We start from the raw sequence: 72,089 nt of genomic DNA, 5'->3' as shown, positions 1-72,089 counted from the left end.
ATTAACTCCTAATTGCAGGACACCCGTATAAAATAAGTATTTCCATCAGTCAGGGCCATTTGTAACGGTGGAATTTGTCACAGCCATTACCCTTAGTCAGTCACCTGACAGTACAAGTTAGAAGTGATTCAGCAAATGCTTTCATTATATCTACACGCAATTTCAACTCTCCTTAAAGCTGGGCAATAAGGGAAGGTTTCCAATATTCCCAGTTGGGACTCTGCAACCCCTTGCTTTTCACCTTAAATGGTCTTCCCTATGGAAATCCAGTTGTAAATGTACTGCTTCGGATGATGCTGAGCGAGATTAAATTGTCAGTCTGTGCTGAGTTAGCGGATCTCAGCCAGGACAGCAGTAAGGTATTACAAAAGCAAAATACTGTGGATGTTGGAATCTGAAATAAAAACAGAAAATGCTGGAAATCTGAGGCAGCATCTATGGCGAGAAACAGAGTTAATGTTTCAGGTCTGTGACCCGAAAGGAGCCCACAATGTGAGTTGGCTATAAGGTCACGATTACTCCAAAAGTGTGCTACTGGGTCGTTTCAGACTGCAGATGACATGGTGCACATCGGCCAGTCAGCCGTGCACATCTGCATCAAGCAGGTTATGGATGCCATCTTCAGAATGGCTGGCCATTTCATCAACTTTGCCATGGACAACAGGAGCCATATGAGCAGGCTGTTGGCTTCGCAACCATTGAAGCCTTCACCCCTAAATGAAGGGAGTCATCAACTGCACACATGTAGCCATCAGGACACCTTTCCTGAACAGGAAGGGTTGCCATTCAATAAATGTGCAGGTAGTCGCAGACCATACCATCAACATTATGTATGTGTGCGCGCATTTTCTAGGGAGATGCCATGATGCTGCCATACTGCAACAGTTCATAGTACCTGCATTTTTACAGCAAGAGTGTGGATAGCTCACACTTTGATAAAGACTCTTGCATTGCAGGCCTCTCTGCAGCTTCCATAGAGGAAATCACACACATTACATGGTAGACTATAGATAACTCATTCCTTACAGTAGAACACTTCACATGCTGGTTTCCAAACTCTCAGCCATGATGTGGCACCTTGGCAGGTTGTAAATGCATGCACTATATACTGGTGCAATTCCAATATCCTTCTCTTAAAGGCTGGGGCATTAAGGTCTCTATCAACACCCTCTTCAGCAATGCTTGGACCCAAGCTTGCCCTCCATCCACCTCTGTCCTTTCCATCTCTGCCAACTTCTGCTCACTTGTGATGTGAACTGCACCCTGTGCAGACCCCTCGAACTCACTATCATTCTCACACGGGGGAGCTAATCTCTAGGCTGGTGCATGCTGATGTCTGAGGGGGTGATGGTGCAGGCTGCTGATGCTGGCTCAGCTTGCCTTCTAAAGGCTCAATTCTGCAGAGGGACCTAAAAGGGATGAAACAATTGCAAGTATTGTCAGTTTGTAGAGTCTCAAACGAGTGGTGAGGCATCCATAATTTGGGCAGCTCCCTGAAAGAGAGGTACATCAAGGACGAAGTGAAGAGAAAAGAATCAATCACATACCCTACTGACCTGGTACACCCACCTCTCCATCTCATGCTGAGGGAGATTTGTCCCCTGCCTGTCTGGGGCTTCCTGCTACATTGAAAACAGGACTTGGATGTGAGCAGGCCATACACCCATTCCTGCCCACTCTCTGGCATTGTGAGCTAACTTGTCCAACAACAACAACAACTTGTTTTTATATAACGCCTTTAATGTAGTGAAACGTCCCAGGGTGCTTCACAGGAGTGTTAAGAGATTAAAAATAATTTGACATCGAGCCGCATAAGTAGAAATTAGCGCAGGTGACCAAAAGCTCGGTCAAATAGGTATGTTTTAAGGAGCGTCTTGAAGGAGGAGAGGTTTAGGCAGGGAGTTCCAGAGCTTTAGGCCTAGGCAACAGAAGGCATAGCCACCAATGGTTAATCGATTATAATCAGGAATGCAGAAAGAAGGGAAGTTTTCGGGAGTAGCTCCATTGAAGGCTTGAGATTTGTTGTGACGCATGCCAATGTGTGACACTGAAAAAACATTGAGCAGAATAGTGAGGTGTTAGAGCGGAAAATAACTGGAGGCCGCGATGTAGAACAACAAGAGTGCATAGCTTTCAGTGCACCCATGTGACAGCAATGTGCCATATGCTTGCCGGGAGGGAAAATGCAGGTGGTGTTAGTTCAACTACCAGTAAGAGGAGAGAAGACACTGGACTGGATTTTCGGGTCGTTTGCGACCCGTATTTTGGCACTCCGCGGCGAAAAATGGGACGGTCAGCTGTTTTTCGCCGGGTCGCGATACTCCGGTCAGGTTTTGTGGCAGCGCTTAAAAGCACCGCCAGGGAGAACTGCACTGGGTGTGCAGTGGCCCTCCTTGCAACAACACTGTGAGTTTCGACTCGCACCCAACCCATACGCCGCAAAACACGCCCCGCAATGACCGCCTGGGAAAACGCAGCGGTCCAGCCGGCGGCGGTGAGTTAGATGAACTTTTTAAAAAAAAGTAAGTTCCAGTTTATATTTTATTTTTTTGCAGCAATTTGTATTGTAAGGTTGTTACCAATGTTTTTTGATTTTTTTTTGAATTGTTTGGGGGGGGGTTTCCCTTTCCAAGGCATCTCTCGAAGCACTCCTGGCCCCGCACTAAAGTTGGCGAGGTTCCCGTTTTTGCGTCGTGAAAGTAGTACAACGCCTCCCTTTGCGTTGCAGAGCCCAAATGACGAAAATTAATCGCTAATGTTAATTGGGTGGTAAATTTCCCACCCCTCCTCCGTCTTCGCCCCAAAAACGGCAAAGTAGAAAATCCAGCCCGAAGTTCCCATTGCTCATTAGAGTACAAGCAGGTGCAGAAGGGGGTGGGAGTGCTTGGCGTGGTGTGGCATACAAGTGATGCGGCAAGATGTGATCCAGAAAATGAGTCATGACATGAAATAATTACTACCTTACCAAACATGCAAAGTCATTATATTTCTGGCGGGGGGTGGATCAGGCGGACACCATTGACCTGCTCCGCAATGTCCTTCCATGCGTGCAGCAGGATTGGCCTGTGAATTGCGAGCCTTTGTACAGGGGAACAGAATGCCCTCGTAGTAAAATGGCCAGGACTGTATCAGAGAATCGTGGAGCCCTTTCTTCCGGCAGTTCCGCCGGTCACCATGCCCTTACCGTGCTCTAGTACGAACTTGCTGTCCTGGCTTTCAGAGATGCTGCCTCTCTTTTTATGACGACGACCCGACCGTAAAGCCCACCCCACTTATTGACGAGCTGCTCATTAATACCGGAAAACTCGAGGCCAGTTCTCCCGTGATACGATCATCAAGATAATGCGAGTCTCATCCAATTTCTCGTGGGCAAACGATACAGCCAATCCGATGCCAATTCACCGCTCAGACTCAAAAGTTGGAGATGTTTTCCATCATGTTTTTACTTGATATGCTACAAAAACAAAGTACAATCTGATCATTTCCACCAGCATTGATGGTCCTTTACTCCATAGGCTACAGCAAAATCACTTCAATTGTCAGTGCTGAACCCAGTTCCACAGATATGTACTAATAGGGTCGTAAAGAAGTTATTAAAAATCAATTACAAGTTCCTCACAACCATTCCAAATCAGTGTAGTAAACTTACATTAATGCTGCTCAGCGTTGATTCAATTCAAAATGAACACTGGAGATAACCTTCAGCCTTCTAACATTTCCATAAATATCCCTGTCTCTGCTGGCCTACCACTCATCCCACCAGATGCTTCTGTCTGTCTGTCTGCTGCACAGCTCCTTGATTCAGTGAGGGCCCCAATGGCCTAGTGAGCAAAGACACTGCCCAGCGGAGCACTGGGTCATATAGTCAGTATGGCCAATTTAAACTCAGCACACTTGGCAGAAACAGGACAATAGCAGAGGTAGCCCTAAAATAGCCGGGCTGCTTGCCCATTCCCACTTGGATAATTGCATACTCTGCCCAGTTATGCCAGGCAGTGAAGCAGAAAAGACCCCAAAAGGTAAGTACAGAATTCTTCTGAGGCCGAGAAATTGGAGTGCTCCTCCAGACTTACATAAGAATAACAGGCCTCTGCATATTCTCACCCTCCTCACAAGATCGGCCCCCACCCTCCCAGACCTGCCTGCCTGCCTGCCAGCCAGCTCGACCTCCAAACCACTCGGTATTGCACCGGAAAGCTGCAGGGGACACACGTTTGGGGCTCACAGCTTGCGAGCAGCATGGCAAAGAGGACTGACTCTGAAAATGGACTGGCACAAACGTTTTGCCCGTTGCCCGCCCATTCCAAACGAGTTAAAATTTACCCCAGTCAGTAAATATTTTCTTAACAGCGAGTGACTCAGAGTTGTGGAGGAGCAAGAGATGTAGGTGTCCATGTACACAAATCACTAAAAGCTAGTGCACAGGTAAAAAAGTAATCAAAAAGGCTAATGGAATGTGGGCCTTTATCTCAAGGGGATTGGAATACAAAAGTGAGGAATTAATGCTTCAGCTTAACAGAGCCTTGGTCAGATCCCTTCTGGAGTTCTGTTCTGTTTTAGGCACTGAACATCAGGAAAGATATATTGGTCTTGGAGAGGGTAAAGTACAAATTTACCTTCCTCTGATGGGGGAATTCAGAACAAAGAGGCATAATCTTAAAGTTATGTAAAATTATGTGCAAGTCCAGCACTTTTTCAAACAAAGGATAGTGAAAATCTGGAACTCGCTCTCCCAAAACGCTGTGGATGCTGTGTCAATTGAAATTTCAAGACAGAAATCGCTAGATTTTTATTAATTAAACGTAAATAGTTAAGGTCCCGGCAGATTGGAAAACTGCAAATGTAATACCCCTGTTAAAAAAAGGCAGACAAAAAGCAGGAAACCATAGACCAGTTAGCCTAACATCTGTGGTTGGGAAAATGTTGGAGTCCATTATTAAAGAAGTAGAAGCAGGACATTTGGAAAAGCATAATTCAGTCAGGCAGAGTCAGCATGGATTTATGAAGGGGAAGTCATGTTTGACAAATTTGCTGGAATTCTTGGAGGATGTAACGAACAGGGTGGAGAAAGGGGAGCCAGTGGATGTGGTGTATTTGGACTTCCAGAAGGCATTTGACAAAGTGCCACATAAAAGGTTACTGCACAATGTGGTGTATGGAGAAAGAGTCAAACTGAACACTGAGCTCCAAGTAAAGTGTGACCATAGTCTTTTATTGCAGGTCTCCAGAGTACCTCTCCAACCTGTGAAGCCTCCTTAAATACCTGTGCTCCCAAGGGATTATGGGATCCCTTGGGACTCCAGGGGATGAGCCCTCTGGTGGCTGTACAGAGTAAATACAAGTCCACATATATAACAATACTCCCACCCGCCCCCAAAGTCAATAGTATAACTATTTACAATGTGAGTTGATCTGGTGTCCTTCTTGCCCTGATTGATTGTCTCGGTGTGAAAGCTGGTGTTGTTGAATCATTTGTTGGGCCCTCGCTGGGCTGCCTGGTGTGGTGAGTCCTGCTGGGCTGCTGTGGATGATGGGTTATGATTCGTGGTCAACCGTGGTGTCGATTGCCACTGGTGTGTATGTTGGGGGATCAAAAAAGGTAGGGTCCAAGGTGGGTTGCTCAGGATAGTCCGTGAATCTGAGTTTGATTTGGTCCAAGTGTTTCCGGTGAATGAGTCCATTTGACCCGAAACACCCTGCTCCCCTCTTTGGCCACGACAGTGCCGGGAAGCCACTTGGGACCTTGTCCATAATTTAATACAAATACAGGATCATTGATTTCAATCTCGTGTGACACATTTGCGCTATCATGGTACGCACTTTGTTGAAGCCGCCTGCTCTCTACCTGTTCATGTAGATCACAGTGAACTAATGAGTGCCTTGTCTTAAGTGCTCTTTTCACGAGCAGTTCAGCAGGTGGGATCCCAGTGAGTGAGTGGGGTCTCGTGCGGTAGATAAGCAGGACTCAGGATAGGCGAGTCTGCAGTGAGCCTTCACTTACCCCCTGCAAGCCTTGCTTGATGGTTTGCACTTCTCTTTCTGCCTGACCATTGGACGCTGGTTTAAACGGGGCAGATGTGACATGTTTGATCCCATTACGGTTCATGAATTCTTTGAACTCAGCACTGGTAAAACATGGCCGTTGTTGCTCACCAGGACATCAGGTAAGCCGTGAGTGGCGAACATGGCCCGCAGGCTTTCAGTAGTGGCAGCGGACGTGCTGGCCGACATTATCTCACATTCAATCCACTTGGAGTACGTGTCTACAACCACAAGGAACATTTTACCCAAGAACGGGCCTGCATAGTCGACGTGTACCCTAGACCACGATTTGGAGGGCCAAGACCATAAACTTAGCGGCGCCTCCCTGGGTACATTGTTTAACTGCGAGCATGTATTACATCTGTGAACGCAGGACTCTTAAGTCCGCATCGATACCAGGCCACCACACGTGGGATCTGGCTATTGCTTTCATCATTAGGATGCCTGGGTGGGTACTGTGGAGGTCACTGATGAAGGTGTCTCTGTCCTTCTTGGGGACCGCTACTCGATTGCCCCACAGAAGACAGTCTGCCTGGATAGACATTTCACCTTTGCGCCGCTGGAACGGCTTTATCTCTTCCTGCATTTCCACTGGGACACTGGACCAGCTTCCGTGAAGCACACAGCTTTTGACTAGAGAGAATAAGGGGTCCTGGCTTGTCCAGGTTTTGATCTGCCGGGCAGTGACGGGTGATTGCTCACTCTCAAATGCTTCCATAACCGTGGCTAGATCTGCGGGCTGTGCCATTTCTACCCCCGTGGTGGGCAATGGCAGCCGACTAAGAGCATCAGCGCAGTTTTCTGTGCCTGGCCTGTGGTGGATGGCGTTGTTGTATGCGGACAACGTGACCGCCTATCTCTGGATGCGGGTCAATGCGATGGTATTTATCCCTTTACTCTCGGAAAACAGGGATATAAGTGGCTTATGGTCAGTTTCCAATTTGAATTTTAGCCCAAACAGGTATTGATGCATTTTCTTTGCACCATAGACGCACCTAACGCTTCTTTTTCAATCATGCTGTAGGCTCTCTCAGCCTTAGACAGACTCCTGGATGCATAAGGAACTGGTTGCAGTTTCCCAAAATCATTAGCTTGTTGCAATACACAATCGACGCCATATGGCTACGCATCATATGCTAGTACCAACCGCTTTCATGGATCATACAACACAAGCAATTTGTTTGAGCATAACAATTTTCTCGCTTTTACAAAGGCATTTTCTTGGCTTTTGTCCCAAACCCATTCGCCCCCTTTTTGTAGTGAGACATGTGTCTAGCAGTGTGCTGAGAAGTTACCAAAGTAGTTCAAGAGTTCCAGAAACGACCGCAGCTCCGTCATGTTCTGAGGCCTTGGTGCGTTCTCGATTGCCTCCGTCTTTGCGTTGGTGGGCCTGATGCCGTCCGCCGCAATCCTCCTTCCCAAGAACTCCACTTCAGGCACCAGGAAAACACACTTCGAGCATTTTAATCTGAGCCCCACACGGTTGAGTCTACTAAGAACCTCCTTCAGGTTCTGCAGGTGCCCAACTGTGTTCCGACCTGTGACCACGATGTCGTTCTGGAAGACCACGGTGTGCGGGACCAACTTCAGTAAACTTTCCATGTTTCTCTGGAATATCGCCGCCGCTGATCGGCTTCCAAATGGGCATCTGTTATAAACAAAAAGACCTTTGTGCGTGCTGATGCAGGTGAGGGCCTTCGACGATTCCTCCAGTTCCCGCGTCATGTAGGCTGAAGTCAGATCCAGCTTTGTGAACGTCTTTCCTCCCGCCAGCATTGCAAAGAGGTCGTCGGCCTTTGGTAGTGGGTATTGGTCCTGCAGGGAGAAACGATTGATAGTTACTTTGTAATCACCACAGATTCTGACGGTGCCGTCTTCCTTGAGGACTGGAACAATAGGACTGGCCCACTCACTGAACTCGATTGGTGAAATGATGCCCTTTCTTTGCAGCCGGTCTAGCTCGATCTCTACCCTTTCTCTCATCATGTACGGTACTGCTCTCGCCTTGTGATGGATGGGTCGCGCCCCCGGAATTAGGTGGATCTGCACTTTTGCTCCTTGGAATTTCCCGATGCCTGGTTCGAACAGCGAAGGAAATTTGTTTAAGACCTGGGCACACGAAGTGTCGTCAGCAGGCAATAGCACTCGGACGTCGTCCCAGTTCCAGCGTATCTTTCCCAACCAGCTCCTGCCAAGCAGCGTGGGACCATCGCCCGGTACCACCCAGAGTGGTAGCTTGTGCACCGCTCCATCGTAGGAGACCTTTACGGTAGCGCTGCCGATGACAGGAATCAGTTCTTTAGTGTAAGTTCTTAGTTTCGTGCAAACTGGAGTTAAGACTGACCTTGAGGCCTTGGTGCACCACAACCTGTCGAAAGTCTTTTTGCCCATGATGGACTGGCTCGCGCCCGTGTCCAGCTCCATTGACACCGGGAGTCCCTTTAGTTCAACATTCAGCATTATCAGGGGACAATTCGTGGTGAATGTGTGCACCACATGTACCTCTGCCTCCTCTACCTCAGGCTCTGGTTCATTGTGATCCTCCGTGGATCTGTCCTCCTCTGCAACATGGTGGTTTGCAGGTTTAACAGGCTTTGCAGCTCGCCTGCACACTCATTGGAGGAGTCCCATTGTTCCACAGCCCTTGCAAACGTACTCTTTGAATCGCCATGAATGTAAGCGATGATCATCCCCCGCAGTGCAAACAAGGTGTTAATGGCCTTGCATTCATCACCCTTGATGGTGGACTCTGAGTCATCTTCGGACATGCAGCTGCAGGTATGTGTGACTTGCCCTGTACGTTACGATTCAAAACCAACATCACTTTGTTCACATTACTTGTAGCAGCACTTTTGTGCTGAGAGATTTGCTTCGTATTGTCACTGGTGGCAATGAACGCCTGGGCTATGGCTGTGGCCTTACTCAAGGTTGGGGTCTCTACAGTCAAAAGTTTGCGAAGTATGGGTTTGTGGCCAATGCCAAGTACGAAAAAGCCTCTGAGCATGTGCTTCAAATGTCCTTCAAATTCGCAATGTCCTGTAAGGCGTCTTAGCTCGGCGACATAACTCGCCACTTCCTGGCCTTCAGACCTTTTGTAGGTGTAGAACCGGTACCTCGCCATCAGAGCGCTTTCCTTCGGGTTCAAATGTGCACAAAACGTTGTACGATTTCTGCGTGGGTTTCGCTGGAGTGAGCAGATTCTTCATGAGGCCATACGTTGGTGCCCCACAGACGGTGAGGAGGATCGCCCTTCGTTTGGCAGCGCTCTCTTCCCTATCTAGCTCGTTGACCACGAAGTATTGGTGGAGTCGTTCCACAAAAGTTTCCCAATCATCTCCCTCCGAAATTTCTCCAGGATGCCCACTGTTCTCTGCATCTTTGGGTTCGTCATTTATATCTCGTTGCCAGTTGTGGTGTATGGAGAAAGAGTCAGATTGAACACTGTGAGCTCAAAGTAAAGTGTGACAGTCTTTTATTGCAGGTCTCCAGAGTGTCTCTCCAACCTGTGAAGCCTCCTTAAATACTGGTGCTTCCAAGGGATTATGGGATTCCTTGGGACTCCAGGGGATGAGCCCTCTGGTGGCTGTACAGAGTAAATACAAGTCCACATGTATAACACACAAGATAAAAGTTCACAGGGTTGGGGGTAATATATTAGCATGGATAGAGGATGGCTAACAGAAAACAGAGTCGGGATAAATGGTTCATTCTCGGTTGGCAATCAGTAACCAGTGGGGTGCCACAGGGATCAGTGCTGGGACCCCAACTATTTACAATCTATATTAACAACTTGGATGAAGGGACCAAGTGTAACATAGCCAGGTTTGCTGACGATACAAAGATGGGAGGAAAAGCAATGTGTGAGGAGGACACACAAAACCTGCAAAAGGAAATAGACAGACTAAGTGAGAGGGCAAAAATTTGGCAGATGGAGTATAATGTTGGAAAGTGTGAGGTTATGCACTTTGGCAGAAAAAATCAAAGAGCAAGTTATTATTTAAATGGAGAAAAATTGCAAAGTGCTGCAGTACAGTAGGACCTGGGGGTACTTGTGCATGTAACACAAAAGGTTAGTATACAGGTACAGCAAGTGATCAGGAAAGCCAATGGAATCTTGGCCTTTATTGCAAAGAGGATGGAGTATAAAAGCAGGGAAGTCTTTCTACAGCTATATAGAATATTGGTGAGGCCACACCTGGAATACTGCATACAGTTTTGGTTTCCATATTTAAGAAAGGATATACTTGCTTTGGAGGCAGTTCAGAGAAGGTTCACTAGGTTGATTCCGGAGATGAGGGGGTTGACTTATGAGGAACGGTTGAGTAGGTTAGGCCTCTACTCATTTAAATTCAGAAGAATGAGAGGTGATCTTATCAAAGTGTATAAGATTATGAGGGGGCTTGACAAGGTGGATGCAGAGAGGATGTTTCCAATGATAGGGGAGACTAGAAGTAGGGGGCATAATCTTAGAATAAGGGGCCGCCTATTTAAAACTGAGATGAGGAGGAATTTCTTCTCTGAGGGTTATAAATCTGTGGAATTCGGTGCCTCAGAGAGCTGTGGAAGCTGGGTCATTGAATAAATTTAAGACAGAGATAGACAGTTTCTTAACCGATAAGGGAATAAGGGGTTATGGGGAGCGGGCAGGGAAGTGGACCTGAGTCCATGATCGGATCAGCCATGCTTGTATTAAATGACGGTGCAGACTCGAGGGGCCATATGGCCTACTCCTGCTCCTATTTCTTGTGTAGCAAGGGATATGGAAAATAGGCAAGTAAATGGGCTTGAGGTACAGATCACTCATGATCTAATTCCAAGGTGGTACAGCCTTGAGGGGCTGAATGGTCTACTCCTGTTCCTATGTACCTAGTCCTTATTTTGATGAGTTTCTGACCTGAATTGCACTGTTGTGGGAAATTTTGAGCATTAGCTAAGTATCTACTGACCGAGGAAAAGAAAATAAATAATGTGGGGAGTTTCGACTGGGCTGCCCTAACACATCTTTTGACAGCCAATGTACAATATTCTGGTGGTGTTTGTGGACATTGGATGAAGACATGATTAGACATGGAAAGACCCTGCAAATGCACCAACTTTGTAACAGCTTTTTTAGCTACAATTTTCCAACACTCCAAGTAATACATCTCTGACCACCTTCACAAGGGCAATTAGAGATGGGTAATAAATGCTGACCTTGCCACATCCCAGGAATGAATAAAAAAACAACAATTAAAGTAAACCAAACCCCTCCGATGACTTGGCGTGCTGAGACAATGAGTAGCTGAACCCTATGAACGAAGAAGATCCCAGATCTGTACGGAATTATCTGATCTCAGCCATGGCAGAAATATGGACTCAACACTAGTCACCGTGCCGCTGGGCTAGAGAGCAGAAACTGCACACAGTTTACTTCTTGATCACTAGTCTGTGATTCCCTGCTGGAAGTGGTTGCTTGTATAGACAACAGATGGAGGCAGGATCAGGCTTGGCTGTAGAACAGCCTACAAACGTTAACTTTCTAAGTCCATACATGAAGACAATTCACTTGTGTGATGTACTGGTGACTAGAGCCATGAGTCTGAACCCCAACAGGGAAGGGAAGGGAGCAACTTATCGGTAAAAGGAGGAAGTAGAACAAACCCAACTTCTAGTTTTAACTATTGATCTCCCAGCTTGTTATGCAATTAACAGAGAGTGAAATTCTGTCACATACAAATTAATAATTTATATGATACTGGAAAACATTGGCACACCTACCTGCCAGAGAGCAAGGACAACTGCTTCAGTTTGTTATCGGTTAGGAGAAGCCAATTGTAGTTTCACCATCTGCAGCCCCTTTAGCCAAGTTGCAATATAGGGCTGGCATTTCCAATGGTTGGCCAGGTTACCACTGTCCTCAGCTGCTTTGTCCAGTTAGTATGGAAATATCAGCTAATGTGCTGCTCACAGATATATCAAAATGATGACTGATACATCAGACAGAATGGCCAGCATTTTCATCTCCTTTCCCACTAAATAGCATGATACAATTGTCCAATGCCATGCCACTGCTACATTTTCCAAAGCACAAGGGTCACCAGTGACTGCCATGTGCCCAATCTGAATCCCATCCTGCATGTCAGTAAATAACCACAATGTGCCATTGCAGACAGTCACCAGACATCATCACTGAGCTTAAGGTATTAAAAAATAATTACTTTCCCTCTATAGGTCCCTTCTATCACATATTAAATCCTATGCAAGAAGGCAGACGGGCAGAATCCTTATCTATATCAATGTTGTTGTACAAGTGAACAGTAGAAGGTACAAAAGGACAGTTGATCTGCCCCCTTCCACACACCATCTGCTATTGGCCATCTGCTGTGGAAGTGCCTCATCTGGTGAGACTGGAAATTTGCTGTGTGCTGAATATCCATTCTACCACTGCAACAGGTTGTGCACACATAAAAAAATTAAGAATATTTCAAAGTTGCTGTCAGAACATGAATATAGAATAACTTATTAAGAAATGTATTGAAAATATAAGCCACAGTGAAATGATACTTGTGTGGTTTCCATTCCAATAGTTTTCTAACACAAAACTTATTGATAACTCAGTAGTGTAATAGAATTGATATTACACCAATTGTGCAGGATCTAGGGCCCAAATTTGGCCAGTAGAGATTCCTGGCATACTCACCAGAGGTGCACCGCTTTTGTACACCAATTAGGGGGCCAAAAAGCTTCAGACCGAGTTTGGCCGCTCCCTAGCCTCTCCTCGATGGTGGCACAGCGTGGCCACTGGATTCGGGGGCGGAGCCAGGTCCCAGCGCAGAAAACAGTGCCGGGACCTCTGCACATGTGCGCTAGAGTGTGCGCACATGCGCAGTAGCTCCTCGCCCCCATTTCTGCATGTGCTCTGCAGGCTGTGTGGGAGGGGCCCGAAGCACGGCGCCCCTATCCCTGGCCGAATGGGTTCCCTCATCGGCGGTCCGCTGAAGGTAAGACTTCTATTTTTTATTTGTTTTGTTTATTTATGGATTGATTATGTGATCCATTTTTCATTTTGCTTTCTGGGTTGCACGAGATCTCTTGAGACCCTAGTTTAAATTCACTAAAGAGATTCTGAGCTTTGAGTTTCAACTGCACATGTATGCAAGTTGAGTTGCAGGCAGTAGGAGGTTGAGGGTATATCACTGGGAGCAGAACTACACAGTGAGAAAGAACTGTTGACAGCTAAATCCACAAGGACTTCTCCAGGTGATCTCCTCATCAATAATGCTGGACTTGGAGTGTCGGCCAGCGGGGAGCGGAGCGGCACGGCATCCCCCGGGTTTGAGACAGTTCGGAGCCGGCAGAGCAGCGAGTGAAAGCTGCACACGTGTAGCTCACCGACCTCAGGGTCCCGACTCACCGACCGCAGAGCCTCGCCAACCTCGGGGGGGCCTTGCCGATTCGCCGACCTTTTTATTTGTTATTGATTGATTGCTTATTACTTTGGTCTTGGTGCTTTAGGTGCAGGGTTCCTTCAATTTTTTATTAATTAATTGCTTATTACTTTTTGTGCTTTGTTTAGTGCTTTGTAAGTCTTGGTGCTAGGTCCAGGTCCTCTCAGCTTCCTTGTATTTTTTATTATTGAATGTTTATTTTTGTGCTTTGTTTAATGCTTGGTGCTTTAAATGTACTTACCTGCGCTGATTTCTTAACTCTCCACAAGGTTTTTCTGTGCGGCCACAAGTGGCCACATACGCTGGCCTAAGTTAGTTTGGAGTAACTATTAGCTGTCCAAACTAGCTTAAATGGCCAAAACAGGCGTAGGTGGCTGGTAACGCCCCCTTTTGGGGAAAAAAACTAAACTAAAAAAAATCCTAACTCACTCACTTACACTGGTGCAAATTAAATGTGCTGAATTGCGATTTTTAAGATACTCCAAAAAAAATCAAATTGCTCAAAAAAAATGGAGCAACTCCTGGCCAAATTTGGACCCCTAGTGTGGAGTCTAATTAGTATACTCATGTAAATTTGGTGCAGTTTTCACACCAGCATCAATAAGGGGGGTAAAATCTGATTAACAGAAATAAAGTTAATTATAAACCATGATAGTGACAGTCAAAGGTAACTGTGATAGCACACCGATTGCAGGAATACAGTAATAGCAATGATGCAGGGTATGAGTTTCCTCCGAGCTTACATTCGTGATTCGTGGACTTTTCTTTTTCAGATGGTTGTCTCTTGCAGAATGTAGTGGTAGCAGCAATATTGTGATCAATTTTCTATACAATGACATTAGAACTGAGAGTCAGTTCTTTAATGAATGGAGGGGAGTCTAAAATGACAAGAAATAAAACAAGTGCTATGAAGAAGGTTTTGTGGTAAGTCTTCAATTTTGGCATTTCTTTTTCAGTTACATGATTGCTTTTGCTTTTTCATACATAGATATCCATTAGAAAGGTTACATTAACATATATATAAGGGTAATTCATCACATCTAGCAAGGAGCCCCGCTGGAGGGGAATGCAGGTCAGAGAATTGACACTTCAGCATTATAGCCCTGTTTCAGGTCCATGCTCCCTCGATGTACAGGGGAGCATGGGATTGGTGCATTTACAACAATATAATGGTGGATTATTCCAGTTCACACTTTCAGGCATGGAAATTTGCTTGCTGGAAGCACAGACTGGGAGTTTAGACACAGAGTTGGTGACACCGAAGATTTATCTTCCATTATTTTAATGGTTGGGAAAACCTGCTGACCTACATCTGTATTGCTGATATGTAGAAAAATTGTACGTTAGTATATACATTTTCGGCCATGAACAAGCCAGAATTAAAATTTGTGTGCTACAAAATTCGGGTGTTAATACTCTGGAGTAGATTTTATAAATTCACACTCATGGCTTGCATCACCGCACAAGGAGTATAAATTTGTAAAATCTACATAGTAGACCAAACGCTTGAGTTTTTCAGCACATGTTTTAATTTTGGATGACTTGTACCAAATATTTCTGCTAATATGCAGCTATTCTGCAGGAGCGATATGACTGGTGAGTAGCCTCGCCCCACTGATTATGTATATTAAATAATCATGGGCAATACTCCTGTGATTTCCTAATGTACGCAGCAGGCAGGGCTCCTTGCTAATTGCATGTATTGAAAAATTGAAGATGACAGCTCAAAGTGCATTAATCTGTGAACTTATTTGGTTACTTCAATTTTTACTCACCAAAAATCCACTTACATACAGTTCCTCTCACTTAAGAGATCAAATGCTTCATTTCTCTCTGATTATGTCGAGGCCTGACTAAACAGGTAAAACTTATTCTGTTGAGGATGTTGAGTTCAAATTAGAGCAAACCAAGATCTGAGAATCAACTGCTGAACTACTTGAGCTACCAGTTTGCCCTGCCTTTTTACCCTTTCACATATCAATAAAGATCTAAAGTACTACTTTTCCAATGTTCCAATGCACTGGTCCAAATATTCTCAAAAATACAATTTCTTATGATAAATTAAGGAACTCCATAATAGCCATTTAATTATGTTTGTCAGATGTGATAAACAGTTCACAAGGTTATGCTGTGTGGTGGTCTGGTACTCATACAATACACATATTGGATTTTTCTAAGAGTAATACTGATAAGGGACAGTTCCCTGTGGACTGAGGGTCTTTGATGCTTGAGTCATTTCCTTTAGCTGTTGTATTTCAATGCGATACGAGTCCTTTCCAAAATACTCACCATCCCTCTGAATCTTTAGCAGTGACTTCATTAGCTTAGCCCTCAGGTTAGTTAGCAGGCAGTATATTCAGTGAATTGCTCCGACAGCAGAAATAAAGAACAGGATATTAGCACCATGAGTAGATTCAGCAGATTTTGCCATTTACTGCAAATTAAGGAATATCTTCTTAACCAGTTGCCACCTTAAGCAAAATCTTGATTAACTAATATATTTTTAATTATTTTCTTGCTATTAGACACATTTTTGTTCGACTAGGAATTTTAATGGCAATGTCAGAGAGACTGCAGTGTAGGGACTAGTTAGGAACAAAAAGTAATGAGATCATAAGTCTTATAAATAGAGACATGGAGGTATATCTCCAGTAATGCTAAATCAATACAAATCATTGGCTAGGCTGCAGTAAGAATATTGTCTGCATTTTGGGTGGCTTACTTTAGGAAGGATGTCAAAGCCATGAAGAGAATACAGAAGAAATGCACTCAGATTATATCAGGGATGAGAGGCTTTAGTTATGAAGTGAGACTACAGAAACAGGAGTGCTTTTCACTGGAACAAAGAAGATTAACAGGAGGTCTGATAGATGTGTTCAAAATGTTAAGTAAGTAAAAGCTATTTCCACTGCTTAGTGAATTGATAATTAGAGGACATGAATTTAATATTATTACCAAAAGTACAAAGAGAATGGTTTGGAGCAAACTTTTATGCAGAAGTTTTTAAAGACATGGAATGCTCCACCAGAAATAGTAGTGAAATCAAATTTTAAACAGCTTTTAAAAGAGATATAGATAAATATATTTTTTTAAATTTTTTTAAGGATAGAGGAATGGAACTAAACAGATGGCACCTTCAGGGAGTGGCACATGCACAATAACTCACATGGCTTTGCTGTAAAATTCTACAATGTTTTTACAGAAGCCAGAGTGGAAGAGGTGGTGACACCACTTCTGGCAGCCTCCCTTATACAAAAGCAAAATACTGCAGATGCTGGGAATCTGAAATAAAAACAGAAAATGCTGGAAATACTCAGCAGGTCAGGCAGTATCTGTGGAGAGAGAAACTGAGTTAACATTTAAGGTTGATGACTCTTTGTCAGAATTGGAAAAAGTTTGAGAGGTAACAGGTTTTTAAGCAAGTCATCATCATCATCTGTGATAGGGTGGAAGGCAGAAGAGATTAAGAGACAAAATGGATAAAGATGCAAGACAAAAGGAGATGGTATTGGGACAAGTTAAGAAACAAAAGATGAGTCTAGATAGAGTGTAAATGGAAATGGCAGAATCATCAACAGCTGCCATGGGAAAGAGAGAAAAAATAGGGGCAGGGATTCTTTGTTCTGTTCTTTCCCCCCCTCCCCCTTTCCCTGCTCCTGCACTTGCTTATTTCAGACCATAACCCCTGCCCCAATTTTTTTCTGTTTTTTTTCTCTCTTTTTCTAGTTCTGATGAAGGGTCATCGACCTGAAATGTTAACTCATTAGAGTATTTCCAGCATTTTCTGTTTTTATCACAGCCTCTCTTACATTGTCATGTTGCTGTTGACTTCACAGTAGTAACAACCCATCAATGTTAATGCAATATTAAGCTGCATTTATATTGGTCTTGTATCACCAGCTTCCAATGCACAGGCTCATGCAGCCGGCAGTTGCAAAATGAACTCATTGACAGTTAAGACCAACGGCCAGGAAGACCCATTGTTCAGCATCTTTCCTGCTGCCACCAGTCTATCTAACCCCAGTAAAATGCTGTTCTGACAGCAGTGCAAGGAAAATGTATTTGAAAATATTGCAGAATATACAAAATAAAGTGTCAAAAATAAATTTGTCGGGGGTAGTACACCCCAGACCTCCTCTCCAAAAGATATTGTCATCCATGATGTGTACTATACACACTTCTAAAATTGTCACTACATCACTGGTTAGATGCCAATTCTGCAATTGCAGAAGACCAGGGGGCCAAAATTGGCCCTTTTGTTTAAGGGCCGTTACTACCGTAACGGAGCAGTAAAGCCTTTTGGCCCCAGGGCAGGCGGAGGGTGCAACACATCCGCAATTTCCCCTGGGTCGGGGGCGGCGGAAACGGGTTTCCGCCCCACCTGGCGCTCTGACCCCTCGTTAGCTGTGCGCCGACCCTTACCGCCCAGCGGTGACCCCTTTTTCTCCCTGTCCTGAAAGGAGAGGTCGCACCACCGCGGCCGCCTCTTTCTTTTAATTGTCGGCCAACTCTGCAATCAGTCAACAATGGCGACCATGGGTTCGGTGGTGCCCCCTCTTGGTGCCGGACCACTGGCCCGGCTGAACCCCTCCCTGGTGGCACAACGGAGGCGTCATCAGGCCTCGCAGGGTCCCTCCCCTTTAAGTGAAGGGGAGGGATGTTGCGATGTGTCACGCTGACGTGCTCAGCGCGGTGCTAAATGATTCCACCCCGCTCCTGACTCTCTTCCACCCCCAACACCCCCCGTTCAATTTTGTACACAAAAGGGCCGAAGTTCTCTCCAGTCTCCACCCCATCTGTCCTGGCGGTAATTCATCATTTAATTCAAATTATCCGCACCAAACAGGGCGGAGGGCAATTTCCAGCCTCCGGTCTCTGTTTTCCAAATTAGTCTCCTCCAGTGGCCCTGGAGAGCAAAGGCACAAGATTTTTTAGCTTATGTAATTCTATCTTCTTCCAATCAGATGTGGTGGACCCAATAGAACAAATTATTTTCAGGAGCCTTGGAAATTGGCGTTGAGCCATTCCCATACTTTTGTCATGATATCCATTAGGAGGAAAGAACAGTGACTTACTGAATTAGCTCAGCATGTTTACAAGGCCAACTGGGAAGGTCATGATATCAGCAGGAGACCCATGTAAAAGTGGGTCTTTGTTGCCTCCAGTCAATATGCTCAGGTGCAAGAATGGGAAATATAACCCAATGGAACATAATTCACCAGTTTTCAAGTCCAAAACCAGATAGGTGTCAGAGGATGAAATTTACCATATAGCTGCCATGTATGTGAAGTGCAGTGGATAGAGGAAAATTGGGTGGAAATATTGCAAGCCTGTAAGAGAGCCCACTCAAATTTCTGACCACGGATGAAAAATCTGCCGGGCTCCATTATAGACATTCAATCCTCCCTGTCCAAGAAGGTAAGGAAGACCTCAGGCAATGAATCAAAGCATTATAGAATGTCTACATATCATCAAAGATAGAATAATAAGACAAAAATCCAAAGATATTGCACCTCTTCTAACACACAACCTATACTCATGCACACGTGTGTATTGATTTTTCATACACCTTATTTACATATATGTACTGTATAAATGTATTTACATTAAAAAATTCTGTTCATCTAAAATGCCCTCTCGTTTATTTCGCATGTGGCTTTTAAAGATATCCTATGGACTTAAAAAAAACCATTGGTAACATTATGTAAGCTTGTCCCATCATTCAATGAGATCAATAGTCCACTAAATTAAATATTCGGAAGGTTTGTAAATATAGATATAGCCTTTTTATTTTATTCGTTCATGGGATGTGGGCATCGCTGGCAAGGCCAGCATTTATTGCCCTTGAGAAGATGGTGAGCCACCTTTGTTGTGTATCTGTAAAGCATGCACTCCCATGTTCCGCCACCAGGGAGCTCATCCCCTGAAGTCCCAAGGGATCCCTGCATCCCTTGGGAGCACTGTATATAAGCCGACCCCGAAGGCCTGTTCCTCACTCTGGAGTGTCTTATTAAAGACTGAGGTCACTGTTACTTTAACCTCCCTGTGTGCAGCCTCACCTGTGTTAGGAGCAAAAAAAACCTTCTTGAACCGCTGCTGTCTGTGTGGTGAAGGTATACCCGCAGTTAGGGAGGAAGTTCGAGGATTTTGACCCAGCAACGATGAATAACGGCGATATATTTCCAAGTCAAGATGGTGTGTGACTTGGAGGGGAACGTGGAGGTGGTGGTGTTCCCATGCGCCTGCTGCCCTTGCCCTTCTAGGTGGTAGAGGTCATGGGTTTGGTAGGTGCTGCTGAAGAAGCCTTGGCAAGTTGCTGCAGTGCATCTTTCAGATGGGTATATACTGCAGCCAAGGTACATTGGCGATGGAGGGAGTGAATGTTTACGGTGGTGGATGGGGTGCCAATCAAGCGGGCTGCTTTGTCCTGGATGGCGTCGAGCTTCTTGACAAGTGGAAAGTATTCCATCACACTCTTGACTTGTGCCTTCTGGTTGGTGGAAAGGCTTTGGGGAGTTAGGAGATGAGACACTCGCCACAGAATACCCAGCTTCTGACCTGCTCTTGTTGCCACAGTATTTATGTGGCTGGTCCAGTTAACTTTCTGGTCAATGGTGACCCCCAGGATGTTGATGGTGGGGAATTTGGCGATGGTAATGCCGCTGAACGTCGAGGGGCGATGGTTTGCCATCAGAAGTAACTGCAAGGCACTCTAGATAGATTTTCAGAAAATTGGAGCTCAGGTAGATTGGACCTCAACTCTTCAAGCAATGCACATCACTCTACACATAAGGCTTCTGCAGGCCTTGCCAGTGATACTGCTATGAGAGGATTTGAATGTAACTGATCTCAACTTCCAAGCAGTTTGAGGGGACAGAGAAACATTAGCCCAGTTTACATAGCATTCTGTAGTCCAGAGTATAAAACTTGAATACATCACACTTGAAGATGCCAAGTTCAAGTCTATCTTAGATTTGTTGGATGTCTTTAAGAAATGAAGGAACTTTCATTATCTAAATTATCATAGGCAGTCCCTCAAAATCGAGAAAAACTTGCTTCCACTCTAAAAGTGAATTCTCAGGTGACTGTACAGTCTAATACAGGAATTACAATCTCTATCACAGGTGGTACAGACAGTGGTTGAAGGAAGAGGTGGGTGGGGAGTCTGGTTGGCTGTATGCTCCTTCTGCTGTCTGCGCTTAATTTCTGCATATTCTCGGCGACGAGACTCTAGGTGCTCAGCGCCCTCCCGGATGCTCTTCCTCCACTTAGGGCGGTCTTGGGCCAGGGATTCCCAAGTGCCGGTAGGGTTGTTGCACTTTATCAAGGAGGCTTTGAGGGTGTCCTTGAAGTGTTTCCTCTGCCCACCTGGGGCTCGCTTGCCGTGTAGGAGTTCCGAGTAGAGCACTTGCTTTGGGAATCTCGTGACAGGCATGCGGACGATGTGGCCCATCCAATGGAGCTGGTCGAATGTGGTTAGTGCTTCAATGCTGGGGACGTTAGCCTGAGCAAGAACACTGACATTGGTTCGTCTATCCTCCCAGTGGATTTGCAGGATCTTGCAGAGGCAGCGTTGGTGGTACTTCTCCAGCACTTTGAGGTGTCTGCTGTATATGGTCCACAAATCTGAGCCTTATAGGAGGGCGTATATCACTACTGCCCTGTAGACCATAAGCTTGGTGCCAGATTTGAGGTCCTGGTCTTCAAACACTCTCTTCCTCAGGCGACCGAAGGCTGCCCTGGCACACTGGAGACGGTGTTTGACCTTGTCATCGATGTCTGCGCTTGCTGATAATAGGCTCCCGAGGTATGGAAAATGGTCCACGTTGTCATATAAGCTTCAAGTGACTCCAGATTCTGCCTTTGATCTGTACCTCGGCAGTGCTGGGTGATATCGTTGGCCTGTTTCCAGACTATACACTTGCACAGGCCAGTTTTTGTGCTTTATTATGGTGATATAAATGAAATCCAGAACCTAAACCTGCTATAAGATAATGCAGAGTGGATTACCTAATGCAGATGATCCGGTCAAACCTCCACTTGCTGCTGATAAAAGGTACATCTTGTGTATGAAGATTTAATTTCCCTGAACTTTGTACCAACAATTAAATTAATAACCTCGGGCTGCATGACCTTGGGAGGCATTGCAGTTGAGTCTGAACCTGCCACCACTTGATGTCAACGCCCAAATTCTTTCCAGCAGCAAATCACTGAAAAATGATGGGGAACAGCAAATCTGGCTGATTTCTCCTCCCCATCCAAGTTTACTGAGGCTAATTATATTGTCCTCGTTGCCGCCTGGCTGAGATCAGGTAACATAGGACAGAACAGGGATTGGAGCCAAAACTTTCCTGATCCATACAACTCAGTAGCACATCACATGATGCATTTATCCACTGAGCCATCGGGAATGAGAGAATGTGTTTGTTTCCCAGGATTTTTGATTGAAAGCACTGAAAGTTTTTTTTAAAAATCACACATTCATGTGTCCTCTAGTGAGTGCTTTGGGTCTTGGCAAATCCATAATGTTAAAAAAAAATCCCTATCTTCTGATGCTGCTGTTGGAAAACATTTCTTTTTTTGTCCAGAGCTTAAATTGTGCCCTGCTAAAAGCTTTCTGGATAGCAGTTCAGTAATTGCTTTTAGATTAGACAGGAAACTCTAACAGCACTATTGCTGTATCTCAGTCTGTGTTATCAAAAAACAACACATCAGACTCTGTCTTCACAGGAAGAAAATCCTGAGTAATCAAAAGCATATAAATCCAATTGGCTCGTATAAGCAGCACAGGACGTTGACTGTATAGTCAGGCTGATAAACATTTCAGAGCTTTGCAGCACATTAACAGTGGGGAATGGGGGGTCTTCTGCTTCTTCAGTGTATATTTTTAAACAAAATTAGTTCATATTTGTCTGTTCTTATGGTTACACATTAACAAGGAGTCTCAGGAGAAGGGATTATTCTCAGAAAGTCAACTGACATTAACATGTGCCTATATGTAAAAAATGTGAAGCTCTCCAGAAACAATCTGTGGTAGCAAGGAGCAGTGGTTATGCCAAGCATTTGCTCTCTTGCAATCTTAAACTGATTCAATTATTTGAATGTTTTATTCCTAAAAACACACTAGGAAGTTTGCTTATGATAAACCAATATCATGTGGTTTTTCTTTCGATGTTCATTTGAAGATACTAAAAATGAAAATTTAAGATGGGGCCTGGTTATTTGACTATGATGGTACGGTTTCTATTGCTGTAGGAATCAGTATCCCCACACGGCACCCTTTCAGTCTCAGCCAGCCCACAGTTGGGATGCGGTAAGTGGAAACACTGTGCTGTCTCGGATTAAGGAAATTTGGAAGGCCAAGGATGAGTTAAGTCATGCCGTACTCTCACACATTTTGTTGACCAGTTACACAGTAACTTTAGCAAATGCCTATGAACAGGATATGGAGATCTGTGTTCTTGATCTTGGAGTGATACAAAGGATGAGGCTACCATGGGAGATGAGAGAAATATAAAACTGGTTTTGAAAAGCAAAATTAATCTTAGATTAATGTATATCTGAATCTTTGAAATATTAGATGGTCATATAGATTTGACTTAAGCAAACATTTTGGGCAGGAACTGTTGATTCTTATTTTGATGGTATATGTTTACAACTAAAGCATTCAGTTATTATTTGGCAAATCTTTTGTCTGAACTTGGAGTTGAATATTAAAACATGATTTCATGGATTTCACCCAGTGCAATGTGCACCCAGTGTAATGTGCATTCTCCACATCTTTTGTTCTTGCACTCATAATCACAAGGAAACCAAAAATAGAAAAATAAAATTCTAAACTTACTGACTGAAGTTGAATCCTTTCCCTTTGTACAACTCTCCTGCTAGTCTAGGTGTGATGAATGTTTTCATCTTTTCCACTTTTTGGTGAATATTCACCCTGGGAGGAAAGAAAGACTTGCATTTATATAGCACCTTTCATGACCATCGGACGTCTTGAAGCGCTTTACAGCCAATGAAGTATTTTTGGAGTGTAGTCACTGTTGCAATGTGGGAAACACAGCAGCCAACTTGCGCACAGCAAACTACCACAAACAGCAATGTGATAATGAACAGATCATTTTTTTTGTTATGTTGATTGAAGGATAAATATTGGAGGGTATCTCCCCTGCTCTTCGAAATAGTGCCATGAGATCTTCTACATCCACCTGAGAGGACAGACAGGGCCTCAGTTTAACGTCTCATCCGAAAGACTGCACTAGAGTGTCAGTTTAGATTTTTTTTATATGTGCTCAAGTTACTCCAAAAACCCACAACCTTCTGACTCAGAGGTGAGTGTGCTGCCAACTGAGACACAAGGGAGCAAGATAGCAATTGTTGATTTCAAAGTCAATGTTGGGAAACATTTTGCAGACCAATAGGTAATGTAAGGTATTGGCGTTATTTATAGCATCAACTTTATGAAACATGTTCAGCTTTTAAAATTGAACACTCTGACTTCTCAGTGCAATCCAGATAAATAAATAACCAATTTCTCCAGAATACAAAGTAGTCCTTAGAATGTCTCCATGCTTATCTGGAAGCAAGTGGTATATATTTGTGAATGTTATATTAGGTTTACAAATTTAATGGCCATTTAAGATTGTTTAGAGTGCACAGTAAATTAATTATACCAACTGCAGAACCATAGAAGATTACAGCACAGAAGTAGACCATTCGGTCCATTGTGTTCGTGCTACCTCTTTGATCGAGCAATCCAAAACTAGTTCCACTAGCCTATTCTTTCACAACAGCACTGGATCTTCCTTTGTTGCAAATGTTTATCTGCTCTTCCTTTAAAAGATGCAGTGGTCTCTGTCAGAAGTATTCCCTGTGGCAAAGCATTCCAACCTCTCTCCTCACTCTCTTTGACAATTTTAAATTAATGATCCTTCACCACTGAATTCCCAGCCAGAGGAAATAATCTTTCCCGATTCACCCTATAATTTTTAAAACTTGCTATTAAAACTCCTCTGTTCCAGTGGAAACAGTTCTGGTATTTCAAGTGTCTCATGTCTGTAGTTTATTATCCCCAGTATCATCCTAGTGAATCTAGGCTACACGCTCTCTGTGGCTTTAATATCCTTTCATTAGATACTCAAAACTGTACAGTATTCTAACTGTTATGTAAGTATTTCCTAGTACAAATTTATCATTACCTTTCTGCTCTTACACTTTATCCCTATTTATAAAACTCGAAATGCTATCATCTTTTTTTGGTTTTATTTCACCAAAACTCACCATTCTCCACACTAAATTGCATCTGCCACCTGGCTGCCCATTCCAACAACCTACGTCCTCCTAAAGAATTTCACAGTTCTCCTATCTGTTTGCAAAACCCTATATTTTTGTACTGTCAGCAAATTCTGATATTATAGTCTGTATGCCCTAGTCCAATACATCTATAAATGTATTATCAAGAACAAAAGTGGGCCCAGCATTGACCACTTCCAACTTTTCTCCAGTCCAAGCAACACCCCTTAACCTCAATTCTTGTCTGTCAACCCAACTGTTTTTCCATGCTGCTGCCTTTTCCTCACCGATCATACACTTGAATTTGTGTAACAATCAAGATCACACAGCTTTATCAGCTGAGAAGTCAACTTAAAATAGGTGGACTCTGGGTAGTAGTCAAGTCACTTTACGATTACATGAAGCTTTTGGCTGGATGGTTCTTTTTCCACCAATTTTCTCTTGTAGTTGTTGACTCGTTGTTGGGCGTGTGATTGCATACTTCCCCCAAGTATTCTTATTGATATATGGGCCCAGACTGGTTAACACACTGCAGGAGGCATTACAATTGAGCCTGATTTTGTCCTCACTCAACATCAACACAGCCGCACCTCTGGCAAAAATTGTTGGATAGCAATCAACAGCATGAGCCTTGCTAAATTTTCCTCTCCCTAAGTGGAAACATTACAGCCAATTGCAATGCTAATTTAACACTCTCTCGCTGCAATCCTGGTCCAGGTTAATTAACTATGTGTAAACCAGAGATTGATACTGGAACTTCCTTGCTCTGCATTGCTCAACTATTCTGTCTGAACCAGCTGAGCTATTGGGGAACTGTATGATCCAAGGTGTTACTATTATTACTGACAGGCAAGGAGAGTTGGCAGGTTGCTGGACAGGCCATTTTACTTATCGATGCCGTGAAGTGATATAAGTATTGGGTTTGTTTTTGAGGAAGGGAAATAAAAACTTTTTAGAAATCCTTGAACAAAAACAAGTAAAATGAATAACTCCGAACTTACTGCTGATCTATCATATATGTTCCTCTTGTAATGCTCATAAAATGGCATCAGCTTAAATACTGTGCTGGACTGTTAATTCTCTTAATGCTGCACTTTTACTTTTAGCAGCTGATTTTGGCCCACAGGAAGAAACAAACCCAAATGCAAGACATTTATACTAATGTTATATACAATCACCATTTGTCAGTCCTTTTCACAGGTTCATGAAGTGTATGTGAACTTTCCATTAAATCTACTGAAGCTTAGATCAAAGGCAACTACCCAGGATATGCCCAGATAACAGAGGGAAAGGGAAAAGTCCACAAACTATTGTTTTACTTTCCAGTGCAAACCATCTTTAATACATATGTTAATTTTTTTAAGTTGCATTTAGTTACCGAACTAAAAATAAAACAAAAATTGAATAAGGAATACAAGAACCTGACATTTTAAATTGTCAATGTTACAGTACCCCTCCCGCCACCCCACTGCAACACAATCTGGCATGAATGGTAAGTAGTGAGACCTTGATCTCCTTCGGTGCTGGATTCAAAACTCAGTTTTGCTTCGATAAAAGGAGAGTGTTCCAGCACAACATGTCAGTCTCTAAAATATTTTGAGGATTTACTGTCCTTAATTTTTAATCCGTTCCATGTATTCATTAGTGTGCACCCAATGTAATACGTCTTTGGCAATATGGCCAATAATGATTCTGCTCCATGGCTCAATTGTCTCTTGCTTCATAGTAAATATGTCTGCCACGTCAATCCTGTGAGTTTTTAAAATTGTTTTCCAGAAGTCTTTTCACGTCCTGTATTTATGAGTTGGGTTTAATCACTATGGGCTAGAAATTAGCCAGCCTAACATATGCTTTAACGCGATTTTTTTCAAGTTAAAATTGCTTTTCTGTTCTTAAAATAAAGTGCACAAAATTCCCCAAAGTTTAAGAATGGCGTTTTCAAAATATCGTCATTTTCCAGATCATCGCATCGCCTAAATTTGGCAGTTTGGCGAACCCGTACTCGGAAAAAGCAAGCGTTGCAGCCTAAAAAAATGTCTGTAAGTAAGAAGACCTACAAAAAATGGAAGTTGAAGTTTCTTTAAACTTTTTTTTTCAGCGATTCATTTCTTAAGGCTTTTATGAATGTTTTCTCATTTTTTATTTTTGAAAAATTTTGGGGTGTTTTCTCCCCTGTATTTTTGGCGATATCGGCTTCGCTGTAAAGTTAGAGAGGACGGCGGTATTATATTCGATTCCTCCAACAACGCCATTTTTTTACGACAGCATTATTTTTGGGACAAACTTACCCCCTTAAAAAATGGCCACATTTTTCTTCTTTCTTCACAAAAATGCCATTATTTATCAAATAAACTAAGACAAGTCTCAAAATAAGGGGCCACCCATTTAAAACTGAGACGAGGAGAAATTTCTTCTCTGAATGTTGTAAATCTATGGAATTATCTGCCCCAGAGAGCTGTGGAGGCTGGGTCATTAAATATATTTAAGGCGGAGATAGATTTTTGAGCGATCAGGGAATAAAGGGATATGGGGAGCGGGCAGGGAAGTGGAGCTGAGTCCATGATCAGATCAGCCATGATCTTCTTGAATGGCGTAGCAGGCTTGAGGGGCCAAATGGCCTACTCCTGCTCCTATTTCTTATGTTCTTAACTGCACAGACCAAAGAAGAAGGGCATGTAAGCCACGAAATGAGTGTTGCTGGGCACAACCTACCAATGATCTTGAGCTAAATTGGCTGATCTCAGCCAGAGTAGTGATAAGGATGAAACAATATGGGGCCAAAATTCAGGGTCGTTATAAGGCCCGTTTTCGCCATTTTGCGGCAACCATGCGGCGGAATCGAGTGGCCGCCGCGTGGCAGTCCATTGGCTGCCCGACCCAAATTCAGCTCGGGGATTGTTCGGGCTGTCCACACTTCCGCCCCGCTGCTGCCAACCGCCGCAAACACGTCATCAAAACGCGCATCGTCACTCTTCCGCACCTACATTTTAATCCGCTCTAACTTGAGGTTAAAAAATCCATGAGCTGCTGGACAGTGCCCCCGACTGCTTTTTCTGTCGATGCACCTTCTCCTGCCTGTGTGCAGCCCGGTAGAGCAGCGGCCCTTCAAGGGGAGGGCGCACTGCCGCGGCTGCCATGTTATTTTTGCCTGCCAACTTCTCAATCGGCCAGCAAATTATTGCCACTGGGTCGGTAACCCGGCACCCCTCTTGGGTGCCAGACCACTGGCCCGGCCAAAACCATCCCTGGTGGCCCGGTGGCTGAAGTTAAAAAAAATCCTCGATTCTCTCCCCTTTAACGGAGGGGAGAGACATGGTGACACACGCACGCTGTGACATCACCACCGCTCCGCCGCTGAGTGACAGCGGTGGAGACTCGATCCCACCCCAACTTCCATCCCTCAGCATCAGTAACGCCGGACTTCCGCCCCCACTATGACCGACTTCCGGTCCGACATCCAAAAAATTTCAAACTGCCTAAAATCAATCCAAAGCCCACCTCATCGCTCCCGGCAGAAAAATCGCGTAAGAAATCGTTGGTGCGTCAGCTTTCTGGCATGCCTGAATTTCGGCCCCTATGTCTTTGGGTTAGGGCGTAGAAAAAAAAATTGACCGATCTTCACGCAGCTAATTGATAGCCAACAATATCTGCTGAAAGTGTGCATGCACGTATATTTGGATGTAAGGTGAGGACAGGATCAAGCTTTGCTGTGGTGCCCCTGTGATTGACCAGCCAGCCAATAATTACTGTTTATATTCATACATGAATACTGGCCACTGGATCAAGATACTGGAGGGTGCCTGGTATGCCTGCAAGGAATCATTGCTTTCAGGAGAAGTGGGAAAGGGAGAAAATTGGCAGGAAAAAAAGAAAAACATCAGTAAGCGTACTTTATCTCCACCCATTACTTAGTGAATTAATGGTTTTCCAGAAACAGTTGAATTAACTGATAAAGCTGTCTCACTCTAATACAGTCATGTACTCCAGAGTAGCTGAGAAAATATTTACCATTCCCGTTACAGATCTCTTAGGCATGACTGATCTCACATTGACCTTGTATAAATGCCCAGAAAAAGAATGGTCATCCTTTCCCCCAGGAGGAACAGCGTGCAAATTTACAGCACATTAAAATGTTCCTTCAAAACAGTCAAGCTAGAAATTAAATGTTTGAAATAATACATTGACACTCAGAATTAACAAAGCTTTCAGAGACCGAGGCCCAGCCATTCCACAGAGTCACTTGTTTTGTTGAATATTAAATGATTGCTTGGAGATGATTAACCTGATTGATAGTTGTTATATTCTGTCCCACTTTCAGGTCCCATATCAACGATCTCCTTAAAGCACTATTGTGTTGCTAGTTTGTTAGTTCTGTTTCTCAGCTTAAGCGTATCCGAAGGACAAAATTATGTAACAAAAGCTTATGTTATGTATATTTTCACAATAGGAACACTCTGGAACCAAAATAAACTGTTGACGTTGTGATTTTCGTGAGGGGTCTGGACAGAATGGATAGAAACATAGAAAATAGGTGCAGGAGTAGGCCATTCGGCCCTTCGAGCCTGCACTGCCATTCAATGAGTTCATGGCTGAACATGCAACTTCAGTACCCCATTCCTGCTTTCTCGCCATACCCCTTGATCCCCCTAGTAGTAAGGACTACATGTAACTCCTTTTTGAATATATTTAGTGAATTGGCCTCAACAACTTCCTGTTGTAGAGAATTCCACAGGTTCACCACTCTCTAGGTGAAGAGGTTTCTCCTCATCTCGGTCCTAAATGGCTTACCCCTTATCCTTAGACTGTGACCCCTGGTTCTGGACTTCCCCCACATCAATAAGAACATAATAATTAGGAACAGGAGTAGGCCATCTAGCCCCTCGAGTATGCTCCGCCATCCAACAAGATCACGGCTGATCTGGCCGTGGACTCAACTCCACTTACCCGTCCGCTCTCCATAACCCTTAATTCCCTTATTGGTTAAAAATCTATCTATCTGTGATTTGAATATATTCAAAGAGCTAGCTTCAACTGCTTCCTTGGGCAGAGAATTCCACAGATTCACAACCCTCTGGGAGAAGAAATTCCTTCTCAACTCGGTTTTAAATTGGCTCCCCCGTATTTTGAGGCTGTGCCCCCTAGTTCTAGTCTCCCCGACCAGTGGAAGCAACCTCTCTGCCTCTATCCTGTCTATCTCCTTCATTATTTTAAATGTTTCTATAAGATCACCCCTCATCCTTCTGAACTCCAACGAGTAAAGACCCAGTCTACTCAATCTATCATCATAAGGTAACCCCCTCATCTCCGGAATCAGCCTAGTGAATTGTCTCTGTACCCCCTCCAAACCTAGTATATCCTTCCTTAAGTAAGGTGACCAAAACTGCACGCAGTACTCCAGGTGCGGCCTCACCAATACCCTGTTCAGTTGCAGCAGGACCTCCCTGCTTTTGTACTCCATCCCTCTCGCAATGAAGGCCAACATTCCATTCGCCTTCCTGATTACCTGCTGCACCTGCAAACTAACTTTTTGGGATTCATGCACAAGGACCCCCAGGTCCCTCTGCACTGCAGCATGTTGTAATTTCTCCCCATTCAAATAATATTCCCTTTTCCTGTTTTTTTTTCTCCAAGGTGGATGACCTCATATTTTCCGACATTGTATTCCATCTGCCAAACCTTAGCCCATTCGCTTAACCTATCCAAATCTCTTTGCAGCCTCTCTGTGTCCTCTACACAACCCGCTTTCCCACTAATCTTTGTGTCATCTGCAAATTTTGTTACACTACACTCTGTCCCCTCTTCCAGGTATTAAAAGAGATGGCAGAAGTTATAGCAGATGCATTCGTTATAATATACCAAAATTCTCTGGACTCTGGGGAGGTACCAGCGGATTGGAAAGCAGCTAATGTAACGCCTCTGTTTAAAAAAGGGGGGCAAACAAAAGGCAGGTAACTATAGGCCGGTTAGTTTAACATCTGTAGTGGGGAAAATGCTTGAAACTATTATTAAGGAAGAAATAGCGGGACATCAAGATAGGAATAGTGCAATCAAGCAGACGCAGCATGGATTCATGAAGGGGAAATCATGTTTAACTAATTTACTGGAATTCTTTGAGGATATAACGAGTATGGTGGATAGAGCTGTACCGATGGATGTGGTGTATTTAGATTTCCAAAAGGCATTCGATAAGGTGCCACACAAAAGGTTACTGCAGAAGATAAAGGTACGCGGAGTCAGAGGAAATGTATTAGCATGGATAGAGAATTGGCTGGCGAACAGAAAGCAGAGAGTCGGGATAAATGGGTCCTTTTCGGGTTGGAAATCGGTAGTTAGTGGTGTGCCACAGGGATCTGTGCTGGGACCACAACTGTTTACAATATACATAGATGACCTGGAGGAGGGGACAGAGTGTAGTGTAACAAAATTTGCAGATGACACTAAGATTAGTGGGAAAGCGGGTTGTGTAGAGCACACAGAGAGGTTGCAAAGTGATTTGGATAGGTTAAGCGAATGGGCTAAGGTTTGGCAGATGGAGTACAATGTCGGAAAGTGTGAGGTCATCCACCTTGGGAAAAAAAAACAGTAAAAGGGAATATTATTTGAATGGGGAGAGATTGCAACATGCTGAGGTGCAGAGGAACCTGGAGGTCCTTGTGCATGAATCCCAAAAAGTTAGTTTGCAGGTGCAGCAAGTAATCAGGAAGGCGAATGGAATGTTGGCCTTCATTGCGAGAGGGATGGCGTACAAAAGCAGGAAGGTCCTGCTGCAACTGCAGAGGGTATTGGTAAGGCCGCACCTGGAGTACTGCGTGCAGTTTTGGTCACCTTACTTAAGGAAGGATATACTGACTTTGGAGGGGGTACAGAGACGATTCACTAGGCTGATTCCGGAGATGAGGGGGTTACCTTATGATGATAGATTGAATAGACTGGGTCTTTACTCGTTGGAGTTCAGAAGGATGAGGGGTGATCTTATAGAAACATTTAAAATAATGAAAGGGATAGACAAGATAGAGGCAGAGAGGTTGTTTCCACTGGTAGGGGAGACTAGAACTAGGGGGCACAGCCTCAAAATACGGGGGAGCCAATTTAAAACCGAGTTAAGAAGGGATTTATTCTCCCAGAGGGTTGTGAATCTGTGGAATTCTCTGCCCAAGGAAGCAGTTGAGGCTAGCTCATTGAATGTATTCAAGTCACAGATAGATAGATTTTTAACCAATAAGGGAATTAAGGGTTACGGGGAGTGGGCGGGTAAGTGGAGCTGAGTCCACGGCCAGATCAGCCATGATCTTATTGAATGGCGGAGCAGGCTCAAGGAGCGAGATGGCCTACTCCTGTTCCTAATTCTTATGTTCTTATGTTCTTCTGTATTTCAAATTCAACCATACTGTGATCACTCATTCCAAGAGGATCTTTTACTAGGATAAAGGGAAACTGTTCCCATTGGCAGAAGGGTCGAGAACCAGAGGATGCAGATTTAAGGTGATTGGCAAGAAAACCAAAGGCGACGTGAGGAAAAACGTTTTTACGGAGCGAGTGGTTAGGATCTGGAATGCACTGCCTGAAAGGGTGGTGGAGGTGGACTCGATCACTGCTTTCAAAAGGGAGTTGGATAAGTAGCTGAAAGAAAAAACATTGCAGGGCCATGGGGAAAGGGCGGAGGAGTGGGACTAGTTGAGGTGCTCTTGCAGAGAGCCGGCATGGGCTCGAAAGGCTGATTGGACAACTTTCATGCTGTCACCATTCTGTTATATATGTAATAACTCGATAGACTGAATACTGTAAACTAACACAGGTACAAACCTGGCTCTGCTTTATTAGGGCCCAAATTGATTGCATTACATGATGGCTTGCCTTTTATACCTGGGCCACATACACGTGCGTACAGCCCAATGACCACCGACAGTGGGCCACCTGGTGTCTAGTAACCCCAAGCATACATACATGACACATTCTATGATTGATTCTATCATTTGTGGACTATTTGTTTCTAGATAAAGCAACTCTGACCTTTAAAAATGGCAAATTAACACCTCATTGACTGTTTACAGATCTTTTGCACAGTATTTTGCCTCTATATTTGCTTCTGTAACTCATCTACTTATAAATTCATTCATTATTTTTAGTCTATATGAAATGGGATACAATTTAATATTTTTCAACTTCTTGTTTGACAGGAGGTATTGTGATGATCTTACAAAACTTCCAACGCTCGATATTAGGACTAAGTAAGATACTTGTCAGTACTGGACTGTATTAACTCAGTACAACACAGTATATAAGATGCAGGTGTCAGATTGTAAGGTTCTGAGAAACATCATCATCATAGGCAGTCCTTCATAATCGAGGAAGACTTGCTTCCACTCTAAAAGTGAGTTCTCAGGTGACTGTACAGTCCAATACGGGGATTACAGTCTCTGTCACAGGTGGGACAGACAGTGGTTGAAGGAGACGATGGATGGGAAGTCTGGTTTGCCGTAGGCTCCTTTCGCTGTCTGCTTTTGCCAGCCGTCCCCACTACTGCCGACCCCTCCTAAGCGTGTTATCAAAGAGCGTACCGCCAACCGCACCTCCACCGAAATTCAGCTACAAAAATCTTCGGGCTGCCGAGCAGTGCCCCCGACACATTTTTCTGTCGGTGCACTGTGTTTTCAGTGTGTGCGACATGGCTGTGCGGCGGCCATTCAAGCACAGCTGCGGCCGCCATTTTTTTTTGTTAGCTGACTGCCAGGTCGGCCCGACAATTATGCCCCCAGGTTCGGCCAGGCCGCCAACAGGCAGCCTGGCACCCCCTCTTGGGTGCCAGGCAGCTGGCCCGGCAGAAACCCTCCCTGGTGGCCCAGTGAACCTAACTAAAATAATCGCAGAGCTTGCAGCGGCTCTCCCCTTTAAGTGAAGGGGAGAGACGGAGTGACGCACACGCATCATGATGTCATCAGTATCAGGCTGATGATTGACAGTGGCAGAGACTCCGTCCCGCCTCCACTTCCGCCCCTCTAGAGTACTCACTGCCGCACTTCTGTCCCCATTATAACCGACTTCTTGTCCGCTCCAAAAAATAATTTCGCGCAAGAGGTCATTTCATCCACATTGGCGGTGAAAACCCATCAGAAGCGATAGGTGCATCTCGTTTCGGGCAGTGCTGAATTTCTAACCCATGAGATCTACAATTTAGCACTGTCTTAGCATGCTCACTAATCTCTATCAGACCCAATGCAGCAATGAGATTATTTAATACCCATCAATGTCTTTCTCCATCCAATTCCAAAGAGGAAGAGAGATATTGTTGGATTATGGACCCCATGGGCTAGAACCTCCACTTTTTTTTGCATGTTTAACGCCCATTTTAAGGCTGAAATGACGTATATCGTCCATTTAGCCACAAAATGGAAACCGACGCCCATTTTTCGGAAACTTATCGCCGAGCGTTACTTTCCCCATGTGCTTAACGGCGGAAAAAAATGATAGTGCCCGCCTACTTTTTTTGATCATCAGAATGGGCGAAATCAACCCCCATAATATCGCCCAGCGATAATTTCCACACTGATTTAACGCTGAGATTCAATAATACCGCCCACCCACTTTTTTTTGTCGTGAAGAGCATATATATTACCGAAACTAGCGGCCATGAGGTCACCCAGCGTCACTTTCACCACCTCGCACACATATCGCCCACAATATCGCTCGCCCAAAAAAATGGCCAGAAAAAGTGGAACTAACAAAACTAACCACAGCGTTATGGACGCCATGTTCTACATCACATGTCGCATCCTTTAAAAGGCTGCTGTGCTTCAACCTCGGGGGAGTTCGGATGTACTCGGGAGGTTGTTGGAGTTGATGTGAACATCTCTACAAACATCTTGACCATACTGTGACCGATTGGAATTTAATAGGTATCTTGGTCGTGACATTCATTGTTTGTGACCAATCGGTGGAAAACAGAGAGCTACTGTCCTTTCTCACCCTCTCTTGGTTACCAATTACATGCAGCAAACTCGAGATTGCCGAAGGTATGCTCCACAGCATTATGTGCCCAATGTAAGACGTGCCAGACTGATGATGAGGACCAGACATTACACCCCCCGCAAGTACAGGGAGAAGCATTCTTACCTCGACTTGCCCGACACCACCTGCCTTCGGAGACTGCGCTTCCACAAAAAGGTTTCACTGAGGTATGCCAGCTGATATGGAGAGATCTGCAGCCTGCCAGCACCATCAGTACTGCACTGTCTGTTGAGGGCAAAGTCACCGCGGCACTGTCGTTCTACGCCTCAGGTACTTTGCAGGCCACAGCTGGCGACATTTGCGGACTTTCTCAGCATGCCACACATTGCTGCTTTAGACATGTCACTGAAGCCCTGTACGTATAAAGGAGGGACTATGACCAGGGAGGCACAGAGTGAGAGGGCTCTTGGATTCTCCAGAATTGCAAACTTCCCCAAGGTGCAGGGAGCAATAAGCTGTACGCACATCGTGATGTGGGCACCTTTTCAGGATGCAGAGTTTTTCAGGAACTGCAAGGGATTCCATTCCCTGAATGTCCAACTGGTTGTTGACCACCAGCAAATTATACCGGCAGTGAATGCTCAATTTCTCGGCAGCATCCATGATGCTCACATCCTGCGTGAGAGCACTGTATCTGACTTGTTTAACAATGAGTCACAAGGTCAATGCTGGATGCTTGGTGACAACGGATATGGCCTCGCCACCTGGCTGATGACCCCCCCCCCCCCACCCACTGCGTGACACCCACACCGAAGCCAAGAGGCGATACAACGAGAGCCACAGAGCCACTCGCAATATCGTGGCGAAAACCATTGGAGTGCTTAAGCAGCGCTTTAGATGCCTGGACCACTCAGAAGGCGACCTCCAATACCACCCTGAGCAGGTAGCTCAATTCATGCTCCATGTTGCACAACTTGGCTGTCAGGAGGGGACAAGAATTGCCTGATGAGTCTGACAGTCCACCTCACCAGAGAGAGGAAGAGGAGGACGAAGAGGCGGACGCTGACATCGGCCCACACAATCAGGCTGACGCTGAAGCCATGCCCCTGCCCCCCTGTAGACCGCATGAAAGGGCCCGTGCTGGCATGATAGCTGCAAGAGCCTTGCATCAGGAGCTCATCAATGATCGTTTTGCCTGAAAGAACGTTGGTGTTATTTACAAGGCTGACACACTGCTGGGTGTGTAGATCATACATCAATGGTGGACATCACCTTGGCGACAGTTAAACTTTAAGTTGATTGAAGTTAAGTGTCATTATACCCTTTGATGTTAAGGAATCACCAGCGTGTAACGGTGCAGCTATCTGAGCCAATGCGCAACAAGGTTTTGTTAAATAAAAAACATTTAAACCGAACATTTGTCTGAAATCATTATTATTTCTGTAAAAACCAACACTTCCCAGCCCCCCCCCCCGCTTCTCCTCCCCATCTCTCCCCCTTCCCTTCCTGACTCAAAGTCACCGGGCCGAGGAGCTCTTCAAACGATGCTTCATTGTCGGGGGTGCAGAGGAGATGATGACTGAACCGCTGCTTGGACGGATACGGGAGAGGACAGTCCCAAGGTGGGAACGTGCTCCGAGCCAGAAGCAAGATGTTGCTGCTGGCTCTCATGTGGTTGGCAATGGGGGTGCGGCACCTTGGGGTGCAGTGCCGCGCTCCGGGACCACTGGGAGCCCACTGCCACCAGTGTTCCTGGATACCAGCTCCAGGGCCTCCACCATTTCATGTTATATCTTATTTGTTGGACAAAAACTCGGTGCCAACTATGTTCTGGGTGCTTAGAAGGCTTTTTGCTGCTGGTGAATCTCCCTCGTGCCTCCCACAACAGGCAAACAAGCACACACCACAGCCACACACGCCTTCAGTCCCTCGCTCTCTGACTCCTCTTCTGCGCATGTCATGATGACCCTTGACCTCCTGAATCGCGGGAATCTAGCGTTGCCATGCCGTTGCTAAGGACGGCGACACTTTACGGTAGAAGGTCAGCGAGATTTAACGCTACCGCCATTTCATATCGCTCGTGGTAACGCCCATTTTAAAAAATGGAGAATAGGTGCTTTGAGAATGGGCAAGAAGCTGGCAATCTGAAAACCGTTTTTTACCACCCACGCCGGAAATAGCGCCCATTTTTGCACAAAAGTGGAAAATCTAGCCCCATGACCCCTCTGGCAGCATTCTTCCAAGGGAGGGGTGGGTCCACTGCAGATACCCTTGTAGTTGCCACATGCTTCTTGGTGACCACAGTGTTTTCATTCCATGCATTAACATAATGCAGATGTAGATAGTAAGATAGTAGCCTCCGCATGAGTTGTCATCGGCAGAAATCTGCTTGGCATAGACTCCAATGACTGCAGCAATCTTTAATGCTCAGGTGGTATCCTGGCAGTCCAGAACCCTGCACTTGTCAGCCGAGGAGGGACGTATGCTGGCTCTCCAAATACTGATCCTCCTGTGCCACCCCCACTGGCTTTTGCTCACTTGTGCTCTGTGTATCTCCCAGTCCACTCTCCTCTAACTTGCTTTCTAGTTTATCCGGTGTACTTAAGTTGGTGTTTAACAGGATTAAAAGAAAGACTTGCATTCATACAGCGCCTTTCACGACCATCAGATGTCTCAAAGCGCTTTGCAGGCAATGAAGCACTTTTGAAGTGTAGTCACTGTTGGGAAATGCGGCAAGTCGTCTGGCAAAAATTTTTGCGCCGCGGCAGTGGGCACTTCCCTTTTAGGGCCGCCGCACTGCTGGCCGCACCATCTTCAGAAAGTGCACTGGCAGAAAAACTTGCCATGGGCACCGCGTGGCAGGGGATCGACAGATCGAGCTGAAAATGGCTGGTAAGTTTTTTTTTTAATTCATTTAATTTGGCAGTCCATCTACTTGGGCAGGATGGGGTCCAGACCGAAAAATCCCTGACCTGAATTTTGATCGGGTCGGCCTGTTGACCCCAAAGCGGCAGCCATTCAATTCTTTGAGACCCTGAATTTCTGCACCAACATCTCTTCAGTTTTAGCTATCTTATACTTATGCCCCCTTGTTCTGGACTCACTCACAAGTAGAAACAATGGGCTCAAATTTCCCCAGGAGTTGCCCCGTCTTTTTTGAAGTAGTTTTTTTTGGAGTAACTTAAAAATTGCAAATTTCCCCATTTAACTTGCTCCAGTGTAAGTCAGTTAGTTAGGTTTTTTTCTAGTTTAGTTTTTTCTCTCCAAAAGGGGACGTGACCAGCCACTTAACGCCTCTTTTGACCATAGAAGCAAATTTGGCCAGCTAAAAGTTACTCCAAGCTAACTTAGGCCAGTGTATGTGGCCACTTTTGTCGACACAGAAAAACCTTCACAACATCAGCACAACATCACAACATCTTCAGCACAACAGTTGCACAACATCATCAAAAATAAATGAAAGATAAATTAGCTACTGAAAATAGAGCAGTCCTACCTTACCGACTGCAGAACGCACCGGCTAGGGGCAGCAGGCACGCATGACTAGGGGTGAGGGATTTTTACGTTTTACAGTTGTTCCTAAATGTTGTGTCGTCCTAATGGAATATGATTCAATTTTAATGCAAAATATCTTTTATTGGATATTTTCATCATAATCATCATAGGCGGTCCCTCGAACAAGGATGGTTTGCTTCCACATGAGTTCACAGATGTTTTAATGAAGGACCCGATGTTCCAGTCCTGAACTCCAGTTGAGGGGGTGGAAGATGTTTGTGCGTGGATTTTTTTTTTAAACATGTGGTGACCATTGCACATAAGCCACCACACGGGCTTGACAGAGCTAGGCCTTTATCCAGTGGCAAGGCTTGAACCAGGACAACTGGAGACCTGCTCTGATGCATGGACCTAGTGCGCACACGTATCGCAGTGTGGGCTGGCCCGTGCTGCCCCTGGGTGCTCAGACAATGCACTGCAACAACAGCAAAGAAAGGCTGCACCCACCTCTCACCCACATCTCTTGGAACGAGCACTTCCTCATAGCGTCGGTGATGGTGGTGGGGAGGGTTGGGGGCCCAGCTTGGGTCTCACTGGTGGCTGGTGCGTGGATTGAAGTGGGAGTAGCATTTGAGTATCCGGCCTTTGTGCCCTTATTGCAGCAGCTAGCTCCCTCACGGCATCTGCCATCGTTTGCGCACCCTCTAAAATGCCCGCCCTCAGTTTCCATCTCAGTGCTGATATTTCTCCCGACAGTGTCACAACCTCATCACGCACCCCACTGATGGTCGCCATGAGTGATCTTGTAAGGGAATTGGTCTCCTCGCCCAATGACATAGCCTGATTAATATCTGATGAAGGCTGCATCTCAGAAGAGACTGGTCGGCTTCTCCTTCCCCTCATGGTGGGTCTGCCTAGTGGCACCCCTTCAGTGCGAGGTGCAGATTGGGATGGTGGGGCCCTGGGTGTTCCAACCTGCATTTCACCACCGTCACTGGGACCCACTACCTCAGAAGGTGGAAACCATGGAATGACACCGCGGAGCTCATGGAGGTTTCTGGCAGTGTGATGCCCTGTACTATGGATTGATCCATATCACGATCAGCATTCTCCCGTGAACACATTTCCATGGACCCCTCCTTCCCCCCATCTGCCTTGGTCTGGAGCGCACGCATCTGGATTTTCTGGTAGACCTTTAGGATGTTCAAGATTGTCGTCGTCTTCTGCAAAATACAACAAAACAGTCAAATGGTTAGCAGCACAGGAGGGGGCAAGATGGGTGGCATGAGTAGTCTCACGCGTAGCAGGGCAGTCAGCAGGTTGATTTGAAGGGCGATGATGCATTTTAATGACTCGCCCTCACCCTCGCGTGTGGGTCCAACTTGTGCAGAGCTGATTCTTTTTCTGCAGGTGCGACTCAGCAAGGTAGCAACCTTCTGTTCCAGGGGTGATAGTTGGTGCAGATTTGGCAGCCCTCCTCCTGTTCTAAGTCTTTCCTTTTTGTTGTGGGCCAATTTCTTCTGCAAAGATGAAAATATAACTTTTCACACATGGTGCACTTCTGATGGGTGGGACGTATACAGATGGTCACATTTACAATTGCAATTCCATTTAAAGATGAGGATATTACTTACACTCATTACTTGACCAACGTCCTGCCATTTGTTTTTGCACTGGCTTCCGGATCTTGCGGTTTTCACCCCTGTGGAGTATTCTTCTGCAACTAGGTTCCATCATCTTCTCATTTCTTTGGATGGAACTTTTGTGGGACCACTCTTACGGATATCCAGCTCCAGCCATTTGTCCTCAATGACAGTGACTAGTTTCTCCACTTCCTCATGGAGAAAATTCTTTGTTCTTGTTGCATGCTCTTGCATCATTCGTGTATTGGACTTGCACTCAGGTAATCTTGAAAAATCACAGTTCTCACCTTTCTTCCCCCTAAGCAGCACCCCTTTCCACTCCTTCAGCCACCCAAAAATCTCTATTCACACCTTACCTTTATATATGGTCCATAGCCAATGCTGCTGAGGCACTGAGGACGCTCTCCCTTTAATTGGCCGATTGCCAAGCTTCCTGCCCCATTGCACATGCTGAAACGCGCATTGCGCATGCGCGCCGCTGAAACGGACACACATCCCCCTGCCAGGACTCGAGGAGACGCTGGGCCCAAGTTCCACCCCCTGCTGGCTGCGCTGAGCAAGCGCGGCCCAAGCTCCGCCCCCTGCAGGTTTCTCAGCACCACGCCACGGGACCACCGGCATCCAGAAACGGCCAAATTATCCCGGTAAGTTTTCGGCGCCTTTTTTCCCCCACGAAGTCGGAGTACCACGGCTAACTACGCCGCTCTAAGCAGCTGGAGAAATTTAGGCCCAATTTCTCCGCTTCTATCCTATTGACCCCCTTCATAATTTAAAGATTTCTATTAAATCTCCTCTTATTCTTCTCTTTTCCAGAAAAAAAAGAGTCCCAGCCTGCTCAATCTTTCCTGATAGTTTCTCTCTCTGAATTCAGGTAATATTCTTGTAAATCTTTTCTGGACATGGTCAAGGTTTACAGCTGAAGAATGGCCACTGAAGTGAGATGCTACTTGTGGAACTGTAATCCAGTGCCTTTGGGAAAGCCAATAAAGAAAATACCAAGAAAATAATAAAATAAAAAGACTCGATGCAGCATATTCAAACAGTATTCACACTTACAAAGGCAGTTCTGCCATCATTAGTGCTAGTGAAAGGTGAAGAAAATGCTGAGTAATCTTAACAAAAATGTAAAAATGCAACTAACTTGTAATCAAAAAAGGAAATCACTGTTCCAACAAGGATGTGCAAACCTCTAAAGAAAACACCAGACAAGAAAAGGCGCAAGCAGTTCTCCTCCATTGGGACATACTGCAATTTGTAACTTTTGATTCTGCTAAGCAAAACCTGCAGAGACAGATACTAAGTACAAACACACTCAGTTAATTTACTGAGAATGAGAAACTTTTAAGATTTATAACTATTAATTCAACTAGGTGTTACATTTACACCATGATTTACCCATAGGATAAATGTAACACATGGAGGAACTTTTAGCCATTAAAAATGAGTTAATCCGCAATAGTTCAGTGGGTAAATGTGTTGAACTATACAAACAATCAAACTTGTAGGGTTGGTCCCTCATGTGTTGGACACTATAAATAGTCATAGCATTGCTAGGCTAGGAAGGGAAGGTTTTTAAAAAAAAGTTTGTGTTCCTGATTTTAATTCTATTTACTGATCTCTATCCCCTCAAAGCAATCAAGCAAAATTTCATCTAACTTTATCTATCTAACTAACTTTACAGTGTACAATCCTTGTCCTTGATCAATTGCCTTCCGCCCTAGGAGTCAAAATTCGGTATCTGAGTTTTTGAGGCGGTGACACCGGCTGAGTGCTGATTTTTTTTACGCCAGGCAGTAGGTGCCTCCTCAAGCTGCAAAATTCAGTTTTCCCGTCCAAAGATATGAGAGCAGCGCTAAAAGTGTCATTGCACAATCATCCTCGGGCGCCAACGGAGTGGTATCTCATGAGGCCTACTGAATTTCACAACGGTAGGCTGCCGGTATGCGAGATAAAAGGAAAAAAGTTTCCGACAATTTCCCTCAACCACACCCACACTTCCCCACTAGTCCCATTAATACGCAAAAAAGCTATAAAAAAAAACATAACCACTTGATCTGTGGATGCTACTGCTCCGGGATCCCCGATGTCCTGATAGCTTTTCGAGGCTGTATGTACGTCTGCTGGTAAGGCCACCGTACGTACCTGATTTTGCAGCCGTGGCAGCAAGGGGGCGTTGTACGCTCGATGACAACACCACGTAGGTGGCGATAGAGCGAGCAGCGGTACATCTTGGCACTGCCCAACTAAATTTATCGTGAGCCACAGAACCCGGTCGCCATCGACGGTAAGTACTTAGCCACCCCGTTAGCCGCCCCTCTCCAGCGTTAATGGATGGCATTGCCAACGGAATTTCGACCCCATAGTGTTTTCACATTCCAGCTGCACAGAAGCCAATGTACTCTACAGAGTATTTGCTTCTCTTTATCTGTACTTCCACTTAGAGCCTTTAATCTTATTTCTAACCAGGTATTTATCCTGCATTTTGAAGGAATTGATCAGTACAGCAACAACGGTTTTTGCTAATATTCAGTACTTTGTGGGAGACAGAATTCTTAACTCTGGACCTTGCTTGAGGCTTGTTAATTTTGTATACTCTTTCTAGTTCTGTACTCAGTCCAATTAAATAACCTACTTATATCTACATTATGCCTCTCAGAATGTTAAAGACAAAGATCATGTTGTACTCGCAATGAGTACCAGATGGCTCAATAGAATTATATGCACCATAAATTAAACACAGACCAATTTATCGATGTAAATGCAAATATTAATTCAAAACATTCTACAATATGCAGTCTCATTGAATGTTCAATTACAAAATCAAGCTACATTAAGAATTGTGTCCATTTCCTGAGGAAGAAATTGATATCAAATTTCAGAACTTCATCAAACCACTGGCGATTGGTATGTACTCACTACACTGATAAATACAACATGTTCTGCCTTGCAAACCAAAACCCTTAAACTAGAACACACAAAAACATACATATACACATGATGGAGGAATTATAGAAAAAAGAGATCTGGTTCCATGAACAAACTTATGAAATAACCAGCAGATAAACATCAATGGGGCATCTAAATTATCATATGCAGGCTGTGAAGTTGTTAATAGATAAAATAAAACTACTGATGTAGATCACACTTAACCAACATGTATGTGCAATGCACATCAAAATTTTACATGGCCTGGTGTGAGGCCAAGCTGTATGAACCAAAATGATTCCTGGTCTTTGCTGAATTAATTGATCTCAGCTTGAGCAGCGATGAGGATCCTAGATTTGAGGAATGTTCGCTTGGATGAGGTGCAGAGACATTGTTAATGCCAAATAACTATCCCAGAATGTGAGTCAGTCTCAAAAGCGGAGAGTGAATTAAAAAAACACAAGCAAAGTTCACTTTCAATAACAGTGCATGACCTGAAAAGATAAACAGGCCATTAGTTGGTAGACTACGGAAGGAAAAATAAGTAATTGAGGAACTGACTTTGCATAGTACATTATTGGTGTATTGTGATTACAAGTAGTGGCTTGTTTTGTCTGGAGTTGAGTGCAAGCAAAGAATATTTTAAGACCCAATGATAACTCAAGTAAATCTTGTTACAGCAAAACAACTTAAATTAATGGCAATCTTCAGTGGTAGTTCTAAACAAAGAACACTCCACTTTTAACCGAAAAGGAGCAGCATTATGAATTGCAGAATCCCAACATCCAATTGCAGGCAATAGCTTTATCCCCAGTGTACTGATGTATGGCAAATTACAAGAGTAATATATTTTACTTAAAAACATAGCAAATATAGCAAACGTTGGTAGGATTGCATCTCCCAGAGTAGATATTCTAATCCTGGGGCAGCAATTCTAAGACCACTGTGCATGGGATCTTGTCCAATAATGTGAGATTAGCACATTTAAATATTTTGTAGTGCTCAGCAGACATTGCAGCCGCAAAATTCGGCACCTTAGCACTGGCAGTTAAGGTCGGTTTTGGAAAAGAAATTGCAGCTACCTCGCTTCCGCCCACTTCCGGCAAAGCCCATGCTGGTTGCCATCTTGGTGAAGGCGATAGCGTGGGGGGTATGTGCATGCGCAGTACGCAGAGTAGACCGATTATGATGCCAGTCAGCATGCAACGTTGATTTGATGCACGACTTGCCAATTTGGACGTTGCCTTCCAAACAACGCCCTCTCCTAAACCCGCACAGCTGAACGTGGGACCCCCCCCCCACCAGTGCAATTTAAAGGGATGCATCCAATTTGCAGGTAAGTTGATTATTTCTCTTGTACTGGCTCTTGCAGAGTTTGTATGAATACTGGTTTGCTGGAAGACATTTACAAAGTTGTTAATGTGTGCAGAGAGTACTACTGGATGTTGGGAAGGTGTTGGATCCTACTGGTAGGCTATATCATCCATGGGGGTTCTACTTGCAGTTCCCCTCGCACTGCTGCAAGACAGGGTGATTGAGCAGAGGCAGCAAAGACAAGCTGCTCACAGAGGGAGGAGGAGGAGAGGGAGGAGGGCTCTCAGCAGTAGGCCTTACCCACCTAGGGTCTTAAGGGAACAGTTCTACCTGCACCTAAACCAGGATCTGTGTATTCGGTGGCTCTGCTTCACCAAGGAGATGGTCACTGAACTCTGCCAGCTCTTGGAACCAGACCAGCAGCCTCAGAGCAGGGTGACGATGGCTCTACCAGTTGCCCTTAAGGTGACCGTGGCCCTGAATTATTTTGGCAGCAGCTCCTTCCAGGCTGGAACAGGTGACATAGCTAACATCTCTCAGTTCGCCGTCCATCGAGGTCACAGAGGCTCTGTACTCCAGGAGAAGGGACTTCATTGTCTTCTCTCTAAACAGAGAGAAGCAAGAGGAGTGCACATGTGGTTTTGCCAGGATATCAGTCTTCCCCATGGTGCAGGGCACCATGGACTACACAATGTGATTTTGCGGGCGCTGCATATCAATGCTGAGATGAACCGTAACCACAAAGGCTCCCACTCTCTTAATGTGGAGTTGGTGTGCAACCACACTCAGTATATCATCGTGGTGAATGCCCAGTATCCTGACATCAGTCACGATGCCTTCATCTTGCGCCAGTCTGCTGTGCCAGCAATCTACCAGCCACCACGTCAAAACCTGAGGGTGGCTGCTCGGAGACAAGAGCTTCCGTTCTACACCTAGCTGATGACTCCCTGCTGCAACGACACCACTCAGGGCCAGCACTCGTATGATGACAGCCATGCTGCCTCGCGAAACCTCATTGAGCAGACCATCAGGGTGTTCAAACAACGGTTCCGCTGCCTTGACTGTTCAGGAAGACCTCTCCAGTACTTGCTGGAGCGGGTGTCCCAATTCGAGGTGGTCTGCTGCATCCTCCACAACTTGGCCATCATAAGGTCATAGCCTTACACAATGACCAGCTCAGGAGGAGGAGGAAGGGGAGTGAGGAGGCAGGCAGCAAATCCCCGTTCTAGACGGGCAGTCCATGAGGGTATCAGATTCTGGTTCCCATGAAAGAAACCCCAGATCCCCATTGCTCGACCCTTCCCCATCTTACCATCAATATTCCCTTTAAGTTTTTTGGGGGGTGAGTGGCCCCCTTAAGGGTCTGCACGGCCCATTCAAAATACTGCGCATGTGCAGTTTTTCCTATTTAAAAGCCGGTGAGCCAGCTGCACGTGAGTTGCAGAGTGCTGCGCAGCCACACAACTTAATGAGACCATTGCTTATCATCCCTCTGTCACGGAATATCATGGGCACAATCTGAAATGAAAGTCACCACAAAACAAACATTCCAAAATGGAATTTATAAATGATGAATCCCATAATTACATTACAAAGTCAACCATGTGTATTCCCTTAGTGTCTGTCTTTCGTGTTCCTTTGCCTATTCTAGTGCTCCTACGTGTGCTACCCCAGTGGCTGTAACATGGCTGGTGGAAGGCTGTTGACTTTCCATGGGGGAGATGGCCTTGGAGGATGACCTCAAGCAGCTCTGGGCCTAGAAGGCCCAGCTGTAGATTGCACCATCTGAACATGAGCGGCAGTCGTCTGGGCTGGTTGGCTTACAGGCAACTACAATGGCACTGTCAGAGTTGCAGTGGTGGAAGTACGAATGCTGTCATCCTGAGAGAGGACATCAGGTTCTTATTCTATGGAACCACTGCCACTCCCCCGAAGCGGCACCTCAGCTTCTACCATCTGGTGGAGGGCAGATTACTCGGCTGCTGTAAAACCCTGCACACTCGTAAACCCAGCCATGATGGCAGCAGTCTGATCTCGTGTGGCAGCAAGCTGAATGTATATGAGAGCAGTCTGAGATTTTGTGGTAGTAAGCTGTTCCTGCATGACACAGAAGTCTGAGCTTCCACTGCACCACTCAGATATTGGGTCACTTCCGCCTGTGCTGCAATGGAAGCTGCAACATAGCTCATTAGACCCAGCATCATGGTTGGGTCCACAAGTGCTCTAACGGAGTTGCCCATCACTTCCATCCTGTAAATCATGGGCTTCAAGCTCCTCACAGAGCCCTGTGCATTTTTGGAGCTGGACTCCTCCATGTACCTTAATGGTGACAAGAGGTCAGAAAAGGTGCAAAAAACAATAACAAGGAGGATATCAGAACTGAGAGGTTATAACTATCAGGAAAGATTGAACAGGCTGGGTCTCTTTTCTCTAGTAAAGTGAAGGCTGAGGGGTGACCTAATAGCAATGTGGTTGCAGGGTGGCCAATACTGGGAATTAAACATACAGGGGTATCTGACAATTAGGAAAGATAGACAAGAAGGGAAAGGAGGTGGGGTAGCTCTGTTAATAAAGGATGATATCAGGGCAATTGTGAGAGACGATACTGGATCTAATGAACAAAATTTTGAATCATTGTGGGTGGAGATTGGAGATAGTAAGGGGAAAAAGTCACTGGTGGGCGTAGTTTATAGGCCCCCAAATAATAACTTCATGGTGGGGCAGACAATAATCAAGGGAATAATTGAGGCATATGAAAAAGGAACGGCAGTAATCATGGGGGATTTTAACCTACATATCGATTGGTCATATCAAATCGCATGGGGTAGCCTTGAGGAGGAATTCATAGAATGCATACGGGATTGTTTCTTAGACCAGTATGTTACAGAACCTACAAGGGAGCAAGCTATCTTAGATCTGGTCCTGTGTAATGAGACAGGAATAGTAAATGATCTCCTAGTAAAAGATCCTCTCGGAATGAATGATCACAGTATGGTTGAATTTGTAATACAGATTGAGGGTGAGGAAGTAGTGTCTCAAACGAGCGTACTATGCTTAAACAAAGGGGACTACAGTGGGATGAGGGCAGAGTTGGCTAAAGTAGACTGGGAACATAGACTAAACGGTGGCACAATTGAGGAACAGTGGAGGACTTTTAAGGAGCTCTTTCATAGTGCTCAACAAAAATATATTCCAATGAAAAAGAAGGGCGGTAAGAGAAGGGATAACCAGCCGTGGATAACCAAGGAAATAAAGGAGAGTATCAAATTAAAAACCAATGCATATAAGGTGGCCAAGGTTAGTGGGAAACTAGAAGATTGGGAAAATTTTAAACAACAGCAAAGAATGACTAAGAAAGCAATAAAGAAAGGAAAGATAGATTACAATGGTAAACTTGCGCAAAACATAAAAACAGATAGTAAAAGCTTTTACCGATATATAAAAGGGAAAAGAGTGACTAAAGTAAATGTTGGTCCCTTAGAAGATGAGAAGGGGGATTTAATAATGGGAAATGTGGAAATGGCTGAGACCTTAAATAATTATTTTGCTTCGGTCTTCACAGTGGAAGACACAAAAACCATGCCAAAAATTGCTGGTCACGGGAATATGGGAAGGGAGGACCTTGAGATAATCACTATCACTAGGGGGTTAGTGCTGGAGAGGCTAATGGATCTCAAGGTAGACAAGTCCCCTGGTCCTGATGAAATGCATCCCAGGGTATGAAAAGAGATGGCGGAAGTTATAGCAGATGCATTCATTATAATCTACCAAAATTCTCTGGACTCTGGGGAGGTACCATCGGATTGTAAAGCAGCTAATGTAATGCCTCTGTTTAAAAAAGGGGGCAGACAAAAGGCAGGTAACTATAGGCTGGTTAGTTTAACATCTGTAGTGGGGAAAATGCTTGAAGCTATCATTAAGGAGGAAATAGCGGGACATCTAGATAGGAATAGTGCAATTAAGCAGACGCAACATGGATTCATGAAGGGGAAATCATGTTTGTTTAATTTACTGGAATTCTTTGAGGATATAACGAGCATGGTGGATAGAGGTGTACCGATGGATGTGGTATATTTAGATTTCTAAAAGGCATTCGATAAGGTGCCACACAAAAGGTTACTGCAGAAGATAAAGGTACGCGGAGTCAGAGGAAATGTATTAGCATGGATAGAGAATTGGCTGGCTAACAGAAAGCAGAGAGTCGGGATAAATGGGTCCTTTTCGGGTTGGAAATCGGTGGTTAGTGGTATGCCACAGGGATCGGTGCTGGGACCACAACTGTTTACAATATACATAGAAGAGGGGACAGAGTGTAGTGTAACAAAATTTGCAGATGACACAAAGATTAGTGGGAAAGCGGGTTGTGTAGAGGACACAGAGAGGCTACAAAGAGATTTAGATAGGTTAAGCGAATGGGCTAAGGTTTGGCAGATGGAATACAATGTCGGAAAATGTGAGGTTATCCACCTTGGAAAAAAACAGTAAAAGGGAATATTATTTGAATGGGGAGAAATTACATGCTGCAGTGCAGAGGGACCTGGGGGTCCTTGTGCATGAATCCCAAAAAGTTATTTGGCAGGTGCAGCAGGTAATCAGGAAGGCGAATGGAATGTTGGCCTTCATTGTGAGAGGGATGGAGTACAAAAGCAGGGAGATCCTGCTGCAACTGTACAGGGTATTGGTGAGGCCGCACCTGGAGTACTGTATGCAGTTTGGGTCACCTTACTTAAGGAAGGATATACTGGCTTTGGAGGGGGTATAGAGACGACTCACTAGGCTGCTTCCAGAGATGAGGGGGTTACCTTATGATGATAGATTGAGTAGACTGAGTCTTTACTCGTTGGAGTTCAGAAGGATGAGGGGTGATCTTATAGAAACATTTAAAATAATGAAAGGGATAGACAAGATAGAGGCAGAGAGATTGTTTCCACTGGTCGGGGAGACAAGAACTAGGGGGCACAGCCTCAAAATACGGGGGAGCCAATTTAAAACTGAGTTGAGAAGGAATTTCTTCTCCCAGAGGGTTGTGAATCTTTGGAATTCTCTGCCCAGGGAAGCAGTTGAGGCGAGCTCATTGAATGTATTCAAATCACAGATAGATAGATTTTTAACCAATAAGGGAATTAAGGGTTATGGGGAGCGGGCGGGTAAGTGGAGCTGAGTCCACGGCCAGATTAGCCATGATTTTGTTGAATGGCGGAGCAGGCTCGAGGGGCTAGATGGCCTACTCCTGTTCCTAATTCTTATTAATTAGAGTTCTTCAAAATTCTGAAGGCATTTGATAGGGTAGATGTAGAGAGGATGTTTCCACTTGTGAGAGAATCCAAAACTGGAGGGCACAAATATAAGATAACACTAATAAATCTAGAAAGGAATTCAGTAGAACTTTCTTTACTCAGAGAGTGGTTAGAATATGAACCTTGCTACCACATGCAATAGTTGAGGCGAATAGCTTAGCTGCATTTAAGGGGAAGCTAGATAAGTACATGCGGGAGAAAGGAATAGAAGGAAATGCTGATCAGGTGAGATTAAATAAGATGGGAGGATGCTCATGTGGAGCCTAAACATTGGCGCAGAATAGTTGGGCCAAATGGTCTGTTTCTGTGTCGTAAATTCGATGTAATTCTACCTAACCATCCATGGATGCATCAGCATAAAACCTTGAACTTTCACATACGATTATGCATTTTCTTGTGGTCTCCAGCAGGCAAGGATCCTTTGAGCCTCCCAACTATCCTTTAACCGCATATATGAAAACTCAACTATCTCACTGTCCCAGAATTTCTCATGAGCCTGGGTGCGTTTTCTTAACCACACGATGTAGAGTTCACTTGATAACTCTAAGATTTTCTCCAGGCTGTGGAAACAGGAGTCGAATGTGGTGACGCCGACTCCACTGCTAGATTATGTCATTTGTGGAGTATATTATCCGATCAAGTCAAAAGGCTATTGTATAGTAATGCTCAACTGGGCATTATACAGTTACATTGATTCAGAACTGAGATGATTTTCAAAATTGTGTCATACTCACACTGAAGTTTGATTTGCTGCACTATCACACATTTCTAACAAGCATTCTTGAATATTATATGTGGGTAAAATGAATTACATCTGAAAGGTTAAGTATTGTCACAATAAATTCAAGTATTGTATTAAGTTTGCCAGCAGTATAATGAGTCTCTGTGAAGTATTAAGATGGTTAAATTACACTGTCTAAATACTCTTGGTGTGCAACTGTCTGAATACTTTTAGCAGTATTGTCACTACCCCACTCACAACCAATCAAATTCAAAAAGCTGTCTTTTTGACATTTGTTTGAGCTCATGAAAATACCTCACTAAAGATCCAGCTTACCTTTCTGCAAGTTCCACTGTTTTCCCTTGTAGGATGAACTCCATTTCCTCCCGTGATCCCGGTTTGGGCATCGTCTTTTGATTTTTCATGTCCGTGTACATAAGAACATAAGAAATAGGAACAGGAGAAGGCCATACGGCCTCTCGAGCCTGCTCCGCCATTCAGTATCATGGCTGACCTGATCATGGACTCGGCTCCACTTCCCCGCCCGCTCCCCATAACCCTTTATCCCCTTATCGTTTAAGAAACTGTCCATTTCTGACTTAAATTTATTCAATGTCCCAGCTTCCACAGCTTTCTGAGGCAGCAAATTCCACAGATTTACAACCCTCTGAGAAGAAACTTCTCCTCATCACTGTTTTAAATGGGCGGCCCCTTATTCTAAGAACATGCCCTCTAGTTCTAGTCTTCCCCCATCAGTGGAATCATTCTCTCTGCACCCACCTTGTCAAGCCCCCTCATAATCTTATACATTTCGATAAGATCACCTCTCATTTTTCTGAATTCCAATGAGTAGAGGCCCAACCTACTCAATCTTTTCTCATTGTCAACCCCCTCATCCCCGGAATCAACCTAGTGAACTTTCTCTGAACTGCCTCCAAAGAAGTATATCGTTTCGTAAATATGGAAACCAAAACTGCACGCATTATTCCAGGTGTGGCCTCACCAATACCTTATATAGCTGTAGTAAGACTTCCCTGCTTCTGTACTCCATCCCCTTTGCAATAAAGGCCAAGATACCATTGGCCTTCCTGATCACTTGCTGTACCTGCATACTATCCTTTTGTGTTTCATGCACAAGTACCCCCAGGTCCTGCTGTATTGCGGCACTTTGCAATCTTTCTCCATTTCAATAATAACTTGCTCTTTGATTTTTTTCTGCCAAAGTGCATGACCTCACACTTTCCAATATTATACTCCATCTGCCAAATGTTTGCCTACTCGCTTAGCCTGTCTATGTCCTTTTGCAGAATTTTTGTGTCACACATTGCTTTTCCTCCCATCTTTGTATCGTCAGCAAACTTGGCTACGTTACACTCAGTCCCTTCTTCCAAGTCGTTAATATAGATTGTAAATAGTTGGGAATAATTGAGAAAGGAATTGTTTTACTCAGACAGGAACAAATTGACATACATATGTGACTGGCTGGTAGCCTGAAATCTTCATAAAATAGCCATCCACTTTTATTTGTTGTCCATAAGGATTCCAAAATCCTTGTTGTTTAGTTTTTGAGGGTGTCTATTTTAAAATGCATCAAGCTGGATTCAGTAGTTAACATCTCTGTAGCCATCACATTGTTCGCATGTCTGACACGAGACTCCCAAAGCAAGTGCCCTACTCGGAACTCCTTCACGGCAAACGAGCCAAAGGTGGGCAGAGGAAACATTGCAAGTACACCCTCAAAGCCTCCCTGATAAAGTGCAACATCCCCACTGACACCTGGGAGACCCTGGCCAAAGACCACCCTAAGTGCATCTGTGAGGGCACTGAGCACCTTCAGTCTCATCGCCTAGAGCATGCAGAAATCAAGCGTGGGCAGCGGAAAGAGCGTGCGTCATACCAGTTCCACCCACCCTTTCCCTCAACAACTGTCTGTCCCACCTGTGATAGGGACTGTGGTTCTCGTATTGGACTGTTCAGTCACCTAAGAACTCATTTTTCGAGTGGAAGCAAGTCTTCCTTGAGTCTGAGGGACTGCCGATGATGATGATTTACATTGCTGGTGGTAAGCTGCCTATTTGAATACTTGTTTGCCAACAGCATGATGAGTCTCTATGAAGGTACTACACAAACACTTGCTGTGCTCAAATCTCTCTCAAAGCTATTTTAATGGAAGTACCTGTATCCCTTAAATAGAAGAGAGGAATTTGATATGAACGTATTAAGTTGTATATAACATCGCTCATGACAATTGCCAAGCTGTGGTACTTTTACACCTGAAATAAAGAATAGCCCTAGTAGCCAAAATAAAAATTTCTGACATGGTGGCAAAGAGTGAGTAAAATGGGAATATTTAACAATTCTACTTCAAAAAGCTCATGTGCTGGGTGGCCCCAGTAGCATGTGCAACATATGAGAGCACCGGGTCACAGCTCTGGCATTATAGGTGGCCCATGCTTGATTCCCTCACTCTGCTGAGCACAGCATCCGAATAACTAAGCATGCACTGTCGGAATATAATTGGCCAGATTGCCTAAATGCTGCCTACCCTCACAAGCTTGTGACAGCTTTGTTGCTCCTCATAGATGTTACTGGACATGCACAAGCTAATGAAAGTAAAACTAGATGTTGTTTTGTTCCCTTTTACAGTTTCCAAAAGGTATCGATTCCTTTCTGGGATATGGTTCTATCAGAGCCAGTGCATTCCAGACTTTGCCCAAGTGGTTGTTATTCATTTGTGAACAACCCACTGATAGCAACTCCTCTTACCTTCATTTCACTCCCAACAACGTACCTGTTAAAAGGTCCTGGTCTCCAGTGAGTGGGTTTTGTGCTCCGACCTTCAGGCGGTTGTGCCTATATAAGGACCATCACTAGATCGTCTGCTGCTGCAATGGAGTCCCTGCTACAGCACCACCAGTTTCCTCCGTTGCACTGGTGGGCTCGCTCTTCATTTTGGGATTACCGCCAGGAGGCCACAGTGCATACTTAATTAATCCCGACACAGGAGAATGGGTCGTGACTGGGGCAGATGCAGAGAGGCTGATGCAAGGCAACATCCACTGGTACTCTGGCCTGAAGAGGAGAATCCACCCAGGAATGCACATTACCGTGTCTTTTAGCCATGTATTGGAAATCCCATTGCCAATTTAAAATTATCTGCAATGGCTACTATCAAAGTTTTGTGAAGAGCCTGCAGTTGGTGTAGGTGCTGCTACACGCACTTCATTCCCTCTTGTAAGAATTGAAGTATAGGTCACAAAACACTCTGTGTTTGCATACAAATTATTCTGTGAAAAAGGCCTCGTACAAGGATTTCCCCTTGTAGAAATATATATATCCTGTATGCAAATCCTTGTAAAATAGGCATATTCCTAAACATTTTCATTCTACACTCTAATTGAAATAATATATAAAAAGTAATTAATATGCAACTAAGGCTTCTGATTGTGTGATAAAAATTATAAACATTAGCCTCAGATCTAAATAATGTAATGTCTATTAACTCCGCTAGGATACAGGCATACATAGTTATCGCCTCTCAATGTTGGAAGATTATAAATGAATTGATTTAAAACTACAACAAGCTATGCAGATACTATCACCCCTTCCCCCGTATATCATTTCTAAAAAAAACTATACAATTAAGTTCATTGTTAATCAAAATAAAAAGGTACTTGGTGACAAGATAAGCCTGTGGAACTGAGGATATTGGTTAGATATTATGTCGATAATTTTAATGTAGCCTGTTACAGAAAAGAAAACTGCTGCTTTAAAATGAGAGATATGCAAATCACATTTAATTATACTGTGGGACTGACAGCTAAAGCTGCTTTATGTCCTTTACACCAAAGCAGGTTTGTGGTTACTGTCCCTCAATGGCATATCTAACCTACCACAGGAAGACAGCTGGATTTGGTCAACCTATCAGAACCGAACATGCAGCAGTAACTCAACATAAAGGAAGTAAGTGCAGCAAACAGTTCCAGCAAAACCAGCTGAAACATTCCACACTTTCCTAAAAGATAGATTCCTAAACACTTGGGCTGGTTTTTATTGTGGTTATTATCCATTAAGCTGAGTGGCATTTTTCAGATAAACAGAAAAAAAGGGATAACACACAGACATAGACATGAAACAGCTACTTACATGTGGCTAGAGCAGGGTGGATTCCAGTTTTGCAAGGAAGGGATGAGAAAAAGTAAAGAGGAAAAATAAAACTAATGATTAGACTGATACTAAAGTAGAATGAGGTAATTCACATTAAAAAAATTATTTTAAGTTAAATTCGAGCAATAGTTTTGCAATCTAAATAAAATATATTACAGGCTATCTTTATTTTTTTTATAACCGACTTTCACCTCACCTTTCCTGAAAGTGCTAAATCCTGCTAGTTTTAGTTCTTCAGATGTTTGTAGCCTTCCAGCATCACATTAGAGAGCTGCTGGCACTCAACTTTAGCACATGCCTTTCCCAACTTAGAAAGAGAAAGTCAGATGGCACCATGTGAGTCTTCCTTGAAGGAAACGATAAGGGATTATGGGGAGCAGGTGGGGAAATGGAGCTGAGTTCATGATCAGATCAGCCATGATCTTGTTGAATGGCAGAGCAGGCTTGAGGGTTGTATGGCCTACTCCTGCTCCTATTTCTTATGAATCCTGGAGACTAAATACATCTGCAGCTAACGACAAACATCACCATTTTTGTTCTGATGGCAGAATTAACTTTTGTTTCTGGTATAATCACGTTTTCTGTTGTATTTACGGTAGTTGGTTTGACGACAAATATCAAATGTAAAATAAACTCAAATATTAAACTAGTTCATAGGTACCAAAATCTCCTTAGAATTGCACTCCTATAGAATAAACTAACCACCATCCTATAAAATAAAGCAACTACCTCTGTGCTGCTTGAATGGTGCATACCAGGAATCTCTTGGTGTGCAACTGTATTGGTCGAATCACAGTTTTTGATTGGATATTGTACATTTCTTGATGTTGCCTGAAAACAGGAGGATCTCGGATGACCTGAAGGCACTGGAAAGAATTTGAAAACTGATTTTGCTACACGTTCTTCACTGAATTTCTAAAAATAAGAAAAATGTATTCTCCCTTTCATTAATTAATCTAGTGTCCTGACAAGGTTCACCATTTTATTTTAGTGACTTTCCTTTTTGACACTGCTGCTGGCCATTGATGAGACTCTTCAGGGGATCATATCTGCAAACAGCTCCACGACTGAGAGCGTCGTTGGGAAAAGCCATCTGGAGTTCTTTTGCAATGTGCCCAATTCTGTTAAGCTAATTTGCTCTAATAAGCCAAGGTGGTCGTTTCATATTGGTGCATTAAAAATGAAGGGGATGTGGGGAGGAGGTAAGGAAGACAAGTACAAACAGCAATGTGGAGGCAAATCCCATTTACTTCAAGATAGTGTCTGAATTCTGAATTAATTTCTTCTAAATGTTGAAAAAGTGAGTTTCAATACATCAGTTTCTGTACCAATTTGAAAGAGTGCTCTTTGCTGGTAAACTGCATTATTTTTAATTGGTTAAACTGGAGCATGTGCACTTGGAATTGCTAAGCCTTGGCTGTTGCCAAGCTCTCTGGACTTCAGTGAGTGGATACGCATTCCACGTTGGATAGACAGGAGTTCAACAAGTAGATTTTGCAGAAGCTCGGTTTGCAGACGAATATGGTGCTGGATTTTCATGCGTGTCAGCCACCCAGCTGATCATAAAATACATGAAATGTTAGTGAGAATAAAATGCCTCAATAGTTTTGCTAAAAAGATTTTAAAATAGCAAAAGTAGTCTGTCAGCAACCTTGTACTTCTGCAAACATTCACAGGAAGTGGTACTATTCATAGCATTGCAGCAGTTCCATGTCAGTTTAGGCAACCATCTGGCAGAAAATATTTACTCATGTGTGCAGTTTGACTAACTTTCAGTGTCCACTCGATTGAAACCTTTTAACATAATAGTACAAAAGAAAAAAATATCACCAGTTCAAAATTTCAATTATTAAAATTATTGTTATTTGCACCTCAGTAACGCAGCTGAACCCAGTAAATATAACGAGCAAACCTTCAAATTCCTTTGCATCTATAGCTGCCACATCTTATGACCAAAAAAATATAGATAAGACCAAATAAGTTCGACATGACATTTGTTTCAATGCTGTGAGGCTCCTAAAAAAGATTTCTAGGTAATTTAATTCCGCCCTCCATTTTACATTCTCCACCCACACCTCAGTGTTCAATCACAATTGATGCTTCCTCCAGCTGGGATCAGTTCCATTTGGCACTGTAGATTTCTGTGGAGCAGACGTTGTCTCATCAGGTTGTATTTCTATCAAAGAAACTATTTTCCTAATGAAAAGGATAAATTCAGAGCGTCCTCATAAGGAAGAGCAGGGTCTGCACTAAAATGCTTTACAAACAAAGCAGCTGTAGAATTAGAAACTAGATTATGTAGGCTAAATACACCAAGCCAAGCTTTATATAGAGTAAAGCAGTGACTATAATATTTAGTCTAATTACAAATTACATGCATTCCATTTATAATTAGATCTATATGACTCACTTAATTGATCACAAAGGAAAATTCTCCATTGCACAACCCATTGCACACGAGTCCCTTAATTGATCACATGAAATTCCCGAACTGCCATTGCCTGAAACTTTCAGTAAACCAGCTTTCATCTACAACAATGGGGGCGGAAACCAGGCGGCGGGGGGACAGTTAAAATGGAGCTGTGGACTTACCCACTAGTTTCCAGCCCCAATCTGCTCAACTGTATGTATAAATTGCAGGCGGCAAGGACACCCACACCAAGCTGACAGGTTCCTCCTGAAATATGCGGAGCGGGCTCCAACGATGTCATCGATGCCTAATCTATTTTAACCTGAGGACTGAGTGAGGCAGCAGTGATGGTTTCCCTGCCAGGCCAAACCTGCTGGGAACAGCAGCCAAGGTCAGAAGAGACCTAGTAAGGTGAGGTTTCAATTTTTTATTTTGGCTCATTTGGGCCAGGAGGGAAGTAGAACTCTCCAGGCCCCATATGGAAACCTTGGGTTTCCCTACCCTGGGCTTCCCCTTCCCGATTTGGAATGCCCTCATGGAGCACTTACCTTGTGCCGGGGACCATTTCCCAGTAATCCCGGTGGTGGCCTCCTGCCGCCCGATTTTAACGGTCGGGCAGTCACTTCCTGCCAACCTTCCAGCCGATTTGGTTGCGAAGTCAGTAAGCGGCATGTGAATGAGGCCTAGCTGTTAAATTCGGCCAAGCCTGCCAGCTACCACTCCCGGAAGTGACAGCCGCTTGCTTTGCCAGGTTCCCACCCGCAAGTTCAAATCGAGCTCAACAACACACACTGGGCTACAAACCAGTTTTTTTAATATGCTATATAAATGTTATAATGTATTAATAACATAAAAATCTGTGTGCTAAATTAAATTAGGTTTCTGTAGCTCATAAAACGTATCTGGGCAAATATAAGCTTGAATTAGAGTCTTAGCAGTTATCAGCGGCATCACAAATTTAATTGTGCAACTCTGTCAATGGGTCAGTTGGTAAATGCAGTATTTAACTGAAGTTAAATCCTGCTTTCAGGTCCTGGTTTTAGTCCCAATCTTTCTATGCTAACTTAGCCAATCTCAGCTAAAGCAGCAATAGAGGGCTACAATTGGCAGCCCTGGGCTAGGGAGGGGAAAATGTCAGCCAATGTTCCCAATGCTGGCTACAACCCAGTGATTTCTGGTGGAAAGTTTGCATGTGTGGATGGTAGGTGAGGACAGGATTGTGAAGCCACACATGGTTCACTAACCTGCTGGCACTATTTAAGCTCACACATGAAAATGGTCAGCTGGGCAAGATCCATGGAACCCCATCTCGACATGAATCATCACATTCAGGAGAGGCATAGATGAGATAACTGGATGATTAAAAAAGCATTGAAGAAAGTGTAAAAGCGACACAATGTTCATTACTTTAGTATTACAAAGAAGGGACTTGCATAAGATGGAGACTTGTTTATCTGATGTACTTTCAATAAGGTTTACACTGTCTATATACATGCTGGCACCATTAGGGGGTGCAACTGGTGGCGACCGGGGGTTTCCTGCCCTGGTGGCAGAGCCCAATATAAAAGGCTGCACACCATACTTGTGCCTCACTCTGGAGTTTGGAATAAAGGACCAAGGTCACTACAGTTTGAGTACAACACATTGCCTCGTGCGGTCATTCATAAGTACATTACAGACATAATACAGTCAATGTTGTTTTGTAGGCAAACACAACAGCCAACATTTACACAGCAAGTTCCCATGAACAGCACATGAGATAAATGAACTAATGAATCTGTTTTGATTGTGTTAATCAAGGGATGAATATCGGCCAGAACACTGGGAAAACTTCCCTTTTTTTTGAGAAATACCTTGGGATCTTTTACATCCACCTGAACAGACAGACAGAGCCTTAGCTTAATCTGAAAAATGGCACTTACAACAATGCAGAACTCCTTCAATATTGTACTGAAATATCAGCCTAGAACACTGTGAAGTTTTGTCAAGGGGTGTAATCAGGCAAGAAATAGAAGTGAAAATAGCTGCATGAAAATTTCCCGAAAGTAATATTGCAAACGCCTTTCTTTTTATATAACTTGCATATTACTGCTTGACTTTCAGTTTGATATTGGCCACTTCTAGAATAGGCTAGATAGGAATTTGTAGTTTTGCATTTGTTTCGCATCACATTGACAGAAACAGGACCAATGACATTCCATCTGAATAGTTGATACCGACACACAATTGTCAGCCAATTTCATCTTCTACATTTCAAAGATTGGAACCAAGCATCTTGGCCATCTTAAAACATGAATCTTCTGAAGTAATTAACCTCCGACTGGCTTACTCTTAAGATATGAGCTAGATTTCTATCCATTGACTGTCATGTATTTAACTGTCATTGTAACCCATGTATAAACTGACCTAAGTTGTACACCGTGAGAATATTGACCACTAGGTGGTGAACTTGTGGGAGACACTCCTAATCTGGTCTTTCAGGTATAAAAGGGGAAGCTCCATCCACCTTCATCACTTCAGTGTTGGCAAATAAAGGTTACTGGTCACATAATGACCTTCTCTCAAGTATGGGCCTCGTGTGCATTTATACTGTATAGTAAGGACATATTATTGCCGACGAGAAACTGGGATTTAAACCACGTGAGCATGTCCACTAGCAGCACAGACGAGAGGTACTGTGTTGGTGATGATTGGGACGATTTTATTGAGAGACTACAGCAAAGTTTTGCCACTAAGGAATGGCTGGGACTGGATTCGGTCGACAAACGCAGGGCTCATCTCCTGACGGTTTGTGGATCCAGAACGTACTCCCTGATGAAGGACCTTCTAGCATCAGAGAAGCCGGCGGACAAAACTTTTGAAGAGCTCAGTAAGTTGATCGGGGAACACCGTAAACCGGCGAGCAGCATGCACATGGCGAGACACTGGTTTTACATGCACCGGCGGTGAGAAGGGCAAAGCGTTCCAGACTTCGTGGCAGACCTCCGGCGACTGGCGAGCCTGTGTAAGTTCCCAGATGCATGCAGAGCGGAGATGCTGCGAGACTTTTTTATTGAGGGCATCGGGCACGCTGGGATTTTCAGGAAACTGATTGCGACCAAAGGCTTGACCCTGGAAACGGCGGCTTTGATGGCCCAGACATTTATCTCAGGAGAGGAAGAGACCAGAATGATGTTTGACAAAAATTCTGGTTTAAATGCAACAAATTGAAAGGGAGTCAACATTGTTAACGCGGCACACAGTTCTCCAGGCAGGCAGGAGCAATCGGACATGCCGAGCATGTAGTCGAACCCAAAAGGGGAATTCAACAGAGACAATGGCTAGCTGAACGGCAATTCAGGCCATCGGAAGGGACAATCTGGCCAGTAATGGGGCCATCAACACCTGTTAATGGTGCATTTAAGGTCAATTACAGAGACAGTCAGAGACGATCGACTGGTACTGGACCTTTTGTTTCCAACAACAGCTCATGTTGGAGGTGTGGAGGCAAACACACAGCCAGAGTTTGCAGGTATCAGCAATATACCTGCAGAAACTGCAACGTCAGCGGTCACTTGGCACATATGTGCAGGAAGCCTGCAGCCAGGTTGATGTACGAAGAGGACGGGCCCGATGTAAGCCCTACGAGGCCAAATGGACACTGGGGGAAATCGCTGGAAGCTGAAGTTCAGTGAGTTCATGTGGAGCACATATACAGTTCATACACCAGGACGCCACCGATAATGATGAAAGTGCTCCTCAGTGGCATCCCAGTATCAATGGAGCTAGACACAGGGGCCAGCCAGTCCCTGATGAGTATCAAACAGTTCGACAAGTTGTGGGCGTCCAAGGCCAGGAGGCCAAAATTATTGCCAATTGACGCACAGCTACAGACATATACAAAGGAGATCATTCCAGTGCTAGGCAGCGCCACGGTAGTCGTGACCCACAAAGATTCGGAGAACAGGTTGCCACTCTGCATTGTCCCGGGGGACGGTCCTGCACTTCTGGGGAGGAGTTGGCTGGCTGTCATGAACTGGAAATGGGGCAATGTCGATGCAATTTCTTCTGTAGAGCGAATATCATACTCACAGGTCCTGGACAAATTTGACTCACTATTTCAACTCGGCATTGGGGACCAAGGTAGTGATTCACATAAACCCGAACGCCAGGCCAGTACACTACAAGGCCAGAGTGGTGCCGTACGTGATGCGGGAAAAGATAGAAGGCGAATTGGACCACCTGCTGAGGGAAGGCATCATCTCGCCAGTCGAATTCAGTGATTGGGTGAGCCCAATTGTGCCGGTGCTCAAGGCAGATGGGTCGGTCAGGATATGTGGTGATTACAAGGCCACCATCAATCGGGTGTCACTCCAAGACCAGTACCCGCTACCGAGAGCAGAGGACCTCTTTGCGACGCTATTCGGTGGAAAACTTTTTTCAAAATTGGACCTGACCTCAGCTTACATGACCCAGGAGCAAGCGAGTGAGTCGAAGAAGCTGACCACCATCACGACACACAAGGGGTTGTTTGAGTACAACAGATGTCCATTTGGGATTCGCTCGGCTGCCGCGATCTTTCAGCGAAATATGGAAAGCCTCCTCAAGTCGATTCCAAGGACTGTGGTTTTTCAAGATGACATCCTCTTCACGGATTGTGATACTGAAGAACACCTCCGCAACCTGGAGGAGGTGCTACGCAGACTGAACTGGGTAGGTCTGCGACTGAAAAAGGCAAAGTGCGTCTTCCTAGCTCCAGAGGTAGAATTCCTGGGGATGAGGGTAGCAGCAGACGGGATCAGACCTACTGCGTCCAAAACAGAAGCGATCCAGAGAGCACCCAGACCCCGTAACACGACAGAGCTGCGTTCGTTCCTGGGGCTCCTGAACTATTTTTGTAACTTTCTTCCCAAATTGAGCACGCTGTTAGAGCCGCTACACGTGCTCCTACGCAAAGGTTGCGAATGGGTCTGGGGGGACAGCCAGGAAAGGGCTTTTGATGGAGCACGAAATTTGTTATGCTTCAACAATCTGTTAACGCTATATGACCCATGTAAGAAACTCGTTTTAATGTGCGCCGCGTTGTCCAGTGAGGTCGGGTGTGTGTTGCAGCATGTTAATGCCAATGCTCAGTGACAGCCGGTAGCTTATGCCTTCAGAAGTCTGTCCCAGGCAGAACGGGGCTACGGGATGGTAGAAAAGGAAGTGCTTGCATGTGTATATGCTGTAAAAAAAAATGCACCAGTACCTGTTTGGCAGGAAATTTGAGCTGGAGACAGATCACAAACCCCTAACGTCCCTTTTGGCCGACAACAAGGCCATAAATGCAAACGCATCGGCCCGCATATAGAGGTGGGCACTCACGTTAGCCGCCTATGACTATACAATTCGGCACAGACCGGGCACTGAAAACTGCGCCGATGCACTCATCGGGCTTCCACTAGCCACCACCGAGGGGGCAACCGAGCATGCTGCTGAGATGGTCATGGCTGTTGAAGCTTTCGAAAACAAAGGCTCATCCGTGACAGCCCGTCAGATTAAAGACTGGACAAATAGAGACCCGCTACTGTCTTTAGTCAAGAAATGTGTCCTGATTGGGGACTGGGCAGCCACATACGAGGCATGCCCTGAGGAATTCAAACCATTTCACAGGCGCAAGGATGAATTCTCGATTCAGGCCGATTGCCTACTAAGGGGAAACCGAGTAGTCATGCCCCAGATCGGCAGAGAGATGTTCATCAGAGAACGCCACACTGAGCACCCGGGCATTGTCATGATGAAGGCAATTGCCAGGTCACACGTTTGGTGGCCAGGGATAGATGCAGACCTGGAACTTTGTGTTCGCAGGTGCAACACATGTGCCCAGCTGGGCAATGTGCCCAGGGAAGCCCCCCTTAGCCCCTGGTCCTGGCCCGCCAAGCCATGGTCATGTATCCATGTGGACTATGCAGGTCTTTTCATGGGAAAAATGTTTTTGGTTGTAGTAGATGCCAACTCCAAATGGATCGAGTGTGACATTCTCAATTCAAGCACATCCTCTGCCACGGTAGAAAGTCTACGGGCAGCGTTCGCCGCCATGGTCTACCGGACGTCCTGGCCAGCGATAATGGCCCGTGCTTTACAAGCATTGAATTCCAGGACTTCATGGCAGGAAATGGTATCAACCATGTCAGAACGGCACCGTTCAAGCCGGCCTCAAACAGCCAGGCGGAACGAGCAGTGCAGATAATCAAACAGAGGATGCTCAGAATCCAAGGGGGTTCCCTACAAAGTCGCTTATCATGCCTCCTGTTGGCCAATAGATCCCGACCACACTCGCTCACAGGGGTTCCACACGCAGAGCTGCTAATGAAAAGGACGCTCAAAACCAAGCTATCCCTTGTACACCCCACCATGAAAGAAATTGTTGAGAGCAGGCGATGGTCACAATGTGACTACCATGACAGGAATGAGAGGGCGTGATATATCGATGTCAATTACCCTGTTTTTGTCCTCAACTACGCTGCAGGGCCCAAATGGCTCGCAGGCACTGTGATTGCCAAAGAGGGGAATAGGATTCTGGTAGTTAAACTTAGCAATGGACAAATCTGCCGCAAACACGTGGATCAAACAAACAGGAGGTTCAGCAACCCCATAGAAAAAGCAGAGGAAGAACACATTGTAGAGTTCACTCCACCACAGGTGACCGAACACCGGAACCAAGTGGAGGAGAGCCCAGTCACTGTGGGCAGTCCGGACAGGCCTGAGGCACCGCAAACAGCAGACACTCAGGCCAGCGCCCAACATCCGGAGCCCCAACTCAGGCGCTCTACAAGGGAGCGTAAACCACCAGAGAGACTTAACCTGTGATCCCAATAAGACTTTGGGGGGGTGGTCTGTATTTAACTGTCATTGTAACTAATGTATAAACTGATCTAAGTTGTACACTGTGAGAACACTGACCACTAGGTGGTGAACTTGTGGGAGACACTCCTAACATGGACTTTCAGGTATAAAAGGGGAAGCTCCATCCACCTTCATCACTTCAGTGCTTGCTAATAAAGGTTACTGGTCACAGAGTGACCTTCTCTCAAGTATGGGCCTCGTGTGCATTTATACTGTATAGTAAGGACATATTATTGGCGACAAGGATGGGATGTACCAGAGGTCCACAAAGGAAACATTGGAATGCTTCTGGTTCGAAGTATTTTAGTTTCCCAAATTGCTATCCTGAGAAGGTAGGAGAGGAGGAGGGCAAAAAGGAGATAACATTTTCAGGGAAAATACCCATGGACTGGTTGACGCAGTAACCATTGATGTATTCAAGGAGAGACGAGAGACATGAGGGAGAAGAGAACAGAGGGATGCGGGGACATGGTGGGATGAGGTAATTAGAGTGGGAGGAGGCTCGTGTGGGGTATTACTAAGGTATAAACCAGTTGGGCCGAATGACACGTTTCTGTGCCGTAGATTCTATGTAGTTATGCAATGGTCTTTTGAACACGAGAAATATCAATAAAGGTGCCATTTACAGGTGTGACAGGTACTGAAGGTAAATGTTGACACTTTTAAAATGGTAAATAAATGCCAAACTGGAAACCTAAAAATGCTTAAATTGGCCAACAGATGGTTCATTCAAATCCACCTGTAGGTTACAGTCATTCCTCATGCATGATAAAGTACAGGTGCAGCGCCTGAAAATTGGGACTGAGGCCATTCCGGATTCCGGGCTTTTCCAGACTTTCGATTTGCTTTCTGACGTCACGAATCCGGAAACACCCGAGCCCAGGTTCGGGTATTTCTGGATTTTGGAATGTCAGAAAGGGGCTGGTGGATGGGGGGAGATTCCCGCCGAGAAGCTGTTCGGGCCGTCCGGCCCCGCCGCCGAGGAGGTAGTCGGGCGGGGCCCCGCCTAGAAGGACGTGGTCATGCGGGGCTTCACCAAAGAGGTGTTAGCATCGGGCAGGCCGGCGAGGAGACCCCGAGGTAAGGGCAGTGGCGACGAGGCGAGGCCTGAGGTCGGGCAGTGGCAAGGCCCTTAGGTCGGGCAGTGGCGACGAGGCGAGCGGAGGCGAGGCCTGAGGTCGGGCAGTGGCAAGGCCCTTAGGTCGGGCAGTGGCAAGGCCCTTAGGTCGGGCAGTGGCGGCGAGGCGAGCGGAGGCGAGGCCTGAGGTCGGGCAGTGGCAAGGCCCTGAGGTCGGGCAGTGGCGGTGAGGCGAGCGGAGGCGAGGCCTGAGGTCGGGCAGTGGCAAGGCCCTGAGGTCGGGCAGTGGCGGTGAGGCGAGCGGAGGCGAGGCCTGAGGTCGGGCAGTGGCAAGGCCCTGAGGTCGGGCAGTGGCGGTGAGGCGAGCGGAGGCGAGGCCTGAGGTCGGGCAGTTGCGGCGAGGCGAGTGGAGGCGAGGCCTGAGGTCGGGCAGTGGCAAGGCCCTGAGGTAAGGGAAGTGGCGGCAAGGCCTGATGTCGGGCAGCGGTGGGGCCCAGAGGTCGTTGGAATCGGCGGGTCCGGATTCCAGAACATTTTACGGATTCCGGACGACCCTGCCACCGATCGTCCCGGATTCCGGAACATTCTGGATTCTGGAACTCCAGATTGTTGACGCTGCACGTGTATTAAAACATTTGAGATCATTGTGTTTCTGTAGCAGAAGCTTCAGCAATTGAATCATTACTGTGTGGATTGAGGCCACTATTAAAAAAAAACACGGTGAATGCAGTTGTACCTGATACAACCTTAGGTTTGAAACTCCCCTCCCCATCCCCCAATAATAAAGCGAGAAATTAAAAAGCACAAATGAAGGAAAATGTGTTGAGTTAATTGGCAGAGGTTTGCATCACTGGAAGATGTGCAGGAAGGAGAGGAATTCAACATCCTTTCAAAAGAAAAAAAATGAATAAAAGTTTGTCTCACAACATTCCCACCATTCATGAGAATAAAATCCAACATTGCTGTGGCTGAATTCTTTTAAAGTTACATTGCAATCCTTTAATAATTTTTAATAAGCAACAATAGTAACTTTATATTCTTGCTTTGAATTATGTCTGGGAAAATCTGCTCCGTGCGGTATCTCGTCTCGATATTTCTGGCTACCTGTTCAAATAAACACAATATGAACAATGCATTTCCTCTGCTGATCTTCCAAATTCTACGGCCAAAAAACTTTTGTGATTTAAACGACACCATTGCCCAAAGGACAAGACAATTTCTTTGTGATTTATTTTAGTTTTTTAATCTCACCAACTCTACTCCCCTCCTAAGGTTTGAGGTTCCTCTTTTGAAGGCATTAACTCATAGCTGAGGTGTGGTTCCATGGGCATGGGTCACTGTCCGCTGTACCCAATTGGCCATTATTTATGTGTGAGCCTTGACAATGAGTGTTTGTAGGCTATTGAATTGTTGAGGGAGAGGGAATTGCAGCCAAGCCTGATCCTGTCCTCACCCAAGCCCATCTCTTCCTATAAGGATCGTTGAATCGGAAATGGGAAACTCTGCAAATTTTCTTCTCCCTAACCAAAGGATATCGATGACTATTGTAGCACCCCTACCACCATCCTACCTGAGCTTAGCTAATTTAGCACAGACTGGCGAATCAAACCTGGGACTTTCTTTATCTGCATAGCTCAGCATCATCAGAGGCAGTCCCTTGGAATCGAGGAAAACTTGCTTCCACTCTAAAAATGTGTTCTTAGGTGATTGAAAAGTCCAATACAAGAACCACAGTCTCTGTCACAGGTGGGACAGACAGTCGTTGAAGGAAAGGGTGGGTGGGACTGGTTTGCCGCACGCTCCTTCCGCTGCCTGCGCTTAGTCTCTGCATGCTCTCGGTCATGAGACTCGAGGTGCTCAGCGCCCTCCCGGTTCCAGTTCCTCCACTTAGGGCAATCTTTGGCCAGGGACTCCCTGGTGTCGGTGGCTCAGCAACTAACTTGACAAACCCACCAAGCCATTAGCGTAGCCTCGCAAGACACTTATTTGGGTATTAAACAAAGCCCTATGCATGATATGATCAGGTCACTAGCTATTCCAAAGGTCCTGTGAGTCTCTACAAACGCAAGCTGTCATTATTGGGGTGCACTGCGTCATGAATTCTGTGCACTTCCACAATAGAGGTTGAAAATTAGAGTTCACACCACATTGCAACCCAGTAAACTTGCAGAAGACTCCCTGGAGTAGCTAAGTCCAGCTATTCCAGAAACCCAGCCTAACTCTCCCTCCACTGCCCCCTCCCGCCCACCACAGCTCTGCCTGTCTTTTCATGAGGGGCCTCCAGCGGTCCCTTTAAGGACTGCTGGTTAGGCTACCCGCTGCCTGGTACAAATGGGCACAGCATACGCAGTGCATGCTCCACCCATTTTTATCTGAAAATTGCAAACATGGGCCTACAACTGGCAGAAGATAAGCATATTTAAACAGCCTTATGTCAGAAACAGGCGGGTGTGCTGCACACATCAGGCGGACCTAATCCCCCACCCATATTTTCAACAGCCAACACCTGTTTTTCAGGCAAGAAATGTGCGGCTGGAGGTTGAAAATTGTCCCCCAATGTCTTCAGGAGAAAATATTGGTGAGAAAAAGCTTCATTAAAAAAACTGCTCCATTTCATTTTAGTTAAAATGGGTTATTTCCCTAAACACAACCAAGTAGCTCATTTCATTTAAGTGAAGTACTGAATTAGTCGGATTGACTGTTCAAATGAACTAATTGTTCAAATCCATTGAATTCATAATCTATTTCTATTCCAAAGCTCTGCAGGTATTAATGCAAGCTCAGGGCACAACATGAGAATGCAATGCATTTCAAAGTGGTGCAAGCTGCCATTGTTGAAAAGGTGCATGTTCTATATGAACAGTTTTATTCCAGAATGTGGGGGTCTTCTGCAATAGCTGAAAAAGGTATCTTTGGCTAAAATGAGCAACAACCCCACATATTCCCAAGTGCAATTGCTGAAATCTCTTTTCTCTTGGCCTGTGGCCTTGTCATTATGGCACAGAAACCCATGTAAAATGTTCGTGCCGCTCATTACACTGTAATTATTTCATTTCGGGAACACAGTTTTGTCAGAGATTTTAGTCGCCAGTCAGTCATTTTGTAATGTTATGACTTTCTGCGGCAGGGTATTTTTTTTACTGCTTATTTTGTTGTTTTTTCCAGTTTGCCTTATCTGTGAAGGATGGTGTCGACATTTTTATTGTTCTGAGAACCAAAGTTTATGATTATTTTTTAACAACCTTTCTCTGCCTTCCTAACTCCATCATTCTTCTTCAACCAGGAAGGCAGCATGGTCTGGTAGGCAGATTTCACAGCCATTGTTAATGCCACTTCTTACTGGCTGAGGCAGGATGGGAACACTTAATAAAGTGGGACAATCGCTTTTGCAGAGTGTGTCCTTGTTAAAAGAGAGCATTTTTTGCAAGATCATCCCTGAAATAGGATCACCAGTAACAAGACTGACTTAGCTTACATTAGTGCAAAAGGCTGGCCTTGTCAATCACCAACTCCCCTCCAAAAAATAACACGTTATCATAAACCTGCATATATTTTATCAGTGGGCACAGCCTAGCCTCTTCGTTATAATTCGTGGAATTTTCAGGAGCTAATGGATGGGAGTTCAGATAAACAGATCACATTCTAACAACCACAGCAACACAGGATCCAAGTGTATGGTATAGCTAAAGTGATAATATCCCTGTGAGGGAAACAAGGGAAAATGGTTAACTCCTCAAGGGCTGCAGTAGAAGATTCTATATCATTTTGGAACTGATGCAGCATTTGTCATGCCTTTCTTCCCTCCCATTCAGTGTCCTAAAACAAGGAGCACTTACTTACACCCATCATGCCTGATTGGGATGATCGTTTTCAATTCTTTCCCGTTTAAGATAACAAATTCACGGAACATCAAACCCATTGGCTGTTTTCTTTGAGGTTTGAAGTTGACATGACAGAACTCTTGGTTATACCTGTTGTTCTCCACTTCCCCCTTAGTTTTGTTCAGTGCTACAAAGGGGATCACTCATTTCAGGTTCCAGTTCTGACAAAGGAAATAATGTTCAAGTATCACCCAAAATGGGTGCAAAGTCACCTGCCTGTTGCCGCCTGTGAGGCCCAGGCCTCATCACCATGTCACCGATGAGCTGCAGGCAGCCTGCCTCCACTCGCCAGTTCTGGGAGGGCGACAAACTGATCGGTTTCCATGCTGAGCTGGCCAGTAGGTCAGGCCTGGGGAAGGACGGGGGAGGGAGTAAATCCCCATGATGGGTACTTGAATGGACTAACAGAGGGCCAGAGAATTTTTGGAGGACCTAGGAAAAGCAGGAGTGAGCCTCCTGGGCCCACCAAAACAAATTAAAGGCTCCATGGGCTATTTTGAGTGTCTCTGGTGGTGCAACTTGGCGGAGTGTGCAAACTGTGGCTCAGTGGGTAGCACTCTCGCCTCTGAGTCAGAAGGTTGTGGATTCAAGTCACACTCCAGGGACTTGAACACATAATCTAGGGTGACACTCCAATGCAGTTCTGAGGGAGTGCTGCACTGTCGGAGGTGCCACCTTTTGAATGAGACATTAAACCGAGGCTACGTGTAACCTCTCCGGGACATGAAAGATCCCATGGCCCTGTTTTGAAGAAGAGCAGGGGTGTAATCCTCGGTGTCTTGGCCGATATGTATCCCTCAACCAAAAAAAGATTATCTGGTCATTATCACATTGCTGTTTGTGGGACCTTGCTGTGCGCAAATGGGCTGCCGTGTATCCTACACTACAACAGTGACTACACTTCAGAAAAGTGGCTGTAAAGTGCTTTGGGATGTCCTGAGGTCATGATGGGCACTATATAATTACACGTCTTTCTTTCTTATCTGAAAATTGCAATTGAGGTCCCATAAGAAAGAAGAATTGTAATTAGTTTGCATATTTCACCAGCCTCCCGCCTGTTTCAGGAGGCTGCTCAAGCATTTACAGGCCTGCCTCAAAATCGCGTCCGGTGGGCCTTGGGCATGAATGGGGTAACCAAGGTACCCCCTGATTTTCAATTGCCGGCCACCAATGTTCTCTTGAAGCTGTGCAGTCGTGCAGCCACGCAGCGTTTTGGAGTTCACCAGCTTTTAAATGGGAAAAACAGCGCTATTTTGCGCCAATAGCATTTTGAATGGGCACCATAGCCAAGGGCTATGCACCCAAAAAATAAAGGGAAAATTGCTGGCCACACATTTTTCAGGCAATGGGCAGACAGCTGGCTGTTGAAAATCGTTCAATATGTCTAGATCTGAAATATTATTCCGTCTTTTATTTTCACAGATGCTGATGGACTTGTGTATTGCAGCATTTTCTGGATTTATTTCTCGGTGTTCACATTAAAAGTTAAAAACTGAACTCGCAGAAGCCAAACTGCACCCAGTTAGGCATATTTCCTGTTATTATGATTTTCTGTTGAACTGTTTTGTCCATGTGCTACTATGCAGAGTCACATGCAGTACAGAGCACGATGTAATGTATTAACGTTTTGACTCTTTGTCGGTTCTGCATATAATTATCCAGCAAAGATTTGGTTTTAATTCTCTTAACTGACTCTTTTCCTCAGAAAAGCAATACGGACATATCTATATTATACTGCACTCAATTTTGAAGACTTCTTTGTCATATTTGAAATAATATAGTGAACAGCATTTTAAAGTTCTATCCAGTGTTTTAAAAATCTATGAATAGACTACCAAAGAAACCGACCTCTGTATTAAAGTAGGTAGCAGATTTGAACTCTTGACCTCTGCCTATTCTTTCTGCCTCTTTGTTCTTTTAGGTCTATTCTAATTTGTCTTTGCCAATCTTAAATAAAAAGGGGGCTCCTCCGTTGTGGTCAGTTCAGTGCTGTTGAAGAATTACAGCCAAAATGCTTTTCTTTCAAATACGATTGTACATTTCCAGCATTTTCTGATTTTATCTAAAATAATGTGTTGGCCACCAGCTCCATATTATTCGTCATTTGGTGAATAACACAAAGAGACTGAGGAACATATGCCAAGTTTACAGTCCCTGAAACTAAATAAGAATCAACAAGAGTAATAATGAACTCTGCCTGTAGCATACCAGAGAATTGAGAACAGCTGCCAATTGAATGAATTATCCTGTGGTTTCAACCCTCAGATCTGTCCTCCATTTATTAGTACAGTAAACCTATTAATGTACACTCATAACCAATTAAGGTGCTGCAATAGGTTCAGCTGCCTCTGTTCCTTCCCTTCCCCTTCCCCAGCATACCAAACCTCCCTCCAGTGTCTCCACATGACCTAGTCCTGAACAAGGAACTCGTTCTAGTTTCTCTTCTACCTCCCCATATGATCTCTCTGAGCTCATCAATGAGACACACCTTCTGCTCCCTTAACCCCATTCGCAATAAATTTCAAACCATCCAATTTCCCGTCCTGCCTTCCTGGCCCCTCCCCCCAGCTAGCTTGTAAATATATCCTCCTCCTCAGCTACTGACCCGTTCCTTTTAAAATGACTGTGATCACCCCTTTTCTCAAAAAATCCACCCACAACCACTATCCTGGCAAACTACCACCCCATCTCCAACTTTACTCACCTCTCTAAAGTGTTGTGACCTCCCAAATCCATGCCCATCTTTCCCACAACTTCACGTGTGAATCTCACCAGTCAGATTACAGTGCCAAAATGGCCCGAACCAATGCAACAAATGACAGCCGCTCTGACTGTGACCATGATGAATTATCCCTCTTCGACCTCCTCAACCTCTCCACAGCCTTAGACCCATTCAACCAGGCAATCCTCCTCCAATGCCTTTCGACCATTGTCCATCTCGGGGGACTGCTCTCGCTTGATTCCACTCTTAACAATCCAATTATAGTCACAGCATCACGAGCAATGGCTTCTGTGCCCATCTTCGCATCATTACCTCGGAGTCTCTCATAGATCTATCCTTGGCCCCCCTCCTTATCTTCATCTACATGTTGCCACATGCCCTACAGACATGGGATCAGGTTTCACCTGCAAACAGACAACATCCAGATCTATCTCTTGCGACGCCTCCACTACCTCTTTGCTGTCTGACTGCTTGTCCAACATCCAGTCTTCAATGAGCCACGGTTTCCGCCAGTTAAAAACTGGGAAGACTGAAGCCGTCATCTTTGGCCTCTGCCACAAACTCCATATTTTTGCCACTGATTCCATTCCCCTACCCTCTGAATCAGACTTCACAACCTCGCCATAATATTCGACCCCAAGCTGCCCTTCCGATCTCATATCCTCTCAATCACAAAGACCAGATCTCTTGTATGGGACCTTGTCAAAAGCCTTTTGAAAGTCCAAATACACCACATCCACTGGTTCTCCCTTGTCCACTCTACTTGTTACATCCTCAAAAAATTCCAGAAGATTTATCAAGCATGATTTCCCCTTCATAAATCCATGCTGACTTGGACCGATCCTGTCGCTGCTTTCCAAATGCGC

At 44.8% G+C, this 72,089-nt stretch overlaps 1 long non-coding RNA gene across 1 annotated transcript; it reads left to right on the top strand.

Moving 5' to 3' along the window:
• The first annotated feature begins 14,246 nt into the window (after window positions 1-14,246).
• LOC139280126 (uncharacterized) lies at window positions 14,247-70,302 on the top strand. Its single transcript, XR_011596627.1, has 4 exons — window positions 14,247-14,393; window positions 53,956-54,064; window positions 56,909-57,089; window positions 69,924-70,302. It is a non-coding gene; the product is annotated as an uncharacterized lncRNA (long non-coding RNA).
• Window positions 70,303-72,089: the final 1,787 nt, after the last annotated feature.

Source organism: Pristiophorus japonicus, chromosome 14 (assembly GCF_044704955.1).
Source record: "Pristiophorus japonicus isolate sPriJap1 chromosome 14, sPriJap1.hap1, whole genome shotgun sequence".
Lineage (NCBI taxonomy): Eukaryota > Metazoa > Chordata > Chondrichthyes > Pristiophoridae > Pristiophorus > Pristiophorus japonicus.
This window is presented reverse-complemented; position numbering and strand designations above follow the sequence as displayed.